At 39.0% G+C, this 72,089-nt stretch overlaps 3 long non-coding RNA genes across 6 annotated transcripts; 1 reads left to right on the top strand and 2 right to left on the bottom strand.

The window, feature by feature from the left end:
- Positions 1–25,176: 25,176 nt before the first annotated feature.
- On the top strand, positions 25,177–52,307 carry LOC134168099 (uncharacterized). 4 transcript variants are annotated; one of them, XR_009966414.1, is made up of 5 exons: positions 27,699–27,784; positions 28,899–29,055; positions 33,835–33,888; positions 50,399–50,578; positions 51,919–52,307. It is a non-coding gene; the product is annotated as an uncharacterized LOC134168099 (long non-coding RNA). The 4 variants fall into 4 exon arrangements; XR_009966415.1 differs by lacking the exon at positions 51,919–52,307 and adding an exon at positions 51,406–51,532; XR_009966413.1 differs by lacking the exons at positions 27,699–27,784; positions 51,919–52,307 and adding an exon at positions 25,177–25,909 and having other exon boundaries at positions 50,399–50,705.
- Positions 37,885–63,379, bottom strand: LOC134168100 (uncharacterized). The gene is made up of 4 exons (XR_009966416.1): positions 63,300–63,379; positions 63,094–63,218; positions 43,420–44,751; positions 37,885–41,380 (listed from the first exon to the last, which is right to left on the bottom strand). It is a non-coding gene; the product is annotated as an uncharacterized LOC134168100 (long non-coding RNA).
- Positions 57,123–62,047, bottom strand: LOC134168097 (uncharacterized). The gene is made up of 3 exons (XR_009966411.1): positions 61,895–62,047; positions 59,975–60,094; positions 57,123–57,653 (listed from the first exon to the last, which is right to left on the bottom strand). It is a non-coding gene; the product is annotated as an uncharacterized LOC134168097 (long non-coding RNA).
- Positions 63,380–72,089: the final 8,710 nt, after the last annotated feature.

Below are 72,089 nucleotides of genomic sequence, written 5' to 3'. Positions count from 1 at the left end.
AATGCCTATAGTATGTCCACCGGCTTTTTGCTTCTCTGCCCAGTGATCATTGCTACTTTCAGCACTTGGCCCGCTGCCTCACATGAATTAGCTCTTTGTTTCAATCTCTTAACTGATGTTCTGAGATTTATTTTGATTCTCTAAATACTTCTACATAGAGGTCAAAAGAATCGAGGGTCTGACATGCAGCGTTTTGTTAGCCAATCACCTGGCTGAGGGCAAACAATGCAGTCTGGTTAACCTTGTTACTCCCCTCAAGCATGTCCACCAACTTTGGTTTTAATTCCTTGATGATTGGCAGTCCTGAAGCGCTCCAGGAATTGCACAACTTCACAGCTCTTTTGCTTTGTACAATGTTAATCCTTGAAGTCATAGTAGCCACAACATTTTCCATTAAAAACTCCACAAATAGGAATTACTGCAACCCAAAGTATTTAGAAACTACCAGCATTCAGGTGGTTCTGCATGAATTTGATTTTCCAATAACAACAGTAACACTATATTAGAAGAAAATTAACAAGAAGCCTTCAATGAAAACATACATACCACAATGAACAAAAAAAGGTACTCTTGTAAGAAAGATGCCAGGGAAAAGAAGTATCTCTCACAGACACTTTACAGTTTTAATGCAACCATATCTGGGAGTACATGGCAGCAGTGGCTTTCCTCTGCTGCATTTAATTTCAGACCTAACACGTGCTTGTACAGAAGATGTATACTAACTCCTTTATACCTATGTCCCATGGCATTTTAACTTCTAACATCTCTTAGGAGAAAAAGAACTAAGAAAAAAAGAAAATAATTAGGGAGGTGGCTACTATAGGCAGTCTTTTGCCACCACTCTACTTGGAGTACACAAAGCTACCAGTATGGTTTACTCCCATTCCTGAAGCAGCATTGTTTTATCAGCTAGCAGTGGAGAGAGAAAGCAGATTCAGCAGGAGATGTTTGGATGCTAACTGTTGGAAGAAAAGAGCACTGGAAGCAATAAAGCGTGGTCTGACGCTTTCATAGCCATGGAGCTATGGATAGATTAAATGATTCATTATACTCACCTAATTGTCTACTTGAAGTCACAATAAAAAGAAATAACATTGCAAATTACTATTGCTCTCCCCCATCGGTATCCTTTCTTTAAAGGGCTTCCTTAGAAAGAAACAAGATTCTATTCACTTTATAAATATATGGTTCAATTTCTCAGTGCTAGATTTTATTACATACTGTAGTAGCAATGAATTTGCTCTGTGTGTGGTTCTTGTTTTTAACTTCTACTTGCTGCCACAGAGCCAGAGAAACCTCAAGACTTTCTACTAAAGGGTTATTTTGGGTATCCTTGATCATGGTCAGTGATAACAGCTTCAGGAGACCCTTGGGTGTCTCAATGAGCGTTTCATAAATTTAGCAGCTGAGTTTTCACACCAGGTTGCATTTTTTGTCATGTAACCTAAGAAATCTACACCTGCACAAGACCATCAGTTTCTAGTTTCCACTGAGCTACCAAATGAACACACTTGTTCCACAGCAAGGGGTAATGACATATTGTCCTTACCGCAGTCTTTTCTGGAGAAGCAGAATAACAACTGGAACATCCCAAACTTGTAAGAATCATCTGCAATGTTCCAGTTGAGGAAGGACAAAAGGACAAAAATCTATACCCATAATCAATATTCGAGCTGGAAGACAGAATGAAAGTGAACTTTAAACATGAAACAAGATTAGTTCTTGATTTCAGACATTTTAAATTGATGAATAACAGTTTGAAAACCTGCTATTAGTAATTTCTGATACAGAAGCAAATTAAAAGCTATTTGGCAAAGACAAAGACAGAATTGCTTCAGAATTCATTATTTGTAACTGTAAATGGAATTTCCTTCTCTATGTTCCTACTCTGACATACTGTTACACTGCACAACTGATTACTTCCCTCAATCTACCATATAATGAGTTTACAAAATGTGACACTAAATCTGACCCAAACGAAGGAACCTGAACCAAATCTTATTTTGATGTAACAGCAGCAAAGAATTTGGACATGATATCATCTTCACTAAGAAGATTTACTTGCCAGTGTCAGAGTTCAAGGAGACCTGCATAAGTTGAGTATGATTTAACGGTTCTTAAGGCAGCAATTTCTTATATGGCACCAAAAAAAGAATTAACCAACTTTCATACAGCATGCTTACTTAATTTCTGTTAACTTTGTTAACCTGAAAAAACGCTGTTTTATTTGCTTAAGCAACATGATTACTGACCCTGCCACAGACACTAGAAAATTTCCTTAAGGAGTCAGCAATATCCTCAGAAGTTCATTAAGCGTATACGCTACCAGACCTTTTCCAATCTAATGTTCCACAGAAGTAGCTGTAATTCACCCAGTGGGAACAGTATTCTAATAGTGACATATAATACAGCCTGTTCTGAAATACTGGGTAGCATCTAACAAAAACACACTGGAAGAGGATAATAAAAAGGATAGTCTCCTAGTGATTGGAAATTGCATTAGGAAAGAGAAAATAAGAATGGATTTGTTACCAAAACAGAACTTTTCTATTCCAGCTTAAGACGCTACCACAAATCCTGTCTTTTATTATGTACTTTAGGTTTCAGTATTTCAGCAAAAGACCTTACAAGGTTGTAAGTCAGACAAACATAGAGTGGCCATAAATAAATTTAGGCAAGAAATCAGAAAGAGGCTTTTAACCACTGGAAAGAGAAAGGTTTGTAATATCCGTGCAACTGGAAGACAACAATCAAGATAGTTTTGAGAACTAGCACAACTGATTTACTTCCATTCAGACAGAGCTTTTCTATGCACAGCTGACTAAGAGCTAGGAAGAGGCAGGCTCGAAATGGAAAGAACTTCTTCAGGCAATGTTTCCAAATTTTTCTACCCATTCATTTTGGAACAAAAGGGTACGGATGGATGTGCTCCATAAACAATTCGTCAATTCACAACAAATAAATGCAGTGTGTGTATTTAAAGTATGTGAAAATTTATATAACTTTAATTTAAAAATATCTTCTTAGAGATATTTCTGATGAAGTATCAGCTGCAGTTACTTTGTGCAGAAGTGGAACAACACATCTGTTACTGAAAACAGACCTTGGGCATGCTGACACAGTTAGAATCACAGTGAAGCAGAAGCAGAAGAGAACCCGGAAGTTCTGTCTAGGACAGTATAATAAAATCCCTCGAGCATAGTCCCCAAACCAGAAGTTATCACTTAACGTACTTAACAGGTCTGCCCTCTGCTTGCATTTAAAAGTTGAACAGTCACCCTGTACAACAGGGTCACAGATCACCACACGAGGCATGGAACAGTCTAGCACATCCAAACAGCATGGGTCCAAGGCTGCACACAATGAAAATCTGGCCACAGAAATAACCATTTAATCTCAGTGTTTTACCTGAGTGTCTACAGCAACATGTTAATACAGCTGTACCAGTCTCCCAAGTAGATCAGCCACACTCAAATCACTGCATCCTGAGACATGTGGGTGTAATGACAGGAGATGCTGTTTAGCCTCTTTTGTAGAAGAAAGGCTGTGTTCAAAGTTTTGCGAGGTTTTACTTTACCAAAGAATACTACTCTCTACAACAATAAAGCAAAGCTCCAAACATCACTAAAACATTTCTCAAAGAAGGGAGCACATCAAAACCTGGTCTTGACGAGATCTAGTTGGCAGCAGCAAAGTCATTTAATATCCTTTGACATGTGAATTCCTATGCATAAGATACGGTTTTGAGAAAAGATCAGTTCTTGAACTCATAACAAATAAATTAATCTAAAACTCTAAATGTTTTGCAAGCTATGATCCCTCCTCATCACCCGGAAAAAATCACCACGAAGTCAAAATGTTCTATTTGCAAAGTGTCAAAGCATTCATTTTAAAAAATATTGTTTTGAAATCACATTAAAGTACATGACAAGCAAAGTTTCTCAGACTGAACTTAGCAGAGATTTCATTCAGAAAAATTTTAAATTCTAGATTTTCTTTTCAAAGCTTTTCAAATTTTTTAAATAATTACTCAATGCAAATCAAGTAGAGCATCAGGAGTCATTGAGATCTAGTTTCCATAACTATGAAATGATTTTATTACATAACCTTTTCATGTAAGAGCTAAGGATTATCATGAAGTCTGGGTGTGGAAGTATTAATAATTTCAGCATATGAATCAATTCTGTTTCATAACTGTGGCAAAATAGTTCAATAGGATTAGGCCCTCCAAGTTCTTCATAAAAGATGTCTATTTCATTAAACACAAATAGAACACAACACATTTCTTTTCATTCATTCATAATTCCTATTTGTGGCTGTGGGTATCTGGCACAGAATTTGATCATAAAAGTCTTATTGATACATTATGAAGGCAAGAGGTAACATCAGGGCACAAGATGTGCTTTTGCAATAAATCTGACTGAACTGGACAAGGACAAACATACATTTTACAAATACTGTTTCCATTATTAGAAAACTTGAAACATAATTGACTATATAAAATGTATTAACATTCTAAAACACCAGATGACCTACCCTGACAGCACCAAACCACATTATATCGCTATGTCCTCAAGCTGAATTCCAAGTTACAATCAATAGCCAGAAAAGGCAGTTCATCACTCCTCACTTTCAGAAGTATTCCTAAATTTAAGTTTCTACTTTATTAGCTCATGTATTATGAACTTCAAGTAACTTTCTTTTTTAATTTCTTTGTGGTCTCTGGCTCTTTCAATGTAAATCAATTAGACGTGCCATAAATCTATTTTAAACGCTAAATAAGAATTCACTTATAATTTGCATCCTCTTTTCTAGTTTAGGATTGCTATCGAGGTCATCCATGCAGCTGACAGCTCTTAAATTATTGCTACATGCGGATGAGAAAGTACAAATGGCACCGCCTCCTTCCCTGCATGCTATGGCATTAAAGTATGGCAGCTTTAGGAATACATCACAAATACTAAAACTGACCTTTCTAGACCTAGCAAAAAGTCTAAGTTCTCTATTCATATAAACTGGGCTTGATTAATTCTCCAAGATGCAGGAGAAAGAAGGGGGGGGGGGGGGGCTGGGAATCCCCGTCCCCCTCAGTTCGGACCAAGCTTTGTAATGTTAATGCCAGCGAACGGAGTCGCTAGAGGGCACGATTTAGCCAGAAATGTGCTGCAGTCGGCAGGGCGAGGGTTTAGGGGATAGAAGAGCGCACAAAGCTCTTCTCTTCCAATGCGACAAAAATGGCCCGAAAAGTGTTAAAATTGATTGTTATCGGAATTATCCTTTTCATCGTACCTAAAACAAGCTTACCGAAATGCTTTTTAGAGAGGTCTCTCTCTTCAATACCCTGGACTGGCAGAGGTTGTATGAGAAAAGGTACTTGCCAAACTAAGGTGCAATGAAGGTGTGGCAAAGAAAAAGCCATGGTACACAGAAGTGCTCCCGGGAAAAGAGGAGACTTGTTGGGAGGAGTTTCTTGGAAAAGCCATGTTAAATGATTTTGCATTGCATTTGTAAGCTTCAGTGTCTAGTTTTCTTTGCCAGCTTTAGAGCTAGCAGCCTGAAAGGTACTACTTACTTTTCAAGCTAAAGTATCCCCGAAGATGCCTAGTATTAGGAGTTGGGTAACTTTGGATATATCACTTGTCTTCCTCATGCATGAACCCCTATATGGAGTTAGAAATTATTACCACTACAACCTGCAGGAACATAGTACCTTCCCTGGAGCCGAACACCACAGCAGTGCTGCATAAAAGAGAGTGCTGCCTGCAAGTCTCTCACCTCATTTAGCTCTGTTCAAGCTGACTTGTAACACAAAGTAAGACACACAACCCAGTGTTTTGATGGCTCATCACTTAAAAGTGTTCCCATTTACTAGAGTATACTGCAGTAATGTTAGCAGTATCATCTCCTCTGAAGTACTGCTGCAAATTCTGCAACGGGCAGATCAAGGGGAGAGGCTGAACTGCTCCATGGGATTTAGCTTCTCTCCCTTCTACTGCAGCTGACTGTTCAGTACAAACTGGTATCATTATTTTAAAAGCATTTCTGGTTTTCAGTGGGCAGATATTAACAACAGTGAAGAAAAATAATACACTTGGTCTGAATGGTATTCGGAAATGCTCAATGTTAAGGATGTTACCAGGCAAGTAGATCATATTTTCTCTATAAAGTAGTTTAACCTCTGACTTAACAGCTTCAAGGCAATTGTGCTCCCTAATCAGCCACTGTATCTCTTGGTCTTCTTTCTGCAGTTGCTGAAATCATTACTGAGGGAATTGGTGAGGAAGCCATGGAAACTCACACTAGCAGCAGGGAATAAAAGTCCTTAATGATAATAACTCAGAATAAAAATGACAATTTATGGCTTTTTACAGCAAGTAATATAATTTATGAGATGTTACACATGGAGATGTATGCCTAATGAGTATTGTAGGAAGCCATAAGTCATCAGCATTTCCAAGTTCCCATTAAGACCTCATTTATTACACTATTCCAGAAGTGTATCCTCATGACAACCACACCCTAGTCTTGCTTTATTAAAAGGTAGGCAAAAGATGGAAAAGGAAGATAGAACAGCAGTCTGGCACAGAATTAAACCCAAGTCACACTCCAACTAATACAGCAGAACAACAACAATAACAACAGATGAGTCTTCACTGAGAACTGCACTGACTTCCCTGACCTTATTTATTTTATTAACAACGAGGGGAATACACAAAGAAACATTTTACCACATTCATCCTCTGAAATGTAACATCTCATTTAAAGAGGTGATATGAAAGGGAAAAGAAGACAGGAAGGCTGTCTCCAGAGCAACACAGTTCTCTCCATTGGTGACTGTTGCAGTACTGAATCCAGTATTATGGGTTTGTATAATTATAGTATTCATAAAACCAGAATCCAAAGCCTAAGAATTCAAATAATTCAGTAGCCAACTCTAGATAAGTGCATGTTTACCTTAAAAAAAAGTCTTAACATTGAGATGAGAAACAAAAAATACCGAACATTCTGACCAAAAAAAACCAACAACCCTACCTAAAATAACCAAACCACTGAGCATTAAAAAATACATAAGAAAAAAAAAACAGGACAAACACAGTACATTTGACTATTGTTTTGGTGTTTGCTTGGGGTGTTTTGCTTTAGGCTTTAATTTCTAAGTCTCTCGTATGTATTAGTTTAAACCAGACCAAAATCAAATAAAGTTTCTCAGCAGTTTCAGATGAGATGATCCCAGATGAGATAAGAGATGTCTGGGGTTTTATGGAAGAAAGTTCTGAATAAGTATTTCTGAGGGACAGGATAAAACTGGACAAACTGAAAGCAGAAGATGCACACTCAGAACTGTTAGCAACCTCAAAGGGTAGGAGAAAGGCCAACTTTTTATTTATGGCTAATGTAATCATGTGCAAAAAGAGCCTATTTTCTAACAGAACAGACCAGAACTTTAACTCCTACAAGTACACGCTATAGGCATTTCTATACCAGTTGGGAACACCAGGTGCATTTTCCTGCACTTTAACAGGCAGTCAGATGCAGAAAGGGTAAGTTAGCTACAGTGCTTGCAAATGTAAGTAGTGCTAAGGGTTGTTTTATCATAGAATAAATTAAAGCCCTTTCATTGCTTTCTGATGTTCAAACAAATCAGCTCCCTTCTCCTCAGATATGTAAATTGTAACTCTTCAAAATATAAGCTATCATATATGCAACTGAGCGTACACTTGAAAATAAAAGGTTTTAAAACAAAGTCTCCAGTGGAGACCTTGCAACTCTAACCTGAAAATCAAAAACGCCACAGATTTGCTACAGAACCTGACATCAGGTTTATACCTTCCAAAAGTATGTTACAGTGTAGGTAAGGTGTGCTTCAGATGAGGCATTGAACATTCTCACTTACAAAAGTCAAAATGATTTCAAGACTGCTAAAGTTCATAGCCAGAGAGCATGAATCTATTCAACCAGGCCTGAAGTAGAAATAAACCCTAACTCTGCCATGCTTACAGTGCATCAGCAAGCTGTTCAACATGAGAAATTCTATGATAGTTCATGGCTCAGACTAACTTTTACTGCTTCCTTGGGTTTTGCCAGATACGAAAATTTATAGGGAGACAAATTTGTTGAACAAGTCTGACCACATCTTTACACAAACAGCTCAGACCTACAGCAAGGAGTTTGAAAATTTGACTTCTGTTAAACTTCCTCAGTATATACCTTTATTTAGCAGACAGTGTGTCAGAAGCAAAGGCCAGAAGACTAGAACAGGAAAGGCTGATCAGCCTTTCATATTGCAGCAGCAAGCACTGGAGATCAGTCTAACTGCATGACAAAGCAAAGACAATTAAAAAGCTGTTTTATTTTCTTTTACACTGCCTGGTTCTTTGGCAAAGTTTAAAGCAGCCAAGTAGCAACTCTCAGATACTGCATCTGAAAACATCTCTTGGAAACTATTCCCCACACCCTGGAATGGCACTGGTACATTTTGCCGAAGATAAAACCAAGCTTCAGCCCTTTCATACAACATACAGCTGAGCCTATTTCCATTGACTGGCAATATTAAGGTACTTGAATAACAGCAAGAAACCTGTACCTGATTGTCTGGAAGTGGAAAGGTCAATGCCTGAGCTAAGATGAGTAAGAGATGAGTAAGTCTGGGACATACACTGAGGTTTTGTTGGCTTTTTTTTTTTCTTAATATTTCTTATGGATCACACTTGTAGAAACACATTTATCCGCATATAAACTCAAGTGCAATGGAAATAGTTGAGATTATACTAACCATAAACCAAATACAGCTGTTTTATGTTTCAGCCTTAAATATTTAATTAAGCATAGCAACAGCTCCATAAAGCAGGATGATTATTCAACAGTATTCATTTTTTTGTGGTAGTCTTGAGAAACAGAGATTTAGGACACCCTACACAAGCCACTCACCCATCTTCCTGTGTACGCAAAGGACAATGTTGGCAACCCTGAAAGGCCAACACCATATATAATTTGAAACACAGGCCATACTTTTTTTCTTAAGATCCAGAAGTGGAAACTAAACAGGTAACTTATTTCAGCTTCTTGTCCAGGTAACTACATCACACAAACTTTCCAGATAGGCAAACAACAGAAGCCAGAATGCAATTTGAATTGGAAGTACCATTATTGAGTTCATCTAGTCCAATCCCAGCCTCAGTAGGGCCAATTTCAAACTTGTCTTAGGTTGCTCAGAGACTTATTCATGCAGGTCTTTAGTGTCTCTAAGGCTGGAGATTTATCAACCATTCCCAGCCTAATGTTTAACTAACCTTCATTCGGAAGATTTATTTCCTTACACATAATCACTACCTCCCTTGCCACAGAGCACCTCACTTAGGTAGATTATTCAACCCCTGCAACAAAACTCTAAAACACCTGGTAAATAAAGTGTTACAACAAGCAAAGAATCTTATTTTAAAGTACAGACAACATAACAAAAACCACTATCCATAAAACAAGCTATGTGTCCATAATGCCTTTTCAGCTGGAACACTGTGTATGACAACAGAACCAGTTATTTCTCAATTTCTTCTCAGTGATGGATTTGAAATATGTGATATTGGAGACAGAGTGAAAAGTAAATTATTCGAGCCAGATGAATTTTATTTTGTCCAAACTTGAGTCCTGTGACTGGCATTATGTTAAGAACTCTTTGGGGTATTCCCTGACTAAAAGACTATGAAATTTAGCTACTTCCAAATGTTTATTTTGTTGGGAGATTTTTAGTGTACCCCTTGAGGCAAATTAAACATGTTTGTGCTTGAACATTAAAATAGAAAAAGCAACTCATTGGGTAGAGTCCTACAGTCCTAAGCAGTTCTACAAGGAGTCTGCAGAGCCAAGTCACAAGCAGATTCCTTACATACACCTGCACCAGCACTACTCCTGTCAGCATCGGCATGAGGCCTGGTGCTGAGTCCACCCTCCAAGCCCAGATCTTCTGCCCAACGGTGGTCCTTGAATTCCAGGATAGCTACAAGACAATGCTGCTGCTGTTTCATACTTCATCAGCATAGGAAACCACTCAACCACAAAGAGTTGTTTGTCTCTGCATTCCTGCTTCCAGACAGCTTAATCTCTTCTGCAGTTGGGCCGCCTTGCCCTCCATGCCAGATCATTCCCTGGTCACAAATTACCACTGCTGAGTAGTTACAAACTGAATTCACCCGGCAATGTTTTCCTCTTAATCTAGCAATTTTCTCATAGAATTATCTACAGAGTATGATATAATAAAAGATTAGTTTAAGATACTAACAAAATCTGGAAACATTACTTGACAGTTTGCAAGGAAAAAGGTCAAAAATGGTTTGAGCTATAAGCAAAACACAGTATTCCATCTACAGCACACTCTTAGCAGAGAAACTCTCCAAAATCTTGCTTTTCTCCAAATACACGATTCAAGCCCTCAAGCACTTGTGTCTGCTCAGCAGTGATAAAGGTTTGAGCTTTTGCTGTCACCTGAAAAAACAATTATCTCTCACATAAATTCCATTCCATATAAAGCCTTAGATATTACTGATGCCATATTCTGAAAAGCCCTCTTAACTTCTCTTGACACAATTGCAGCAACTCCAATACTAAAGTAAGAGCCAGAAGCAACATCTGCTAAGTTGCAATGCTTCCAACATTTTCAACACTTTAATGATTTCATTTGGTATGTTTTCTGTCAAAGGTTCAGTCTCTGTCACTCCAAACTACAAAAGAGCAGTTGCTGCTTTTAAGCAAAAGCTGCTTAACTACCTTCATGACTGTTAGCTGGGGTAAGAAAGCAAAACCAGGAAAAACTAAGACTCAAGCAAAAGAATTTAAAGTAAATATGTATTAATTGTATGAGTAAATCCCTGTCGGAAAGAATACCATGAAAATTATGGACAACTTGAGGAAATTACCAATCAACTATCTACCTAAGATCAGCTACTCAGGTCTGAAACAGAACAAGAACACAAGTCTCAGAAGATGAGGCTCACAGTCCTATAAATTAGACCAAGAAATCTAAAAGTAAAACCTTGGGAGATGCAAACAAACCTAAAAGTAATATCACTTATTTGCTCTTTACGTCCAACAGTAGAGGTGAGGTTTCACACACACATTTAGTTTCTTCCATATACTAGGTTTTAGCCATTAAAGACAACATACTGTATCAGAGACATGCACTCTTTAAACATTAGCATTAAGTGCAATTTACCCCATGTAGCACTTCTGGCCCAAGTCCCTTTTGCCGATACGGTTGGAAGATTTATACCATCTAAGAGTAAACTGATGAATAACATTCATAGAGTGCTTTAACTCATTCAGTAGCATCATACTGTAATCCTCTAACCAGTCAAATGCAAAAAAATATTTAGAAATATGAGCACTTGGGCTTGTCAATTCTTCAGTGATTTTTTCCCAGCTCTTGTTGTGAGTCACCCCATTACAGTGCATAATAAAAGCTGGGTTTCAGCACAGTAAACTTAATTTAGCTTGTTCCTTTTGTTTAACTAAACCTACTTTTGCCCCACAGGGCAGCACATGGCTTCTGAATGCACATGTAGGTCTGGCAAAGCTAGTGACTGATTTTTAGTTGCCTCTGACCAGTTGCATTTCAGTTGGCATGTCACCCCAAACCTGCCAACCTGCAATATTCAGCCTCCTGTCTAAAATGAGCTCTTTATGAGGTGCTAATATGCTGGACATTTCTGCAGCACCCAATTTACAAATACAGCTTCCTTAATAAAAATCAGAAACAACATACAGTCAATCCTTTCACCTTTATAGGCCAAGTTCAAGACTCAGTCTGTTCCCAGAGTACATTTTCAAGGAGAATTATACCAGCAGTTCTCAGAAGTTCAAAGGGCAATAGCCCACTTCAGTTTTACCACCCACCAGGTTTATGTTCTAAGATGACTTATAAAAGCATAACATATTACAACAGAGGTTTCTTTTCTCGAAGAAATCAACAGGACACTAAATTTGCAAGGGGAAGACACATGACTTCTGCAGCAGAGCAGAGGTGCTACACTTCCAGATTTGAAGAGTCAGTTAACTTTAAAACATCCTGCACTGATGTCCCAACATCATCAGCAAATGCTATGTGGCATTACTCTGGGCTAGGGAGTACTTACTCCATACAACTCTTAAAGACTACATTTTAGGAGCTGCATTTTAAAAGATGGTGAATACATTTCACTGAAGCTCTAACAGATTTTGAAGGACTTGTTTAACAGCATTACCTTTTCCAAAGCAGCTGTACACCAACTGCCATGCAGCAAAACCAAGGCATTATTAAATACAAATTCAGTGATCATCCACAGAGTCCTCAAAATCCTGCAGTCCACTGAATTCTAAAAAAGAAGTTAGAAATAGGAATTGTACCTTCAAGTTCAAGTCTGAGAATCAACTCTCCAAGTAAGAGGAGCCATTTCCTCAGCTTCCCGCAGAAAGGTACAGACCAGCCTGAAGGTAAAAGTCTGCCATTCTCCAGTGACTGTGTTCCAGGCATCTTCTGGAGAGCTACAGAATTTTAAAGCAGCTTCAATTGTTGATCCTATGGACTGCATCAGTATTCCTCAATTTGCCATTCTCTTCCTCACTATGTTTCTTGAAAACACTGAATCTATGACTATACACTTCCACAAAACTTTCCTTGCAAAAATCATTCACATTAGACAATGTCCTAAGATTCTAGAGATGTAATTTTAGATTTATGTTACTACTTCCACAACAGCTCCTAAGTTTCAAGGCTACAGCATTACAAATAGAACCATTTTTGATGATTTGGACTTTGCTACATTAGTACAAACATCAGGTAGTCCTGCATGCTGTTAAGGTGACCACAAAACAAACAAACCCCACCAAATTCCAAGAGGAACCTTCCTGTCAATTCCAAAGCAATGCAGCACATAAACTGAGAGCAAATAGAAAGAACAAATGGAAGAACATAACATTATGAATTTAAAAACCTGTGCTTAGGTAGCTTATTACATCAAAACATCCCCTTCCCTTGTGGAAAGGTTCTGTGCATGCACTTGTCTAGGACTCCAAACAGGCAAGCATATGAAACCCATTTCTAAATCAAATCAATGTTTTGTTATTTAAGTCTGTTTCTACACTTACGTATTTATTTTAGAGGTTTACATGGCAGCAGTATAGCACTTGCAACATTACAGTAGACTAAATTGAGTTAAAATAGCTGATGCTTTAGCACTATTTGGTGAGTTTCATTGATTCATAATGCAGATAAGCACCACTAAACCAAATTAATATAGATTAATATGTCTTTCTTCCCAAAGCAATAAAATCCTACATATAGCAATCTTTAATCATATAATCTTTACAACCTTTTTTTAAAGTTCCCAAAATGAGCGTGAAGGAAATGATTATGCAAATTTATGTACAGGAGGTCAAACTCTTCATAGAAGGTTTTCTTTCACCAGAACAAAAAAGCCCAATTCAATTAGGGCAGTTCTCACTTGCTTTGAGAAAGCAGCTGCTCCAGGCCTAGATGGAAGCCAGCTTGTACCTCTTAGTCCAAGTAATTCAGCACTACCCAAGCTCACTGTGGAAAAGCTCATTACTGCAAATACAGAGAAGTCTACAATTTAAACTCACAGAAGGGCAGGGTACTGACACATGCAAATACCAAGTAAGCACTTTTTGAGTTTCCCCTGGTGTTCAGTTAAACAGATGGAGTGGCTGAGTGCTAATTTCACATTTGTCAAGATGTGTTGGAAGTCTGTGACAACACTGAAGTGAATGCTGAAGCAGTAAGCCTTCCTTATTAAGTCCTTCTTGAGAAACATGTCAGTATAGTCTACAATATTTAGCTCTTCTCTAGGTCTAGTACTACAACATTTGTTGCAAGGCCTCACTGTTTGGGATATGTTTGTTTCCTTACACAGCGTATTCAAGCCAGCTGTTGAAATAAAAGCTGACACTGCAAAATAAGAGGGTTAGAGACACCCAACTCTGTACCACCACTTTACATAATTTATATGTTCAGTTTAGAGACTGAGACCATGCAGTAACATAAGTCTAGTTAAAACGGGTGCTCGGTGCTAGATGAGAAGTCTCCTTAGTTTTCCTTCCCAAACATGCCAAATTTAAAATGCATGTAATGATATAGCTGATATTTCTTAGTTTCATTTATGAAATATTCACAATAACAACAAAAATTCTCTGGTAGATTTAAGATTCTTCTTCAAAGGCATCTTGAGGAAAAGCACTCTTCCTTGTTTACTCCTTTTGATTCATTTCTATGGTAAAATTTAAAGTTAGATTCACATTCTTAGCAGTATCGAGAGTTTTAATAGGTGCCTGAAACACAAATCCCACTATGGAGTCCAATTCCACTTGCATATGCTGAATCATCCTCTGGTATTTTATCATTGTTTTCACTCCGTACTGTTTTGTCTTATCTTTGAATAGGCCCTGGCAATGAAATACTCTGGCATCTATCATCTGAGTTGATCGGTTTTTCATTTACCCGGTGAGTCAGGAGGGCAAGCCCTGAGGGGGGCTCTCGCTTCTGGTGACAAGTGCCCGGCGTGCATCAGGGGCAACCCACTCCAGGGAGAGCAGCAAGTGGGGTGGTTGACTGGGGCAGTATGCCTGCCAAAGCGTAACGCAGGTGTCCTAAGGCGAGCTCAGGGAGGATGCAAACCTCCCACGGAGCAGAAGGGCAAAAGTTCGATCTTGATTTTCAATGCGAATACAGACCATGAAAGCGGGGCCTCATGATCCTTCTGGCTTTCTGGGTTTTAAGCAGGAGGTGTCAGAAAAGTTATCACAGGGATAACTGGCTTGTGGTGGTCAAGCCTTCATAGCAACATCGCTTTTTGATCTTTCAATGCTGGCACTTCCTATCATTGTGAAGCAGAATTCACCAAGCATTGGATTGTTCACTCACTTCAGGTTGGATAGAGCCTTGCGTGACATGGTTGAATGTGAGGTGTCCCTCCCCACGGCAGGGGGGTTGGAACTACATGACCTTAAGGTCCTTTTGAACCCTAACTATTCTATGATTCTATGATCTCTTTTACTTAACAAAGTAAAAGAGACAGTGTCTCAGAAAGTAAGCAGTAATTGTGGAATCCTTTATAACTGGCAGTCAAAATTATTCCTTCCCCCTGAGTACTTTATTTTGCTAAGTTTATAAAAAAAAACCTTAAAGACTAAATCATAAATAATTTATATAAAAAACTAAACCAACCAACTTGCTGTAAACTTTGTGGTTCGTGTTAATGAACTCTGCACTGTGGAAGCTGATGATAGACACCTTTCTTGTAAAGAGCCTCCCACTGAAACAAAGCTCGCCTTGTCTATGCTCTAAAAAGGTGGTATCGTAGCTTTCAATAACACATTATTCTTAACCTTTTTCATTTTTATTTCATTAAATAAGCCCTTATTGAAAGTTAGGAAAAGTTGGAAGTCATTAAACTCTGCAATACTCTGAATAAGCCTGCAGGTAAATTACAATGAAGTATGATTCTGCCAGCTTACTGACTAAATCGGTTAGCACTGGACTATCTCTGCTTTCTCTCTGTATGCCTTTAGTAATTGTTTCTGTGCCTAGCCATAAGTTAAAGACAGATGGAGTCTCTGTCTCCAAATGGCATCTTTAAAACTAAAATTAAAGCCAAATTTATTTGGAAAACTCCTGGTCATATTTAAGAACTGCATTATGATATACAGCACACTAGAATATATCCTTAGAACATACACTACTGCTCATGAAGTACTATATGAATGCAAACCCATTACTCTCCCATAATGTCACTTGGACATTAAAAAGAATAATCTTCCTGTAGCTGAACTGCTAGGAGGAAATACGTACAATTCTGAGATGACACACTGTAATTTACTTGTAAGCTCCAAAATACATTATGCCAGAGTAGGCTTCCACTGGCAAATCCACTGTGGAACTTATTGTGGATTTTCTCTCGGTTTGTTTTGTCCCTCTATGTCCATGTCCATCAAAAGAAGAAATTTTGACTATTGAAAAGCTCTCTAGGCTGATGTCTAAACTGCACCATGTAGTTTGTATAGAACTGAAGCTCATGGAGTTCATGAAACTCAGAATATATCTTCTGATATATTTTTTGTCAACTGCACATCTACAGCAGGTAAGATGTTATAAACGTGCAGAAGTATTCTGCAGTTTTAACATCAGCAGACCCAACCTCAGAATTAGTTCACCTCATATTGCACTAACTGGCTAATGCTTGCCACATAATTTTGATATGTAAGTTGGCATGTGGTTTTCACGCCTGCTTGCACTATTGGTATGGTATGGGAGGCAGAGATAGTAATGCTGTTTCATCACGTTTTTTTCTCACTGACTATTTTGATCCATGGGTTCTTTGCTTAAACAAAACAAAAAGCACATCACTACTACACTCAGCTCTTTATTCTGCCAAAAGACCCTGCACAGCCCAGTCAATAGGATATAGAGACTAATTTTGGTTTCATGGCTTCTTATAAACCATAAAATCACACAGAAGAACTGGTAACAGCTACCATTTACAGCTAGCAATAAATAGCATTTCCCTTGTACTGGCCAGCTGCTTGTCAGAACCACATGCACACTGACATGCCCATACACTAAACGGCAAGGAAGACCCTCTCTGAGGGAGATCACTCCTCAGTCACCTGAGCTGTTACAATTTCATTGTTATTTCTGTAATTCTGTTTCAGTGAAAAACATCCCTGTCTCTCAATACTCATCAGTTTTATCTGGAGTTAGCTTTGTAGACACTGCAGTGTATATGCAGCTAGTTTGGTAGGTACGTAATTGTGCACAGGAGCTTCAGCTTTGCAAGCTACTCGTGTATAACAGCATTTATTTCTGCGTACTAAATCACTGCAGGTAAGCGAGTTTAAGGCACTGAAAGCTAGGAATAGGTGTTGGATGTGTTGCAGGGAGCACACATCAGTGTGCTGTTAGTACTGCAGAAGATTCAAGTTATTATCACAGAAACTAAGATGAGAGCTGAGTCAACTGGTGTTAATTTATAAGACCAACTATATGCATTGCTTGTCAATTGCTGTGACAGCTGCTGATAAAAAGATTCACCTCTGTTATTTAAACAGGGATCCACATGTTACATCTCTTGGGTTCTACAGCTGATTCTGACCTCAGCACATCTTGAAGCAACTCTAGCCCCCCCTCCCTGTGCACTTACAACAGTGGCAATTTTACTTGTATCACAGTATCACAGTATGCTAGAGATTGGAAGGGACCTCAAAAGATCATCTAGTCCAATCCCCCTGCTGGAGCAGGAACACCTAGATAATGTTACACAGGAATGTGTCCAGGCGGGTTTTGAATGTCTCCAGGGAAGGAGACTCCACAACCTCCCTGGGCAGCCTGTTCCAGTGTTCCGTCACCCTCACTGAGAAGAAGTTTCTTCTCAAGTTTAAGTGGAACCTCTTGTGTTCCAGTTTGCACCCATTACCCCTTGTCCTATCATTGTTTGCCACTGAGTAGAGCCTGGCTCCATCCTCGTGACACTCCCCCTTTATATATTTATAGACACTAATAAGGTCACCCCTCAGTCTCCTCTTCTCTAAACTATAGAGACCCAGCTCCCTCAGTCTTTCCTCATAAGGGAGATGCTCCACTCCCTTAATCATCTTGGTTGCCCTGCGCTGGACTCTCTCCAGCAGCTCCCTGTCCTTCTTGAACTGAGGGGCCCAGAACTGGACACAATATTCCAGATGGGGTCTCACCAGGGCAGAGTAGAGGGGAAGGAGGACCTCTCTCGACCTACTAACCACCGCCCTTCTAATACATCCCAGGATGCCATTGGCCTTCTTAGCCACAAGGGCACAGTGTTGGCTCATGGTCATCCTGTCGTCCACCTGCTAACTGAAAACAAGTTGAGAGAAAACAGCATTTTTTTCCAGGGAAAGTCTCTGGAAGCCTCAAGGAGCATGTGGTTTGTACATCACAATCGGATAGTTTTATACAAAACAAACTTTGGGGAAAATTATAACATAAATAAAAGCAAAACTGGGAAAAAGATACTATTAGACTGGTGGGCTGATGTGCTGGTTGGGGGGGGAGTTTTTTGTCCTAATGATTTCTCAAAGCTGGAAGTAGGAGTGTTCATTCCATATTTGCTGCGCGACAGCAAATTCTGCTATGAAACTTGACCATTTATTTCACAGGTAGCCAAAAGAGATCAAATACAACAGTTAATACAGATATACTTTTCAACACTTCTTGAAAATTAACTAATGACATTTGCATATAGGCCACAGGTACTATCCGAAATTTGGTCTATGATGAAGTCTGGAAGAAAGTGTTCCACATAAAGCTGTGTACATAGTGAAATGCATGACTAGATTCAAACTGCTGTTAAGGTCTTGAGTTACTTTATCAGATAAGTCAACCAATATAATTAGCAATAATTATTATAACACAATGTGGCTGTTACTCAACAAGAGGCTTGGTTCTCACAGATTTCATGTGAACTACCTTTGCACCTCTCAGCTTGTGGCCAAAATAAATTCTGTCTTGCTCAGCACAGTACCTATTGTGACTGTGGCTTTGGAGAAAACAGTAATAAATTGCTCTGAAATAATTAATTATATTACAAAAAACATTGAGTGTTTCACATCACTTTCAAATATGATACTGCTTTCATTTTCTTGCCTCTATAGCCTGCAGTGTAATACAATAAACATGTAATGCACCTCAAACTGATCAGAGTGAAATAAACATCAACTTCAAAAAAGTGTAGTCTAGATCCTTAGAGTTTAGTAGAAATAAAAGAAACACTACAGGTCAATGACATTTGTAATCAGGGCAGTATCAATACAGATTTATTACAGGTATTAACTGTTATTTTTGTGAGCAAAACATTCACTGCTTCTCACAGGAAAGAAATTTTATTTATTATCTCAGTCAGAAAAGAGGCTGCCAGTCAAATCAACAATTGAAATGCATTTTTTCCTTTGTGAATATTTGCATACTACCACATTACATCGTCCTCTTTATCACTCCACTGCTCAGCTCAAAGTCAATGGTTTATTTCTTGCTGCTCAGAAGGTTACATTTCTAAATGGCATGTGAATTAAAATACAGTACCTCTCCAGAGTGAAACCAGATCTGTAGTTAAGAGCACCCTCTAACAGATGGAGAGGAGCTTTACTGATGCGGTACTGTCTCTTCACAAGGTAGTCCACAGGAAACATCACTTTTGAGCATAGCCATTTTGAGCGTAAACCCTGCTGATTAACACAGAGCAGATATAATTATGTGCACTAGTAACACTCCATAGTAGCAATAGGGACTTGACTTAATGGTGCTTAGAGAGTCAGATGAGTGTGCTGTGGATGCCTTGGGCATCAAGAAAAGAATAATCAGCATTTAACTGAGCTAGAAAAATTCAGTTTTAGCTAGGGCTTTTCCGTTTTATGGAAGATGATGGAATACAGACAGATTTTATGACATTAATTAACATTTATTTTTCCACTCCTCACATGCTTTGTAATATATATATTTAAACACTACAATTCAAATTTTAAGAATAACTGGGAAATCTGACTTCATATCTTGCAGTAAGAAGAAATTACAGAACTAAGACAAAAAAGGGTTTTCAGAGTTATTGAGTGTATATTCAAACAGAAGTCCACAAATATACATCACCTTGATATATGCAGGAATTCTGTGCCTTTAAAAATATAACTTTGCAGATGAAGATTTTCTATTTATAATGACAAAAAGGTTGTATTTATAGAATTTTTGCTGTAAAGTCATCTTTGAAGAAAGATGCAGCAGTTCTTAAAAACAGAGGCAAGAATATTATCAGAGTCCTACAGAAGACATCTGCATCCTACAGTCACATGTACTTTGCAGGAAGAAACCTCACTGTCTCAATGAACCTAAGGGAATATGTAATTAAAGCCCCATATTTTTAACTGTATTAATTAAATACAGTACTGAATAACTGAAGGATAAAAATAGAAGTGCATGAAAGGGTTTTGTTGTTTTTCTATAAAAAGGCAGAGAATGTTAAACACTGTTCTTGTATGCCATGCAGCACATCTGTATTCTCAGGCACTATTTAGTCTATTTGTGAGAAAAGTTATAGAAGACATGACAGCTTACCCTGCAAATGTAAAGGTAAGGAATATAGCCAGTAGTATCACTCTTAGGGAGAACATTCCTAATGTCTTTACATCCTTTGGAAATGAAATATATTTGGAAAAGTAAGGTTTTGTCTAAAACTGAGAAGATAATTTACATGGAAACATTTCATTTCAAAATCCTAGTATGAATGAAAACTTCCACATTAGAGTGGGACTTTCTTACAGTATTTGCTGGCTGAATGCTTTCGATGCATACAGTTTGAGCACTGGAGACCAGCTGACAGAAAAGCTCCTGGGGAAATTCAGTTTTGACATTGTTTGACCTGAACTAGTTCAGTTTTGTAAACACCTGTTACAAAGGTTTAAAAGCTTGGAAGTTGGCAGTAAGCCGTGTGAAATCAAGCCCAGTGGTTTATGGTAAGAATACAGTATGCGTGACCTTTTCTGAATTTACAGCTGGAGTTAATGTCATTACCACCTCAGGAAATGGGGTAGCCACAGTTTCTGTCATACATACTTGGATGACAGAGAAGAAAAGAAACTTAATATTGAATATTAGGTCCAGCAACCTGTTGACTGTGTAATAGTTAACTGTACTAGATAGGGTTATTTCCTGTTTATTCATTTACTTCTCACACCATGAAATGCTGCAGAATTGAATGACTGCTGGTAAGTGTACCTGAAGGGTGGGTAACCATCCTCTGGAAGATACTTTATTTGAACTCACATTGGACAAAGTACATCACGCCCTTGTAGTGCTGACATACTGTCAGATGTTAGACTCGGTTCCAACCTGTTGCCTATAGAGATGCCGTACTTACAAGGTTTATTTTAATTTCACCAAGTTACATACTTTTGCTTTATAGATTCTTGCTTATGTGAAGATATAGCAGACTAAGTTTTTACAAATGATGCAGACATTTGTAAAACAGAAGTATTTATTGAGGAAGCATTTCATGCAAATTTACTTGACAATAAACTGTTGAACAGATGTTTCTTGAACACTATATGACTAGAAGAGAAGCATTAAGTCAAAGTAGAATTTGTTATTTACAGCATTCACTGATTTTAGAACTAATCTACATTATTAACATGTTACCTGCATTTACACCAAGAATAGGCTGGTGATGTGTTTTATGATAAATCTTGAGAAGCAAGTAGCAGATAGTAGACTTTAGCACTTGAAACAATTTGACATAGGAAATTTCAATTACTTGAGAAAAAGATAATTTGAATTTAAAAGCATTGCTCAATTGAGAATCTAACTCTTCTCTCATTTGTTACAAGATGTATAGAAGGGTTTTTAAAGCACTGACTACCGTATTGATTAACTTCCAGAATTCATGTTTCAAACCTAACAAACAGCCTTAGCTTGAGGCATCCAAAACAACCAGCAAATTTCCTCAAACAGCTTATTACACACATTCTATCAAGAAAATTCTAGGTTCCTTTTACTTGCACTCACATTTTTCACTTAGGTGCCCAGAATAATGGTAATGTAAATTGGGCTTCAGTAAGTTGGAAAGACCAAAGTTGGAAACACACCATGTAACAGAATGTTAACTGAGCACCTGGGATGTAAAACAAGAGGTCCATAAAGAACAAAGTACAAGATTGTGATCTGAAGAAGGAATAATTGGAAACTCACTGAAGGCAGAGAGCTTCCAGACATTCTATCTCTTAGGAAGTGAAGGGCACAGTATATCTTATTTCACAGTATTTCCCTCTCAGAGCATGACAGTGAATCAGAGAAATCTCTATGGCAAAACACTACCATACATTTTATCTAAAGGAGTAGGAAATGAAATGAAAAGGTCTCATGTCACGTAAAAAGAAACCTTTCAGTGGTGTGCGTAACGATACTCAGATGTAGAAATATATTTGTGTTAAAAATCTGACAGGTGCAACTGTGTTTTCGTTACACTGCATTTTCAAATACAAACTCATTACAAAACAAAACAAACAGCCTCTCAAAATTGTTACATGAACAGAGGTAACACTGGTGTAAGTTACTAGCTTGAGAATCCAGTACAGTTTGAGACACTAATGCTGAACAAGTCATGGGAGCACAAAATATTTTAATACCATCCTGGTTGGTATGTGATCCTTACTAAGTGAAAAGCAAACTTCAGTCTAAGTGGTAAATCTTCAGCTATAAGAATACTACCAGAGAATAAAGAAGGATTTCATAATTATTATTACTTTCAGCGTATTCTGTGTTGGTATACTTGCTCAGTCATCGGAAATCAAGAGTTCAGTTCACTGTGATGTTTTATTTTGTGATGCTCCCAAAATAGAAGTTTCCCCATATATTCCACTAAAACACAAGTTGATATCATAAGCTTTAAGCCAGAAAGTTAAGGGCATAATTATTTCTGGAAAAAGCAATGGAGACAGAACCTTGGAAGGTGCTCTCAACAGAAAGTTTTAGATCATCACAGCACTTACAGATTTGCACTTTCAAAAACTGATTTTCCTGTTAAAAAACAGTTGTGAGGTCAACAAAAAGAAAAATATTCATAAATGAATGTACTGTTTTACCAAGATTTAAAAAAAAAAAAAAAAATCAGGAAAGACAATCTGGAGAGCCAAGACTAACTCTGGAAGCAACCAAACAGTAGCCAACCCAGGATGAAAAGAGTAGCATGCATATTTAAAATTGCATAGATTTTGTATGCCACTGGGAGGATTCAGATGCCTATCTGCAGCCTGACACGCATTCACAAATTTGGTTCTGAAACTGGCAGGGGAAAAAAACCAAAACAGCCCAAAGATGGATATATAAGCATTTCTTGATAGATTTAACAAAGTTGTCTGAATCAAGATCAGAAGTTTCAGTTTCTGTGATCTGACGCCTTTTCTGAGAGCTGGCAACTTGATGATCAGTGTATGATCTTCCTTCCTAACCCAGGATACTATTGTTGCTAAAAAGTATCACTAACTTCAGGGAAGGATAAGCAAGACTCTTTTTTCTTACAGAAATAGCCATAGATTTACGTGTTCAGAATCCAATTATAAAACTGTATATGGCTACTGTGACTAAATTGGTATAATAAAGAGTCTAGTTTACTCCCCCACCATCTCTATACTACCAGAGCTGGCTTTTATCAGTGTCTCTGAATTACAAGTAATTTGCACATCATTCTGCTGGTAGTTGTACGTCCTCAGAATACAAGTGCATCCTTAGGAAAGCTAGCCATGTGCCAGCCTGTGATTCTTGCTTATGTTCCACTAATGGAAGTGCAAACAAGTGTGACTGCCAAAGGCAAAAAAAAAGCAATGGGAAAAAAAAGAAAAGAGCTGAGAGGGATATAAGTTTCTACATGAAGATTAATAAGTGTTCATTTTGGATTTACGAGCATGCATTCAGGCCTACTTTAAATTATCGTCAAAGCACTCCATCCTCCTTTACACTGAATGGAGTTTCAAGTTTCTCTGTCTAGTAGCAAGTATGATACGCAACCACTCCGAAAAAAAGCCATTAATCTGTTCTCACTACCGCTGGCTAGTAAAGCAACCAAAATTCAAAGTTCAGATTCAATCGCGCTTTACTTCAAAATGAGAGCTACCGTCTGAACAACGAATTCTAGTCAATAACTGCTGCAGTTCTGATGTTCTGTTTCTAGCCACATACTTCTGCGTTCAGAAATACTTCTGAGTGCTTTGTTAAAGATACAACACAAGCATGCTTTCTTCTACAATTAACTTTTGGGTAATTTCTGGATGGCAACTACTCATAAGCAGTTGGCAGGCTCTTTTTACCATCTATGCAACTAGACAGGATTTGTTAGAATATAAATAGTATCTGTTAAAACCATGCTTAAAACTTTGTGTGTGTACGTGTATGCATACATACACGTGTGTGCACTCATATTTCATAGAATCATAGAATCGTTAGGGTTGGAAAGGACCTTAAGATCATCTAGTTCAAACCCCCGTGCCATGGGCAGGGACACCTTACGCTAAATCATATCACCCTAGGCCATATTTCATGTGGGGAAGCAAAAAAATTGGCTTAACTGCCACTTGATTTCACAAGGCAAAGGAAAAGCTTCAGCAGTAATAGTTGAAAACCGAGCCAGTTTCTTTACTACAGCATAAAGCAAAGTTGAGGGTCTTGTATCTGTGTTTAGCTTACTTCACCACACAGCTTACAAACAAAACGGCTTTTTTGAGCCATTCCTCCCAAAGCTGCTTCAAATGGCAGTGCCTGTTCTCTGCATCAAACACACCGCTGCTTCGAGCCACCAAGCAGAGGGTGGATGCAGCCAAGGACAAGACTTGGACCTACCCCAACTCCTCACCTGCTCCAGCTCTGCAGTTCCACCCCACGCTACCCAAACACTTGACTGACACCCAAAGCACTCACACATAGCCTGCTGCCCTTAGGACGCTTTCAGGTGCCTGCACATACCTCTCAACAGCGCAACGGGTACGTGACACTTCCTCCATCCCAGAGGACCGGGACAACCTTCCCACCGCCGGCCCTCGCTTTGAACTGACCCACGAGCACAGCTCGGAGCCCACAGCGCCGCCGCACCTGCAGAGCCACCCGAATACAAAGGCTTAGAAACGACCCTACCCGACTGCGGGCTTGAGGAGCTGCTCCTTCCCTGCGGCCGCTCTGCCTCCGGCGGGCCCGGGCACCACCACAACAGTGCGTTTCCAAGGCAGCCCGCACGCACAAGGCCCCTGCCCCGCCGCGTTCTAGAACCACCCCGACGGGGGCGGCTCAGGCCTGACCCTGCCCGGCCCCGCCATAGAGGCCTGGCACCGCCACAGCGGCCCTGCCTGAGGAAGCGGGCTGACCCCGGCCTACACGGGAACAGCAGCGGCTTTTCCTCACCCGGCTTCATAAGGCAGTTTATAATTCAGTCTGCAGTTACCCTCTGGTCGCTTCTCCTTACTGGCAAAGCTGTTTGGGGCGAGTGGTGCAAATACAGAAATGAAGCAAAAATCAGAAGTTTTTGTGCCATGTCAGTTTCCACCAAGACACTGACAGTTTTGTAGCTTACAGATTTTAGTGATCTTCTTTCTGTGTTCATTGAGAATGTGCCACAAGAATGTACAGCGCTTCCCCAGGTGTGATCTGTTGCCTCAGCCAGTGGCACTGAGAGTGCCTTGCTTCTTGTCCATAACAACACCGTGAAAAGTGAGCATACAAGTGTTAAGATTTGAACATAAAGGATATCAAAGGCTTCTAAAGACAAACTAGGGCTACAAATTAGTAGAAAAGCAGCAGACTGGCTACACATGAGCTGAGGTCAGTGACAGCCTATAAACCAGTAAAGAGGATCTGAGGTAAGAGCCAGAACAGCTTTCAAGCAAGCTTTGCATTGTCTGGTTTTGACTAATCTACCAAGAGGTCAATAGAAACTTTATGTACTTTATTAGTAGGAAATTAAAGTATCTGTCTTGGATCACGCTCAACCCAGTGTTTACAGCAGAAGGTTGATGAAGCTTTCATTTCACTCTGATGGCGAAACATCGTCATTTTCAAGCAAGATGGGTGTGGGATACCTCCCAAGTCTGACCTGTGATGGTGCTTTACCTTAGGCAAATGGCCTAAACACTTACCAAAAAGGACTATTAGCGAGAGCAGACTGAACTGAAGAAATACAGATGATCGGAGTGGGGAACTGCAGGAATTGCCATGTCTTAGCAGACCTTACCAGTTTCACTTGCAGGCGTTCACTTGGATGAATTTCTTGTCAGAAGACATGTAAGGATCAAAGTGTCAGAGACCTGACAGCACGTACAGGTGATTCAGAATTGTGTGAGAAGATAATCTCATAAAATCATGAGGAGAAAGGTGGGTACAAGTTACCTACACTAAGAAACTAATTGGGAAAACCCATTCTTCACCCTTGCTGCCCTATAGCCTTTGTACAATTGCATCCAAAAAACCCAACAAGAAAAAAATTACCCATCCCACTCCAAATAAAAAAGGAAATGGGTCCATGAGTCCCATGAGGTTGTGAATGCTCCATCCCTAGCAGTGTTCAAGACCAGGTTGGATAAGGCCTTGGGTGACATGGTTTAGTGTGAGGTGTCCCTGCCCATGGAAGGGGGGTTGGAACTAGATGATCTTAAGGTCATTTCCAACCCTAACTATTCTATGATTCTATGAAATATACATCAAATCCTGTGGAGGATGGCAGCTACAGTGTAAGATGTGCCTTATGCAATTTAAAGTTTAAAAAAGCAAGAATGAGCAGAGTAGACTATGGTTAGAAAGTAATACCAAGCAATTTCTTTTTGTGCAAACTATGCTTTAGGCACTTAATGAAGCAGGGAGGCTGAGCACTAAATTTGAGGATGCTTTAAGTGGATACTGTAAGGATGTTAAAATGTTTATGCCGCAAATGCATAAGATTGTTACATAACTAACAGGATTATAACTAAAATTATCCAGTAAGACCATTTAGTTAGGAGGAGTATATTGTACTTCCTGTCTTGCTTTCTCCATAAAGCCTATTTTAGTCCCTTTGAATAAAGACAGACTAACTTAACTGTACAGTTTCACACAAATATGTTTTTCTGTGCAGTCCATTGTGACTCAGGACTTACAGCATCTGCTCTTTTCCAGGCTGCAGTCCTTGGCAGAAATACTGTTTTACTCTGTTTTTTAAAACATCATAGGAATGATTGGAAAGGGAGCTACATATTGAATTGGAGGCATTGCTTTTGTGTTGATGATAGAAAGGAATATGTATATACATATAGAAATCATTTCACTTAAAGTGAAATAAATTGGGAAGGAAAGGAAAATGGTTTCAAAGGTGCTCTTCAGTATGCTGCTGAATTCATAGAATCATAGAATAGTTAGGGTTGGAAAGGACCTTAAGATCATAACGTTCCAACCCCCCTGCCATGGACAGGGACACCTCACACTAAACCATCTCACCCAAGGCCTCGTCCAACCTGGTCTTGAACACTGCCAGGGATGGAGTATTCACAACCTCCCTGGGCAGCCCATTCCAGTGCCTCACGACCCTAACAGGAAAGAATTTCCTCCTTATATCCAAGCTAAACTTCCCCTGTTTAAGTTTTAACCCGTTACCCCTTGTCCTGTCACTACAGTCCCTAATGAGGAGTCCCTCCCCAGCATCCCTATAGGCCCCCTTCAGATACTGGAAGGCTGCTATGAGGTCTTCACGGAGCCTTCTCTTCAGGCTGAACAGCCCCAACTTTCTCAGCCTGTCTTCATATGGGTGCTCCAGTGCCCTGCTCATCCTCGTGACCCTTCTCAGGACTTGTTCCAACAGTTCCATGTCCTTTTTATGTTGAGGACACCAGAACTCCTTTCCTTTGAATTGATCTCAGTCCAACAGTTCCATGTCCTTTTTATGTTGAGGACACCAGAACTCCTTTCCTTTGAATTGATCTCAGTCCAAAATTCAAGTCTGTTTTTTCTTAACATTCAGAAATGAGTATGGATTTGTTAGTTTGGGATACTGGAAGAATCAAGGTTTGGATTTGTCTCATCTATGATTGATGGAAGGCTTACAGAAATATAAATTTAATCTAGATTTGTCATTTGTGGCTGAATGTAACTTTACAGATGTCATCTGAAAAGTTGTCTGATGTTTGAAGTACAGTATAAAATACACACAGCATGTAATGCTAACTACTACTTTCTGAGCGTATAATGCAAAAAATATACTTTCAGCAGTTGCATAGAAAAGTAGGTTATTAATAGAATTTTAAGAAAATTATTTTATTAAAATAGTTAAAATACTTCTGTAAGGAACTTTTGGGATTTTTTTTTAAGACACTTCTTAAAACTTTTCCCTTAAAGAAGGGGAAGTAACTTATAAGGACATGGATGGCATTTGGTCTATTTTATTATTAAGCAGAAGCTCTTTAACATAAGTCATTTTGGATGCTAAATTATCTTCTGAAAGCCAAAGGGCTCTTCTGAAGAACTTTGTTCTATGAGCATTAAGGCTTCAGTGCAGCGGACTTAAAGAACCTGGATTTCATAATGTAATTGAAAATGACTCAATTTTATCCCAGTCAGAGGAAGGGATAGTATATTTTTCTAAGCTGAACATGTTCAAGACAGTTGACAGGTATTGCAGATGAGTCTAACAGTAAGTATTCTACCTTTTGAAGTAATGATTCTATTAAATAGTCATGGAAGTGCTTTACAAAGCAGAGGAAGTGAGAACAAACATTTGTGCAGATTTAAGCTCAGTGGCTATAACAAAAATGATGTCTTAAGTAAAGTTGGCTGATAAAGCTGACAAGAAAAGCCTCTAAGCAATAGCTTTGCTGATGGCACTGAAGGGTAATGAAAATAAAAATTAGAAATAAAGATTTTTCTACTCACTCCACTAAAATAGTGCAGGAGTAAGAAAGGCAGTAAAACAGATTCCTTGATGAAAACACGCCAACAAAGCATATTCTGAGGGTATGATTCTATGTGTTTGTTAGATATAGGTATCAAAACTTCAATATAGTAGAACTAGTCTGAAAAATGAAGTACATAAAATTCATAGCATTTCTTTTTATGCTGTGCTTTATCACTGGCTCTTTTTGTTACTTTCAGTAACTAAAGGAAATGCAGCTGGTTCTGAACTATTATTATGTCTTTCATAGAGACACTGTAGACATACTTTTAAAGATAAAGATAACTAAAGATGAGTTTGAGACTTCTAGCTTGTTCTTCCTATATTATATTATGTTACATTATATTATATTACATTACATTATGTTATTTCCAAATATACTCATCCTGTGTAATTTCAAGGCCAGATTAAAAGGCCAGAAAATAACTGCATTTTTTTTTGAAGCAGAACTAAGTGTAGGTCCTGTCATCCAAATAACCATAAAGCTGTCAATGGAAACTTTGCTTACTGTGCTTCCTGATAGGATTGTTTATGGTTGACCACATGGTCCATTTAGTTCATTACTATGTCTTGTGCTTGCTTCATCAGAAGAGCTTGAGATCAGGTTAAGAGAATATGTCCAAGCTCAGCAGTAGTAAACTTCTCCCTAGTTCCTGCAGACATTTCAAAGATTCAAAGCACAATGACTTCTGTCTTTTTCCTATCTTTGTGTTATTGTTTCTGAGCTGTATTTGATCACATATTATTTGTGATGTCTTAACATGTTTTACTGAAATGCTTCTACATCTTGCACTTCTTGCCTGCCAACAGAAAAAAAAAAACCAAGTTGTAAAATGCTACAGATAACAAAAATTGAGAGTAAGCACTTCAGGGTACAACAGTGAAGCAATGAAATGGTTTTCAGTAGCAATTAAACCTTGTGAAAAGTTTTTACACATGGAATTCTATTTTTAACACTATCCACATATAGAAGATCTGTAGAAAACTGGAACATCTAATACCTAAGGCAAATCAAGATGAAATAAAGACATAGAAGTGAACAGAATACTCATATTTCCAGGTAGAATTTTCTGTAAAGTGCAGGTAGGCATTAGCTGAACACCTGGTAAATTGCAAATTCAAAATTGCAGGTTTTTGTTCCAAGGACATCCTTAGCTCATGTCATTCTTTTTACAAAATAAGTAAAAGGTGCCATTTCCAGAATTGTGGAGGAAATATTCCAACTATATATTTGCCCAAATTTCATCTTCTGTTGGAGATCCTTCAACAGTTCCTTGATTTAAAAAAAACAAAACTACCTAACGTCAAGGTAACTGGTAATATTTCTCTCTTTTCAGTTGCTACTCCTCCCTCCCATAGTGGTTGCAATGTGAAATCAGACTGCTTGGGATTTTGGCAGTCTTTTGCTTTTGTACTAAATCATCCATTTGTCCAGACGCTTTCAGAATTCAAGTAGATGCAATCTATCTGTGAGCTCATTCTTTTATTCTTATGTAGGGGATTACACACACACAAAAAAAGGAAACTGCCACCTTTCTGCACAAGTAAATCAATTATCTTTTTTTTAACACAATTTTTCATGCAACTAGCATATGGTTCCTATGTATATGTGTCCTGGGTTCAGCAGCAGCAGTCATTTTTCTCCTTCTTTGTAGCTGGTGCAGTGCTGTGTTTTTGATGTTCAGCCTGGGAACAGCGCTGATAACACTGATGGTTTTAGTTGCTTCTCAGTAATGTTTACTCTGACCAAGGACTTTCTGAGCCTCATGCTCTGCCAGGGAGGAGGAGAAGCCGGGAGGAAGCGGAGACAGGACACCTGACCCAAACTAACCAAAGAGGTATTCCATACCACAGCACGTTATGCCCAGTATATAAACTGGGGTCAGTTACCCGGAAGGGCTTGATCACTGCTTGGTCGGGCTGGGTATCAGTCGGCGGGTGGTGAGTGGTTGTATTCTCTTCCCTTGTTATTTCCCTTATCATTATTACTATTGGTAGTAGCAGTAGTGACTTGCTTTATACCTTAGTTACTGGACTGTTCTTATCTCAACCCATGGGAGTTACATTCTTTCGATTCTCCTCCCCATCCCTCCAGGAGCGTGGGGGGAGTGAGTGAACAGCTGTATGGTTTTCTGGGTTCCCAGCTGGGCTTAAACCACAACAATATGCATGTGTAGTGAAGCCTCATAAAGTTGTCTGTAAAAGCTACATAAAAGCTATTTAATTGCTATTTTTGTCTCTGTTTTTGAGGTTCTTCAGCATTAACCATTTTCAGAATGAATGATGCCATGTAGGTTGTGTTCTGTTTTTACTGATTACTGCTCAGTGATCTTTACCTCCTACGTATAGACTAAAACAACTTCAGAAAAGGCAGTAGCACTCCCTGTTGCTTGTTCTCACTAACTGGAACTCACCTACAAAGATTATAGTGAAAATAAAGATTCTGATGCTTTACAACATATGAAAGTATTCCAATCCCCTTTTCAATGTCATTTGACTGCAAGTGAAGAAAAATGACAGGCCAAGGAAGTGCCAATTATGAAAATCTAACCTGATTTTGACAAATGTGCACAGAATTCTCCTACTCTGGGAAGAATTAAAAAAAAAAAAATAGTGGTGTCTTAAGGGGCCGTATCTGTGTGGGTAAGATAAATGCTTAATAATGTGCAGTTATACAGATCAGCCTTCAGGAGCATTCTGTTGTATTGTGCCTGCAGTGCACTTAGTATAACAGGCAGCCCGGGCTTTTTACAGGCCATGTGTTCCTTTCAGTTTATCATTGGTTGCTCAATGTTATCTTTCATTTGTGAGAATGACAGTCAAATACAGATAACACAACATGACAAGGTATTGAAAGACTGGTTGGGGGTTTATGTGTTTTGTTTTTTTTGGGGGGGGGGGGTTAATAATTAATGTTCCTGTTTATTTGAGTTTTCATGTTGAGCTTGGTTTTGCCTTGAGGTGACTGAATAGTATTCTAAGGGGGTTTTCAGAGCCTGTATTATAGGAGATAGAGGTGTTACTAGAAGCAGCTCTCTAAAGAAGGAATCCATGCAGCACTTTTATTAAAGATAAATGGCATTTAAGTTAGTTATCAGTCATTACACATCATGAATTCTTCTTTATTTCTCTTTGTAACCAGGATCCTCAGTCTGCTGTATGTTATTTTGTATTTGGTTGAAGATTTTCCCAATAAAATCTCTCTGTGCGGGTGTGTGCTGTGCAGAGAAGTTTCTGTTAGATGTATGAGTAGGAGGTTGCAGAGCCCTTCTGTACAAGAGTAATCATGGGTAACAGCATGGCCATGAAGAGATTGATTTTTTGGACTAGTTTTCCATTTTAGCTTGAGACTCATTGTAGCATGCAATGTGTTCCATTCTGCACAGCTTTTGCTTTTAAGATTTTAAATCTCACAAAACTCATAAACCCATTTGTATTTTTGTACTCCTTGCTTGTCTTGTAATACACTTTGAATTAAAATACATTCTAAACCAAATTACTTTTAGCTATGGTAATTGTATGCAGCCTGAACAGGTTTGCCAAATCCCTTTCATATTTAGTTTTTTTTTTATTTAAAAGAGGGGGGGAAATGTAGTAAGATATCACAGAGAATCACCTGAAAAGGCGCTGATCTGCTACTTAATATGTTTTTCTACTTTTTTTGCAAAACTGTTGCTTAAAAACCCTTTTTGGTTCATTTGAACTTAATTCCACTCATCTGTGGAAATGAGAAGCCACTATACATATTACATTTTGAAAGTCCTGAAGTGCTCAGAATTTATCTCGAGGTCTAGTGTGCAATGAGGATAGCAATGGAATACTTCAGAATGGAAGGGACCTCTGAAAAGGGCCTAGTGAAATCCTCTGCTCAAAGCAGGGTTACCAGCAAGATTAATACAGGTTGCTCAGGGCTGTTTCCAGTCAAGATTCAACTACCTCCAAAGACAGAGATCCCGTAAGTCTTCAAAGAGGTGATCACTCTTGTTGACATTTTCTTAGGACCAGGAAACATTTTCATTCTTGCAGTTTCTGTCCACTGACTCTTAACTGTTCTCTCTTCTCACCTCGGAGAAAAGTCTGTCTCTGCCATTTCTGTAACTCCCATTCTCCAGTGGAAGGCTGAAACAGCTGCTTGTTTTGCCAGCACTTATTTTCTCCAAGCTAAACCTACTGAACCATTTCAGCCTCTCTTCATACCTCATATGTTTCACTCTCTCGTGTGATGAGAGTATCTAAACCAGGTCTGAGTACCCGAGATGCAGTCTGGAAAGTGTCGAATAGAGAGAAAGAAACCCAGTTTTTGTCCATTGCAACAAACTGATACTAAATGGCAATAGAAAACATACAGTATCTGGGGCACTGGTTATATCCAGCACTCTGTCTTCATCTAGCCTGTGTTAAAAGCATGAAATCACAGATACTGAAGTTCACGTAAGTCTCTGCTAAGACTTATAAAATCATTTCTGTTCCCTAAATGATCTCAACATGCACAAGAATGGCAGCCCTTTTATGTTTCTTCCCTAATCTTGTAGGTGGGCTGTAAAATGGTGGACAATTACAAGACAGGTCATGACAGAGTTGGGGACCTGTGTTAAATACTTGCTTTTAGTAACTGTGTACATAAGTGAACCAGGAAAACAGTGGATAAAGCCCTATCTGGTCACGAATTGTATGTTTTGCTTATGTTAGTTTTAATGACTAAAATGAATCTTGATGGCTTTCCTAGACTCTGTAATAAAGAGTGAATACTTTGAGTGATATTTCAGTATCAGTGGAAAAAATCTGATTTCAGTTTTGTCAAGACAAATACAATCTAATTTGGGATACAAATGCAGTTTCTGATTCAGCATTATAAGTGGTCCTATTTGAATAGAAAAAGGAACAGATTTCTTGTTCTTCATGTTATTTAGATTGAAAGGTATTTCTAATGCATCATTTGTTCTGTTATTGTGCATCATGGCAGGCTTGATGTAATTATTCCTAACTTTCCTATAGAAATAGGAATGTTCCTAGAAAAACTAACTGTAAAACTCCCTGTGGATAGCTTGGTCCATTGTTTCCTTCTCCCAGAGTATCTCTGACACTAAGTAAGGTATATAATGGCAATATGGTTAAAGAAAGACACTGTCAGAATCCATATCATTCCACAGAAGTAACCTTATTTTCTATTTTAAACCCTTCTAACTTGTCATGCCCTACCATGGATAATATTCTGTTCTTGTTAGTTTAACAAACAGTAATAATTAATTTTGTAATAAGACCATAAACAATATTTTCATCAAAGCACTAGTACAGTACAATCCATGTAAGTCTTAGGTGAATTCAGCCACGTTCTTTGTGAGTGATAACTTGCACCACATACTTTGTTTTTATTCATTTTTAGGGACTAAAGAACACTTGTGCTTTGTGAGAGGATACACCATTAAACTTCTTCAAGGTAAGCTGCTTTTTCTTCCTTTTTTATGTAGATCTTCAGTGGGAGACTATTGAATAATTAACTTTGCTTTCAGCTAGACTGTGATTATTGTTGTTTGAAATATTTTAACATGGTTTTAACTTTATTTTTGTTCATTTCTATACCAGTAGCACTTTTTGTTCACATCCTAAGGGATCTGGGGCCTTCATTTGTCATATTCAGGTTTTTTAACAAGATGGTAGGGGATACTGTTACAAATTTTGGTATTTAGCAATGATGTTTTCTGTGATGTACTTCAACTTTTGGTGAACACTGAAGGAAAGCATGCAATAAGTGAGTAGTAGTAGGTTTTTTTTTTGGCAGAGAAACCTTTGAAAGAGGAAAAAAAGATCCCAGCTGCAGTGGGAACATAAAGAATTTATGTTCTATGTGTTGAGAATTTAAAGAGAAAGGTCAAAATCTAGAATAAAGGTTTTTGCCGTTTAACCTTTGTGAGGTTTCAGAACTGTAAACAGACTTATTTGGCTTTTATGATACAATTAGGAATTGTAGGAAATTAAGTGCTGCTTTGGTCATCTTTGCAAAATCTTTGTAAGCCATGCAAGGTTTAGCTATAAATCTTTTAGTTTCTGTGTCAGATTCTACCATGATCACAATGGCTTGAGATTTTGAAAAACAATGAAAGATAGCATATGTCTTCAGAATTAGTCTGCCCTCTGTCTGCCATGGGAATCAGCCTCAGCAGGAAGATACTATGAGATACATAAATCAGGAAAGTAACCTGTCTGTCTCCTGATTTGGTATGCTAGAATACAGCTGTCTCTGTAGTAATATGTTCTTTAATGCTTCGTTGAACCTGTTCTTAGCGAAATGAAAATGCATGTGTTTGACACGCTTGCGGAGTTGGTTGTTGATCAAAATAGATTTTTCCTAGCTTTTTTTCCTCATTCATCTTTTCATGGGCATCATTATCCATTACTTACAATTATTCTGAGAACAATGCCTGAAGCTTCTTTCCTAAACTTGTTTGAATATGCCGACATAGTGTACACAGAGCAGTGTCCTTTTGGACATAGGATAAAAAATTAATAAGACTTCAATTTTTTTTTTAGTTGGCTCCAGCTGCTGGACTTCTCCGTGTATTAAAATCACTTAAAATCTCTTCTCAGTTCTGTTCAGAAGGCAAATTATCTCTGAAGGGTAGATAAAGTAAAACTGGCACATCTAGTATTTCTTGATGAGGTGTGTGTATTAAAATATGCAGTTCTCTGAGGCAACATATAAAACATGCATAATCTACTATAATGAGATTCCAGAAAATACCATTATCAAGGGCTGAACTATTTGGAAGTGATATGAAGGAATGTGCAGTGCAGGCCTGACTTCTGTGAAATGAATGTTGGTGTTATCTGTGTAGTTCAGGACAAAATATACCTGTTACTATTGGCGCTACTTGCATCGCAGTGTGCAGATATATACTGTAAAACCACTGCAGTAGAAACAGGCCCTCTTCCTGTGCTCCTCTTTTCGATAAAGTGTGATAGAAGGTAGAAGAGGGAAGAGTACCCTTATTACCAATATTTTGCAGGGGTGAAGAAGGCTGAAAGATGTTAACAGAATTTATCTGGCATTAGACAGATACATGACAGGATAATGAACATTTTTAAAATCTATGTTCTCACAGCATAGTTCCATATTCTGCATACTTTAAAATTTTGAATGAGATAGAATGATGTTATAAGGGGAATAATTATTTTGCTCAGAATTGCATTACCCTTTTGTCCTTGTTTAAGTCCAGCTGGTAATTCAGAAACAACCAACCACTCTCTCACTCCCCATTTCCCTCCTTCCAGCTTCCGGAGGGATGGGGAGGAGAATCAAAAGAATATAACTCCCATGGTTTGAGATAAGAACAGTCCAGTAACTAAGGTATAAGACAAATCACTACTGCTACCACCAATAGTAATAATGATAAGGGAAATAACAAGGGAAGAGAATACAACCGCCTACCACCACCCACCGATACCCAGCCCAACCCGAGCAGTGATCAAGCCCTTCCGGGTAACTGCCCCCAGTTTATATACCGGGCATGACGTGTTGTGGTATGGAATACCTCTTTGGTCAGTTTGGGTCAGGTGTCCTGTCTCTGCTTCCTCCCGGCTTCTCCTCCTCCCTGGCAGAGCATGAGACTCACAAAGTCATTGGTCAGAGTAAACATTTCTGAGCAGCAAGTCAAACCGTCGGTGTTATCAGCGCTGTTCCCAGGCTGAAAGTCAAAAACACAGCCATGGTTTTATCTTGAGTGGGGGTAGCATTCAGCTTGTATCTGGTGTCACTGTGTGGCTGGACTCAAGCCTCAAATGCCTCCATGGGCTGACATGTTTCAGCCTTCCATTTAGGCACACAATTAAAAACCACCTCTTTAGAAATACAAATTGAAAGCGTGCCTGACCAAAGCAGACAGCTATCTGTCTTTCTAGTCACAGTGTAATGGTTAGATTACACACCTAGGAAATCCAGGAGTTTAAACTCCATTGCAGCCAGCATGCAAACTCTAGGTTTAAGCATTTAATAGGTTCAAACAAGAATTACAATCTCCCATGGACATCAGGAAAGGAAATCAGTTGGCATGTTGCATACTCATGATTTAGTTCCAATTGATATTCACCAGGAGTAGGTGGCAAAAGAGGTTTCCTGATTCTTAGATATTTTACTTGCCTCAAAGGAGGGAGAAGAGACGGTTCTGATGGGAAAAACATGAGTGTGAGCCCACAGTAATTGTTATAGTACCTCACACACAGATCTATTATCACAGTATATATTGAGCTGAGTGTTAAAGGTAATGTGTGATCTATTTATTTTTAGAGGGCACTTTTAACTTACTTTGACTTCATGTTATTTGTTATTCTAAGTACTTTTTTAACAAATTACATGGTAGTAACTGGGCTTACTACTTGTCAAATCATACATGGAACACACCCTTGCCCCCTGGACAACCATACTGCTTAGGTAGTAACACTCAGAAATATCTCCATAGGGAGTCATGTTTCATAGGAGAGGGAACACCATATGGAACTTAATCTTCCATTGCCATTCATTCATTTAATTTTATTTATCATCTAAGAAATGAATTATGAAGGATCCTTCTTGTGCACACGGGAAATGTGCTAAAACACTTTCACTTGTATAATTTGGAGATTGTATAGATACAGCTTACAAACATCTATATGCTGTGCATTAATATTAATAATAAAACCAAGAATATATTGCTTATAAACTTGCCTTCCTTGTTTATAATGTAGTGGAAAGTTGAAGGTGCAGGATTTGGGAGGGCTGAATATTACGTTTTATCATTTATTTTTTCTGTAATTTCAGATTCTTATTTCCTGTGTATGCACAGATTTACTGCTGTAGCAAATCTGGCTTTCAGGTCTTCGTTGTTCTGCTGGGTTTTTTAAGTGGGCATGAAGGCATTTGTAGCATTACTAAGAAAAACATGAATCCGAAATCTACAAAGATTCTGCCTATAAAGAGAAAACACATTACATTGTCAAACTTAATGTCTATTCTTTAATACAAATCTGGGTTGAATAAGAAACTAAATGCAGAGTTTTGAGTTTCTGAATTTCTCTGCCAGTGAAGCAATAACTGTCTTCATTGTAGGTAAGTACTAGTTGTACTGTTTCTGTAACAGTGGATACCTTGTGAGTGCTACCATCAATTCCTGTCAGACTTCTGGAACAACATTGCTGGCATTTTCTGTGAATACTGTTGAATTCACCTTGTGATTTGAAACACTACTGAACTTATTTAATTAAATGACAGCATAAAATTAATAGAAAATAATATTATCTGCTGTCTTTATTATACAGCCATCATACCAGTGTTACAACTAACAGAAAAAAAAAATCACTGATTTCATAGCATGCTCATCATCCTCTCTTTGCCCCCTTTTTTGCCTATGTGCTTGCTTGTGTTGAAAAATGTAACCCTTTTTGTTATTTTTTAAAATAACTCTTGCAAAATGTAACCCTTATTTGTTATTTTAAAAGATGACTGCAAACTGTAACCAGAGAAGTAAGTAGAACAATAGTTACTGTGGGAGCTGCATAACTGGCTGCACTTAAAGCAGAAAGAGAAGTAAATATATCACAACAAAACCCAACATTTTTTTTTTGTTGCACGTGCCTCAAGGTGTCTGTGGCCACAGTTTGTATTGACTGAAGTGCCTTTTATCATTCTTAAACATAGTCCTGCTATACACAATCAATATTTGGGTTGGGGGGGGGTATCTTTTTGACAAAACCTGCAAGATTGATTACCTGCATAAGTATTATTTTTAGAAATAATTCATCAAGGCTTTACAGACACCTTGATATCTGTGGTAATATTAACACATCTTGAGCATCCCCTCTCATCCCCATCACAGCTAATCTTGCTTTAGTCTTTTACAACATGGAAAGAATTAACATATCAAGGCAAATGAAGCAAGAGCTGGCTATGCTGATACGTCCTTAAATTCATATAAACTATTCAGCATCTCTTCATAACAATCTGGAATTCCCTGCACAACACAGGCATGTTTTTGCAGATGTAGCTGGTCAGAGCTATACAGTTTAAACAGCTGAAGTGTAATGGAAGAAACAAGTATAGCTTGGATGAAGATAAAATACTCAAAGATATAGTAAATTATGACAGTATCTTGTTTCTTTACAGTAAGGCTGTACACAATAAGGCTAATAAGAGTATCATTAATTCCCATGTGAAAAGTCAGTCTAAGATAAAAAGACAATTTCAATGAAGAAAGCAGGTCAGTTGCGTATCAGGGTAGAAGCACACCATTCTATCACAGAGCAGCTAGCCATTCTATACCTCTTTCAGAAGAATAAAATCTGTATTTTCATTTGCCAAATTTTTCTTGAACCATGAAAATTACTGTAAGTGAGTATGAAGATGAGAACAGAGGAACTGAATGTTCTCAAATGGAAGTTCAGAGGCAATTTAAGATGTTCTTTTAAGAAGTAAAGAATGTCCTGATGAAAAGATTCTCACTGTGTGGCTATACAAGCGTTCCAGACAACTTATAGTTGTTCTTATTCTACAATTGTGTTTTTAAAGTTTATAAATATCTTAAATTGGTTGCTGTTGCTATGAAGGCCAATTTGTAAGAGTAAATTCTTGTAGCTTCAGAAGCTTCAGTGCAGTGTTTTCATAGTTGGTTACTGTGGATTGTTAGACTCATTTCTGGATCGGTGTTAACCTGGTAGATGTGGGGTTTTATTTGGCCTGAGTTAACTTAATGTGCATTGCAATCAGATGGGATGATTTCATAGGGGATGGATTGCTTACTTTAATCTTTCTGTAATATTTTAATATTACATTTTAAAAGTGTTCACCATCAGTTGCTCTTGTACTTATTCTTTTCTACAGATAGGAATTGAAACTACTTTTTTACCCACAACAGAATATTTCTTTTGCTTTATAGATATTATGTATTTATTGGTAGTCCTCTGTAGAACTCCCTTTCAAATTTAAAATTTGGGTCATTCTGTGGAAGCAACAGAGCTTATGAGTTAATTATAAGCTGTGAGACAACATGTATTATTTTGAGAGGAAATTGTATGGGAATGTAAAGGCAGCAATGATAATTATATGGTAATTTTTGTTATAAATCTGGAATGCTCATATGATAACTTATATCTTGCCATATGCATCTTAAGATGAATATCAGTGCTACTTCAATATAAGCCAGAAGAGATACATATGATAAATGGGAAAGGCATTACATTATACTGAAATAATATAGGGCAGAGCCAGCTTAAAGTGATAATGGCTCTCTAGGTTCCCAGATCAGTCAGGCCCTGAGGTCGTGTAAGTCCTGTAAGAATTATATTGCCAGGGTAAGAAAGCCTGGAATTTAGTATGAGTTGTGAAGGAAGAGGGTGTCCACGTCAGTGGGGCTCTTCAGGCAGGAGTGCAGAGCCACAGCTTGGGTTGTTGGTAAGTATGCTGCTACCACCTGGGGCAAATCTTGTACTGGGGGAAATAAGCTAAATTCTGCAAAGATGAATTAGTAACTGAGGAGAACACTCCCCCATATGCTTCAGATTAGCCATTTTACCATTTCTTACACTCTGGTTTCAAAATCTGAGAGTGAAGCATTGTGAATGCTGTGTTTTTATTTTTGATTTCTGCAGCAAGCAGCAATGAAAATTCTGACAGCTTAATCAGCCAGTATTATGTAAATGTGTGGAAAATTACAGTAGTTGATGTCTGAAGAGGGTTGTCAGCACTGAAAGTGTTTATAATGTTTGATAAAGTTATGGGGTTTTTTTTGCAAACAAGTAAAAATAAAGCCTGTATCACCACAATTTTCCATACGCTTATGTTTTGGATTCTCAGTGAAATTCGGATTCAACTGAATCAGTTTTGCTTAATCAGTGCAACTAGATGGCCAGTGTTTAGTGCTAGCATAATATATTGTATTGATTTTGTTCAGACTTTTCAATCATTGCTATACAATGACAAAAATGGAGTAAAAAAGCTGGCAAAAGGCAGAGACAATCATCACCACCCAAGTACCTTCAACACAGTGATTACTGGGCAATACGTGACATGCTGTCAGCACTGTTAGCTTGATGTGGAAAAATGTATAACAGAACCTTGTGTTGGCACCTTGGTTGTGTTGTTGCTGCTGGTTTGAGGTGTCACAGAAGCAGGCATCATCTGATAGAGTAGCAAAAGACATGGGTGCAACTCAGAGTCTGGAAAAGGGTGAGCTGTTGTATCATTGCTCCTTGGGAAATTTCTTCATGGTATATTGATATTAGCAGGAAAGTAAGTGCAGCTTAGGAGATACTTTGATCTGTGAAGTCAAGTACAGATGCAGATTTTCTCCTGATGTGCTATACTATCTTATTCTTCATGTTGATTTCACAGCATGGTGAGAATATAGTAATTCAAGCTTGTGCAGCAGCTTCATCTTGATGAGGGGGTTTATTATGCTGAGACTTCTTGTACAGGTTTTCATCTGAAAGAGGCAAAAACATATGAGAAAGGTAAGGATAATGCCTTAGAAAGCGCATTAGCTTTGGGGGGGGGTCCAATTTGTGCTCCAGGGGTAGTGTAATCACATGGAAGAAAGCAAAAAATATAGACCTACTTATCTGCCTCTACAGAGAGATGTATACATGCAATGTCTTCACCGTGTTTTGGTTTTAGTCATTCTTTGACATCTAACAGCTAAATGTCTCTGAAATATCCTAAGTGAGCTTTAAATGAGACTCAGAAATAGCCCTTCCACTCAAAGAAAAACCATTATGGGTTTAAGTATTAACAATTAAATGCATTAGAATAAGCTATAGTTATCTAAGGCTTATACAATTCAATGCAGAACCTGGAACGCAAGAAGCTGCGAGTGGAAAATAGTTGCAGTATTTCCATCAGGGGGTGTTAAAAACAAAGCCAGCATCTCTTTGTGTTGATGAGTGTATCAGGATTTTTGCTGATTTCACTGTGAAAAGTTAAAGAATATTAAGGTTGTCATACTGAAATACATTTGTATTGCACTTTGGAACGTAGTACGCTTATACATACACAAAAAAAATAGGCTGACAGTATAACAAGGATCCAGTACTGTGGTTCAGAACCGTTAAATATAGTTTAATTATTTCAGTAGTTTTCCACCCTGTTGATTACATTCCATTTTTGGCAGGCCCCCAAAAATACTAGTTCATGGATTCTTTAATTTAGTTTCAGCCTTGAAGCCTGTGTGGTGTGATTCAATGAACTTTGATTTTTCATTACTCTAAAATTGGAAGCTGAAATGTAGTGATGCATATAGATTCAGAGAATGGCTTGGGTTGGAAGGAACCTCAAAGATCATACAGTTCCAACCCCCTGCTATGGGCAGGGACACCTTCCACTAGACCATGTTGCTCCAAGCCCATCCAACCTGGCCTTGAACACTGCCAAGGATGGGGCAGCCACAGTTTCTCTGGGCGCCCTGTGCCAGTGAAGAACTTCTTCCTAATAGCGAATCTAAATCTACCCTCTTTCAATGTAAACCTATTCCCACTTGCCCTGTCACTATATTCCCGTGTAAAAAATCCCTCTCTATCTTTCCTGTTAGCCCCTTTAGGCACCAGAAGGTTGCTATCAGGTCTCTCCAGAGCTTTCTTTTATCCACTTAACCACCCTAACTGTCTTCAGAGGAGAGGTGCTCCAGCTCTTGAACTGTGGCCTCTTCTGGACTTTCTCCAACAACTCCACATCTTTCTTATGTCGGGGGACCCAGAGTTGGATGCAAGACTGCGGGGGGGCTCTCCCCTTAGCTCAATAGAGGGGCAAATTCCCCTCTCTTGACTTGCTGCACATGCTCTGGGGAATGCAGCCCAGGATACGGTTGGTTTCTAGGCTCAAGTGCACACTGCCAGGTCATTTTGAGCTTCATATTGGCCAGCACCCCCAAGTCCTTCTTCTCAGGGCTGCGCTCCACCCATTCTCTGCCCAGCCTGTGTTTGTGCTTGGGACTGCCCTGACCCTGATGCAGGACCTTGCACTTGGCTTTGTGAAACTTCATGAGATTTGCATGGGTGAACTCATATAGAACTGCATTTCACAGAGTGAAAATTTTTCTTTTTGGTGTTGTGGGATACCTGCATTGTTTTGAAATAGAAGAAAATACTTTTTTTTTGCAAATGAGCATAAAAACAGCTATTTGATGTTGTGTGCTGCCTCAGATAGCCTTTTTGGGTACAATTGCTTTAGCTCCCGAACCTTTCTGCAGTGTTAACACACACCAAGAAAAATAAATGGACACTCAATTATCTGAATTACATTCAGAGAGATTCTCATTTCTGTTTTAAGAAAGAAGAAACTTAAATAGGGGAGAACCATTTCTGTGCCAATTACTACTAACAGAGCTGCTGAGAGAAATGGGCAATTCAGGTTGGAGTTTGGGGGGGTTGGTTGTTTGGGGTTTGTTAGGTTTCTTAGTTTGTTGTCAAAATTCTTATGTATTAGAACATTAGATTACGGGGGTGGGGGGGGGGGAATGCACTCAGTTCAACCTCTGCATTTGAATTTACTCCTCAAAAAACAGCGTACAGAATTTAGAAAATGATGCTGCTACTTTGAAGTGGGAGATGAATTCCAGGAAGAGAGCAGGCAAGGTGTTTCTGTGGTTCCTATTTACATTTTCAATTATGCCCTGTTTTAAGATCAGTGTATTGTATTGCAAACACTGCACAGTGAATAGAACTATATTTTTCTGCTTTCTGAAGTAACCAATGTGTATTCACTCCCGTGGCATGGCTAAGCATTTACTGCTGTCTCTACAGAAATAGTCTTAGAATTGATGAAATCAAGTACACTGCCATTCCCTGTTTAGGAGTAAGCGAAATGTATACGCTTTATGGATTTTGCTTTGCAGACTACCTACAGACATCTGTGATGTAGCTTTCATGATGAGAACATATTCTGTTTCCTCCACTCATACACGACCAATTTTAATAAACCATAAAACAATTTTACATCGAAAAGTTTTCTTACTTTAAAAATTCTTTTTAAGATACGTACATCCTTAATTTACTGCAAGATAATGAGACTTACTCTTCCACGTCACCAAGATGCTTATGTTCATTGTTAAAATAGTTGCATATTTTCCATCTTTTGTATTTGGTGTCTGGAAGTTAAGATGGCTCTGGGTGTTTGAGAGAATAAATTAAAACCTTCAACACAGTGATATCAAATGCTTGGTCTAAATTTTCAAGTGTAAGAACTGAAGGGTGTATTTTCTGTATTCATGATAAAATATAGTCCAAGCTAAGTGAGTTTCAGATGTATTAAATGAGTCTAGCACCCATCTACTGCCTTACAATGCCAACTTTTATAACAACACTCATTTCCGTGACTTCAAAACCTTGATTTTTTCATCAGGGTGTTCCAGTCTCCATTCACTTTTTCTGTGCATGTGTGAGTGCAAGTGATGTTCTTAACTGACTGAAGGGAAGGAAAAATGCAGTGTCTCTTGGAGTGGAAGTGGGAAGAGCTGCAGTAATATTCTAAATAATAGTTCCTCTTTATCTAGTTTTCTTATTAAAATGAGAAAATGGCTGCTCTGTGACTATGCATGTCTCCTGCCACTACACAGCTGTAATCAAAAGTCTTTGTCTATTGAATTTTTCCCAAACTCTACTGCATAAGGAACTTCTGTCAGAGAGGATCATTTAAATCAAAATTGATGGTACCATATTCTCTAAACAGGAAGTGTCTTTATTAAAAACCAAAACAAACCCACAAGCAAAAGAAACCAAAATCTTTCATTTGCATTAAAATATGACCTACAGCTGTAATATATTTTTAAGATAATTATGTCAGGGGAAAAGAAAGAATCCTTATAAAATTAAGGATTTATTGACATTATTCTTGAGATGAAAAGTATTCTAAACCATATGTTTCTTAGATGCACTTTGCATGAATATGAAGTGCTTTCAATTATTAGGAATTATTCCCGGCTCCACGGTTACGTACTTCTGCTCAAACTGTCTGTTCAAAAATTGACAGCCAGATTATTTGCCCTGTTTGAGTGCAACTGCAGAGATTGTTATTAAAAAGTACAAGCATTCAGAAATCCAGGCTTTTCACTGGAATTCCATATTAGCATTTTAAATTGTATTGTTAACGATATCAAAGCACATGCTAAAGAAAACCGTAGCTCCTTCTAGTGACCAACAGCCCTGTTTGAAGATGCTTAAATTGTTTTCCAGAGCATGTCAAAGGACAAAGTTGTGAACCTCTCAGGTGTTCCTTACGTTATTCCAAAGTAGAGATGAGTGCTGTTCTGGCTTCTTTCCTGATTTTCATATTCTTCATTAAAATCACCTAATAAAGAGCAAGTTGAATCTGCATTTAGATTAAGGAGATTTTTCCAATAATAAATTACTAGCTTTTATTCTGTTTAGCAAAACAGGAACCAAAGAAATATTAAAGCTCTTGTTTCTATGAGTCTTATCTTTTCAGACAAATACCAGATTTCCCAAATTTCCTTCATTTGACTGCAGGATGAGGATAACTGCACTCCACAGCAGCTCTGCTAGATCTAGTTGGAACTACCTGAAACCAGTTCTGTAATGAGGAAAATAGTGCAGGTTTATAAAATGAAGACTTCATTTAAAATAAAACAACCAACCAAAACTAACAGCAAAACCCCAACAAAGGCTCAGACTGAAATGACTAGCGATGCATGCCAGGACACAAATTGAAAGTATTATATACATTACCCTCTTGTTCTGTTATTCTTAGTTGATCGCCTTCCTGGTATATAAAAATATCTTAACAAAGTACATCAGGCTTGAAGAGAACTACTGGCAATAATCTGAAGGATTCTGGGGCATGTTGTTAATGATCATTCCCACTCCTTCCCTCATTATCAAGATACCTTAACAAGTTGTCTACAGTTCAGAGTTAAGATCTTTTGCCTTCCATCCATTTTCTGTTTCACAGTTTCTTGTGCAGTGCTGCTTCCAAATTTGACACAGCAGTCTTTTGCAAAAAAAAATGTCTGCACTGTTCTGCCAACTCCATAACTTGGTACAGATGAGGTGATATTAGACAGGGAGGCCCTTGCTCGTGTCCTTAAGACAGACTGCCATTCTTATGAACTTAGGCCAAGCAGCTTTGGCTGACTTAAAGATGCTTCTTTGCCCAGTCCACCAAGTGTTTCTCTGTTACTTCAGTCTTTGCAGTCCCCATATAAGAGTGACTGCTTAGAGTGGCTTTTCTACCAAACCTAATCGCTTCTTGTTTGGGATGGGAAGCTGGGACTGTGATGTGTCACCCTAGCCTGGCCTTTCCTTCTAACTCTTTTCCTCATGGGAAATAAATAAAGGCTACTTTGTTATCCTAACTTAACAACAATCAATGAAATTAAAATTAACTGTCACCTAACAGAAATGCAAATGTAATCTGCTTTAGTCAGCTCTCTGCCCTTGCTCATCAACAGATACCCATAAAGAGCTCTCTGCCATACAAGATTGCCTTCTATTTATCTCTCTTTATCACTTTATTTCATCTCCTGGGAGTAGTGATGCCTCTTGATTCTTTACAGACCCTTCCTGACTTACGTCAGTAATTTAAGATGATGCTCATGACTTTCACCCAAAAAAAAGGCATTCAATATTCCTGGCAGTCAGAGCAATGAGATGTTGGGTAAAAAATGCCAGCAAAGTACTCTTCAGAAAAAAAATATACTAAAAATGGAATATAGAGATAATCTTATTTCAGCTTATTAATTATGCCCTGTAAGCAATGAATCAAATCACTTTGCTGTATAATACAATTACTGCTGTAATTTGTAGTCATTACAGTTTGTGCTGAGGTATAATTGTGTAATTCATTTTATGCAAGTTATTGACAGAGAAGGTCTTAACAACTTTAGCATGGAGACTTACTTTGGGTTTACTACAGTTTAATTTGCAGATGAAAAACACAATAGACCTAACAGCTTGTTGTGTCTACCTCTCATAGAGTCATTTAAGTTTGGATCATGCAGAAAAAAGAAAGATTAGAAAAAGAGATTTAGGGTAGAAGCATCACTACCTGGTACATCGTTCCCTTTATAGCCCATTGGGTGCTGTTGTGTTGGTGCATGGTGTCTTGTGTGCAGACTTAATTCCCTGGTCAGCAGTATTTTTATAACAGGTTGTTTGGAGACAGTAGGTGGCTTTTCCACACGCAGTGAATTACTTCAAGTAACATTTGATCAATTTGGCACAGTCTTCTGCATCTGAGTAATGTTTATTAAACCAATTGTGGTTTGATACAAATAGATTTTTAAGTTTCAGATCTCACATCTAAAAGGGAGCATAATAACTGCTGTTACAACTTAAGGAGTTGTTGCAGGGAAGGAAGGCACTCTTATAGTGTCCTCTACGCTTTCTTTGTTACTCTCCTGCTAGCTGACATCTGCCATCCTGAATGTTATTTATGGTTGGCTTTGTTGTTTTATTTTTGTCTTTGGTGTCCCTCTATAGAATTTTAAGAATGATTAGTTTCACACTTCTGCTAGCTCCTTCACAAATAACAGTGATTTTTTTTCCTTACCTAGTGTCTCTTCTTTTAAATTAAGGAGAGGGATAATGTTAAAAAAACAACAACAGAAGAAGATTGCCTTTTCGGATGTGTCAGTGTTCTACATATTACAACATACAGACGATGTAGACATCACTTCAGAAGATTTGTGTGGGTGATTTGTATAAAATGGCTCCTATTGAAAAAAGGTGAAGGGATGATTCTGAAAATCTGTCATGTGCTGTAGAACCGTTATCTTGGCAGCTTCTGGGCATTCAGATTATTCTGTTCTCAGTGGTAAATATACATCACTTGGGTCAAGTAAATTTAGTATATAATATTCCTACAAATTATATTTGAATGATGCTTTTTACTGGAGTCTTACCTGACTGTTGGGTACTTTGGATTTCTTATCTAACCTAGCAGTTAATTTTAAAATGCTTTATGAGGGTAAAGAGTTACTCCAGAGGCTTATAAATAGACCAGCTCTGGACTAACTTTTGTTTTCAGCCCAATTAAGATTGTGAAGGTTGAGAAACCCCTCAGTTACTCAGATGTTTCTGGAATTTGTCATTGTGGCAAAAAAAAACACCTTTACATTCAGCCTTAACATATTAAAAGTCAGAGATACATACACTCAGCCTCCTACATAGCATAATATTAAAGATATAAATGTTACAAGAGCAAGAAAATAGCTTATTGTACTGAGTTGTGTGCATGTTACTGTTTGCTTACGTCTGTAATATAATTTAATTTACATACACTGCATGAAGCTGCAATATAGTCATAAATTAAAGTGTTCAGTAATAATGATATTGTTTCTCTCTTCTTGATTAAAACCTTGGAATTCCCTTTCCTAACATTCCTCACTAGAGTCTTACAAGTCTGAAAAGGAGAGCTTACCATTATGGAAAAATCAATGGAGCAGGAAAAGGGAGAATATTAGCAGGCAAGTTATCAGCTGCTTGTCGCTGCCCTCTTTTGGAGCATACACTGTCGTGTATCAGCAATCTGGCGATTAAGCAGTTCATGCAAATACTGTCTCATGTGTCTTGGGCAGAATTGGATAGAACAGTTTAAATAGTCACTTTTTGCCTGAAGTAAATCAGCAAGCTTTGAATTGAAACACACTGGAGTAGATCAAAAGGTATAGCAACCTCCTTTTACTGATGCAGTTGATGCCTTAATACAGCCAATGGGCCCATGTGGCCAATCTTAAGAGCATCCACTTTCCACAGCTCAGGATCCCAAAATGAAATACACTCTCTTTACCTCCATGAACAGCTGCAGCATATATGATTGTGCTCATTTGAAGTCAGATACTCAGTTCACTTGAAATTGCCAGGATATATGAATTCTATCAGCTACAGGCAGAGTTTTGTCATGTGTTCCTTTCTGATATATCCTCATAACAATTTGAAAGGATACTTTCCTCGTTTGGAGGAAATGCATTAAAATATGTTACATCTTAGAAATTGTGGTTCTCTTGTTGCCAATATGACCTTCATGTAAATCTAAAGAAATCTTGCTATGTATAGCATAGATTAGTCCTAGAAGGATATATAACTTCTCATGTATCCAAAAGAAAAACTGGTAGCTCAGTTTTGCCTGAAGAATAGCTACCTCATGGGAGCTACATACCATTTACATAAAGTCCTAATGCTTTACCTTTATTAGATAATAAATCACATAAATTTGACTACCTTAAGCCTGGGAGAACATTCCTAATTGAGAACTCTAATGAGAAATGTTAAAAAAGAAAATAAAGAAAAAGCAAACTGGATGCAAGATTTTATCAAGATGCTGCTCCAGGATGTCAGGATCTCTAGACACTATTGTTTCATGGCTCTGTGATTGCCATTTTGGTGGTACTTGAGTGACTTATTGACTGCAATGCAGGTGTCATTATTGGACTATTGCACTTTGTAAATATAAATGAAATATGTAGATAAAGTAACTTGAGCAAGTTGTCTAAGCTATTGAACTTTGTCTTCCAATTGCTCGCTAGTGTCCTTTTTCTTCCACCATTCTTTTTTCTGATCACTAGAACTTATTTTAATGAGTAAGTCTCTTTCTGTCTTTACCTGTCATGATGTTATAAAAGGATCCAATGCATCTCCTGGAACCCCTGAACAGTGACCTTGGCTGTTTCATTATATTGGAATATTGAACAAATAAGTTCAGATTGCTTTAGAGACCAAAATACTTAGATTTCAATATTCTTAAGCACTTAGTAGTGTGTTATTTTATGACTGCATCTATTTCTGAGGATGGCTTTTCATAAAAAATGAGTATTAACTGGTGAGCTTCAAGGGAACAGGGGATCTGGTAGAACTGCCTGTGCTTGTAACCTACTGTGAATACAATTCTCTGTAGTGAATGTAAATTGAGATTACATGTGCCCAATAAGAGGAAGGGAGGCAGAAAGCAAGTTTTTTATATCTGACTGAAGCTATAGTATCTAGGAAATGCATCGTGATGACGATGGTTAAACTGATACTATATAGAAACTATAATAATTTTCCCATACTTCCTGTTACTATTGCAAATTTCTTATAACTGACCATTCTAAAGAGTATGCTTTTATGCATAGTAATAATTTCCAAATATGAACTCCTGAGAGTTACATATGATGTCTTGCACCTTATTTCAGAAAGAGTATAAGCAGTTGCACTCCTTGTTGTTTGCTGGCAACCTCTTTTTTAAGCTGCTTCAGAAAAGAAAAAAAACGGTCCTAAGGAACAAACTAAAGTTATTCCATTCTTTTCCTTGATGCAAACTTTATCCTCAGAATGCAGGATCCAAATTGTAGTGCCTCTTCAAAAAAAAAAAGTGGCTAATGTTGCTATGGTTACAGAACCATTCCCTTTGCTTTGCTTTTCTGCCTTAGTAATGAAAGCGGAAAGAGGGATTTTTATTCATGATTTGGATGATGCTTTGGAGGGGAGACTCATCTCTCCCTGTATACTTCACATACAACTTTCTTAAATTGCAATATTTGGGGTTTGGTTATTTCTCAAGGTGTTTATCCCTCTTTTCTTAATAAAGTTGATGAAAAACTAATGTAGTCTTAAAAAGCTGGAGTGAAATTGTTAGTTTCCCTCACAATCCAGCTCAGATGAAAGAGAGATTCAATTTCCATCAGTCTAATCCCCCTCAGCTATACAACACTCAGGCTGCCCTGAGCTACCTTAGTTTATTGAATTAGCTTAATCTCAGGAGTGACTGCCACTGATATTTAATTTTTTTGCATAAGGTATTCTTAAGATTCCTTAAATGCATGTGGAAAAGATTAAGTCATGCTCTAGGATGCCCAGCTTTACCCCATTAGCTTACTGGGTTTTTTTCCTCTTAGTACTTTTGTGAGCAACTTGCAGTTTCTTCTCCTTCCACTAACACAAATCTTTTGGAACCCAGAAAAAAGTCTGTGATGCTTTGCTTCTCTGTGATTCTTCCATAGGCTGACAAGTAATTTCTATTATGGCTGCATTTAAATGTTTGTGAAAACTATTCCCATTTTCTTATCAACAAAGCATCATCATCAGCACATCTCGAGGATGAAAATACATTTGGAAGCAGCCACCACAAGAGCAATGCAACTGAAATGTTCTCCTGAGGACAATAAGCAAGCTCTTTAAAGGTAGCAATGATATGGCATAAATGTACTCTCTAAGGACAGAATAACTGATGCATTTCCCTGGGGATCATTCTGCTGCAGAAAGCTTACTGTGAAATGATAATGCAAATAAAGACCAGAAACTCTGTAAGGGTTTTGTGCTTTTGTTGTGGGTTGTTGTTGTGGTTTTTTTTACCTAAAACCCTCCAAAACCTAATTTAGGAATGAGAATGACCTTCCATTTTACAAAAGCTGAAGACCAAGCCTACTTCACACAGCTCCATTAGGAAGAGAGTTTTTCTGGCAGCCTTGACAGTGTATACATTTGAGGTGGGGATGCCAGCATGGCTATTATTAAGGTTTCCTGCTACTTTTTTTAGTAACAAGTAGTTCTGACTGTCCTGTAATGCCAAGCAGCTATATGAATTTCTCCACTCTGAATGGCTTTTCTACATTTATCATACACACTCAGATATATATTCCCTTTAATGTTTTTTATTTCATTCTATTATTTCAGCCAAAGCAGTTGCAGATGTCTCCGAGTTAACTTAAGGAAGAAGTATAGCGCTGGTGCGTTGGCTTGGGGTTTTTAGTTTGGATTTTACTGTCCCTTCATTCTCTCAAGCCTTTGCTTTCTGGAAAACTTAAAGATTGGTGCAGAAACTTAATCTGATGGCCTTTAGCATGACTACACCTTCGCTGACCCTAGGGAAACGTACCCACATTTTCTAAATCACAAGACTAAGAATTTGAGTTAACTCTTAGGAAGGTACATTGTTATTGTAAGCAAGCCCTTAACAGTGGTTTGTTTTTTTGCCTGAGCAGACTGGATATTGTCTGTTCTCACACAGCACCGACATGTCCAGACTCTTAATGAACCATCTCTTCAGACTTACGGAGCATGCACCAACTGCCACAGCTCTGGAAAGGGAAAGGACTGGAAATATGCCATCCTGGAGGGCAACAGGGCTTCACAGTGCTTTGAACTGGAAGGAGAGGTGCAGAGAAAGGGCCCTTGGTTAGAACTGGGAACTGTATTCTTGATAATTCCCTGCTGATACAGTGAGAAAATAGATTGAAGGTAATTCAAGGTAATAAGGTAGGATCTGTGTGTGAGGGACATAAGCCTAAAAAAGCAATGGCTAGTGTGACCTTGGTCTTGGAGCATTAGTTTTACAGCTGAACAGCAGAAAAAGGACATGAAGCAGTTCCTGCTGGAGATATAAAGCTTCTGTAGATAGTTAGATTTCATGCCATTTGCTGACACAAGAGGAGCGGTGGGATAAGAGGACCTTTTGTGATGTGTAGACATAGCTTGAGACTTTTCAACACTGTTGGAAAGAAAAATAACATTTCTTTTGCAGTACCAGTTGACTGGGCTCTTGAGAAATGGAGTGGAATGGAGGGGAGTAACTGCAGAAACTTTAGAAATAGAAGCTAAAGGTTGAGAATTGAAGAGGACTGCAAATATGAAGGTGAGTAAAAAGGGCTGAGAGGAGTCTAAAATTTGAGGAAAGGGAAGCAGGGGACCCAGGAGACTTTCAGACTGCAGCTGACAGAATAAAGATTAGGAAGGGCAGAATAAAGAACAGGAAAGAATATAGTAGAAAGAATCAAGTTTGGGAAGTAGGAAAAAGAATTTATCCACATTATCTTCTGGAGTCTGGATTTAGAGCTGGACAACAGTAGACAAATGACCTGCTGAAAGTGTCAGACTGCCCAACCCACCTGTACCAAAGAGATGGTGACCTCTGACTCTCCCTGAAGAAACACAGCTAGACCCTGGATGCTAGTAATCCAACTCTTTCCATAGCAGTAGCAGCAAACTAGTGACAAACCATGAGTTTCTTAAACATGTTCAACTTTTAAAGCAACCCAAGATGGGTTAATGTACAATACAGTACACAGATACAATACAGTACACAGATGATACTTACTGCCTACTGTTTGTAGTGACTGAACAGCACACAAATGGACATTGGAGCCTCGATAAACAACGGCAGATGTAAATACTTGATTTAAACCCCCTTATCATATGCTTTAAAAATGTTTTTCCATTTCTGTCCCAATGTATTATGGAGGATGCTTTAAACTACAAGGTTTTTTGATTCTTACCAGGTGAGAGACCGCCACAGAATTTGGACTTTATGTGTGATATAACCCAAGTCATAGTTTAAAGACTGTAACTTAGGCGTGTGAAGCTTCTTTGAAAGAAACAGTAACTTGTCCAAGTTTAATTTTTGTATTTCTGTGAAATTTATCTTCAAATACTTGATTTGAGTTGAGGTTTTGAGAGGTCTCTCCTGATTTCATGAGAAGTAAAACATTTAATCAAAACTGACTTAAAATCTAAAGAAATACATAAAGGGTCGTTTCAGATAGCTTAAACATGGGCTAGGGAAAGATTTTATATATTTGCATATTTTATTACTGGAGATAAAAAGCAATTTTTCAAATAAATGCTAGTTCTGAGTCTTCTGCCCATTTATCTGTAAGAAGATCAGGGGATGCAATTTCCAGAATGGTCTGACTTCCTCAGCTGCACTAAAATCATTTTAGTTCTGGCAGCCCAATGTAACTTAATGGGGAATACTCTGTGTTCTAATTCGTCTCTACTGGTTTTATGCTCAAAGGACAGTTCCTTTAAGACAGCTACCAAAACTCTTCTAAGGGAAATAGCAATATCTATCAATATCTAAGTGGTTTATGCAAGGATAACATTACCGTCTTTGTCTAGCTCACTTTAAAGTTTCATACATTCTATCAGTGTTACCACTGAATTATTTTAAATTATTAACACTGTTCTGCCTATAATTTTATTTCCTTTGTTGTTTTCTATAACTGCCATCAATACAGGATAAAAGTAACTGAGCAACTGAAATTTAGAGTGAAATCCCTTGCCGTTTCTAGATAAAGCTCCCATCTACCCTAGTGCCTGAACTCCTCAGAACTGTAAGAGCAGTGCCTACACTATTACCACTGTGTGCTGACTGCATCCATAGACAGTTAAAGAAAGAACATCTTAATGCCTTAAAATATATTCCATTTAAAACTTCCCAGCTGATAACAAATATGTCCTACCAAGAACATGCTCTTCACACTGTCCAAATATGCAAGTTTATTAAGGACAATTGCAGACATAATATGTACAAACTCATGGCAATTTTTTGATATCTGCAGATACAAGCAACAAAACCTGAGATAAAGAATCTCTTGGAAAACTACTTATACTTAATAAACCTGAGCATTTGGACAGTGTGTTCCTGACGTATATGAATTTTTAGATGACTATGCCCTAAAAGCAAAGGATGATTACTGATGATTATTGACTCTCAGTAAAAAACAAAGAGTGATTATTTATTCTTACTAAAAAAGGGTGATTATTGATTGATTCTTTATGCAATGGATTCAGCCCACTGTATAAACTTACAGCACACTGAAAAGTTTTTACTAAGTGTAAATAAAGGTGGAGCAGGGGGGTGAGGAAATCTGCAGAACTTCAGCTTTTGTTGGCAGGTGGAAACTCATTAAATCTGCACATGCTTGAGGAGGTAGTGTACATATTCTGTGCTGCTATTGAGACAATCCTCACAGAAATTTCCCTGTTTCATCTGTCTGATAAATGGCGATACTGGAAAAGAATGTGGCTCTTCTCTAGGCAGCTGTGCAATTCACTGCTTCATGCTTCCTTTCTCTTTGTGCTATAAAGATGAAGTCTATTGCCTTAGACATTTACAAATCAAATCTTTTCATGTCACTAACTGCTCTCAGAGAAAAGCACAGATGTAAAATCCCTGTTTGTCTCCGCAGAGAGGCTAGCAAATGGGCCACTAACAGCAAGGCTCACCACCCTTTAATCAGAATCTATGCTCAAGAGCATTACTGCAGTACTTGCCATGGAAAGTGTATTGCTTAGATTAGCTTTTCTTTAGAACATTGGAAAACAACAGTACACTTAAAATAATGTTAAAGGGACAAAACTGTAGAATGTCTCACTCTTTGTTTGAAGTCCTGTGCCTCCAAGAGAAAACTATCACTCCAGCTCCCTTTCCCCCCTGTACAGCTTTGTGAGCATTCCGATTGCAGCAGCTGGGCTGTGGTTTCTAGCAGTGCTGCAGAACTGTGTGGAATCTGGGGCATGGGGTGTTAGGGCCTTGTCTGGGTTTGGGGCTTTTTTGCTAATTGTGGAACTATAGGCATTCCTTTTGCTGCTTGCTCATAGGACTGCCAACCAGACATCTGGGGAACAACTGCAAGTTTTAAGGAGGCTGCTGGGAGGGCAAGACCACTGCCTGCATTTCACGTGGCTTTCAATCACTTGTGCTGGACATAGACTTAATAGAATCATAGAACAGTTATGGTTGGAAAGGACCTTAAGATCATCCAGTTCCAACCCCCCTGCCATGGACAGGGACACCTCGCACTAAACCATCTCACCCAAGGCTTTGTCCAACCTGGCCTTGAACACCACCAGGGATGGAGCATTCACAACTTCCCTGGGCAACCCATTCCAGTGTCTCACCACCCTAACAGTAAAGAACTTCTTCCTTATATCCAATCTAAACTTCCTCTAAGTGTGAACCAGTTACCCCTTGTCCTGTCACTACAGTCCCTAATGAGGAGTCCCTCTCCAGCATCCGCTTCAACGCACTTTAAAATAGTTTGAAGTTTTTAAATTGAAAGAGCAATTCTATGCTCTTATTCTCTTTGTGATAGTGGATAAACTGATTCAATACTGTTTTCCTTTCTTGTCTTAAGTTGTAATGCTTCATAACATGAACCCACTAACAGAGCACTGGAAACTAAAGCAAGAGTGTCAATTTGATTTTAGTTTAATCTAATTCAGAGGAATAGAACCTAAATCTTATATAAACAAATGGTGATCTTTAGTTTTACCTTCTTGTAACAGAAAATACCAACGGTTTGAAGCATTTTCAACTTAGAACTGAGAAGGATGTCAATCTGAAGGTGGGTCAAAATTGGGACAAAAGCTTAATTTTGAGCTTTTCAGAAGAAGTGGAATCTCTTTCAAGTACTGTCTTGTAGTTTAATGTTTTTGAGATATAAAGGTGTGAAGTGGCATAAAGATGTCAGCTTATAAAGTACCTTCCTCTACAAAAGCACCGCATGTTAAAACAGCAAGTGATAGAGCAGGCTGTTTTTGTCACATAGCAGGTAACATCCTGAGTGACTCCAGCATGGTTTGCCTCTTGTCAACAAGATCATTTGAACAAAAAAAAAGTTGGGCTTCCAAAATAACAGTGTCTCCAGTCATAGAACTGCTGAATGCTCAGTTCTGCTGCAAGGGTTTTCAGGAGAGAGAAGCAAGACTAATCTACAAACATCAAGAACCAGGATGTGATAAACTTGGCTGTGCGTGGATGTTTAGAGAATCTGCACTGTCAGTTTAGCTACAAATGTGCTGTGGCAGTCAGGAGCAGCTGCCAGACTTCACTGCAGCCAAAGTCCACTTCATATCCTAAAACGCTTTCTTGGTTTTCTGAGAGGGACAAAGGTTATAAAGTCTGACTTGATGTAGTGTATGTCTCCATCATCTGGGTATTCAAAAAATATGAGTTGAGGCCCTTCAAATCCTTTACAGCTATTCAGTTACATAGACATGAAGTGTACACTTAAATTTCTTTCATGTTGTATTTGAGTTGGGCACTTACATGGCATACAGGAGAGGTGCAGAGAATGAACGAAGCAGCAGCAAAGGATTAAAAAAAGCTTCTAAGCTCATCCTAAAGACAAGATAAATGGCATCTATCCATCTGTTAGTTTGCCTATGGGCATTTTAAACATCCTGAAAACAGGCATCACACCTTTTTGACAGTGTTTGCCTGTAACTGCGTAGCGCCATTCACTACTGGAGTTTTTACGCTAATAGAAAATATTACAAATTCATAATTGTTCATACCATGGCTAGAGACCTACATGAGTTTTGATACTGATATTTTGCAGACTTGTCTAACTCTGTCAGCACAGCTTTTAGTTATTTGTCTTGCCCTCTGTTCTACTTAAGTATAGAAATAGCAACAAAGACTAATAATAAATGCCACAATAAAAGCAGACCCAGGAGCATACATTTCCCCCTTCATTTAAGAAGAAATACACACTGTTATGGCCTCTTGCACACCTTTGTGAAAGCACACTATTACTACTCTATCTTGGATACATTTCAGCATCTGCATGGGGACTTTTTGCTTACTGCTAAACATTTTGTCCTCCTGATGCAAAGACAATGTGGCATTTATACTGTAAAGTTGGTTAATTCAGTGCTTTTTCAGCAAGATAACTTTCTGATTTTTTTATAAATGACATCCTCCTCTTGTCTCTAGCAATAGGCAAGATCTGAGCATCCATAGTCAGCACAGCTGTGAGCTGTTCTGACTATAGACGGGACTGCAGCTCTGTGACTGGCAAGTTCAGCACAGAGGAATTATGACCTCTGAACTGGATGCTGTGTTTATTTGAACAAGCATGTATTCCAGCTACTGAGGGACAAATCAGTACTAATTTATACAAGTCAAGGCCTGTCTCTGACTTGGAACAGCTGCTAAAGGCGAAAAACAGATATATGGGGATACCTGACAAAAATTCAGATGCTGGCAAACTGTAGGAGGTGCTTTCAAACACCACCGAGTTCTTTAACCAGTATTTTTGCTTTCACTTTGATCAATGTAAAGGCATTACATGTTGCTCCCTGAAAATAAAGATATTCAAGAAAGATGAAATAAGAGAAAAACCTATAGCTGAATCTATTAGTTGCCTATTGCCTAAGAGAAGAGTTCATTGCTGCAGTGGTCTAATGAGCCACTGTGCACTGGCACTCCAACTGCATTCTTAACAAAATAGTTGTGCTCTTGTACTACTATTATAGTAAGTCACAAAGGCAATGGTTTTTACTTTTGATTCTGCAAGAAGAACTTGAGAGCATTCCGAATTCAAAACTTCAGCAAACCTGACTGGACAGAAAGAACCAAGGAAAGGAAGGGGAAGGCATTCTAAAGTCAGGCTACTACCTGAGGCTTCTGTGCGTAGCTATTTCAGGATTCAGTGGGTACTTCCCTCTTCATTCATCAAATGATCACTTCCACTGGGAAAAAGGCAATACTGAAAATAAAACTGCTGCAAAGTAATTCACTGAGCTAATGATAAAAAGTGAGGGAGGCACTGTTTGGAGGGGGTGTGCTCATGAAAACTATGACTGGAGCTAGAACTTTCTGCACAGATGTCTTGCAGCACTTTATAGTGTTCCTTTTAACTTACTCGCTTCCTGGATTTCTGCTAAACCTGAAGTTTTCTGAGGGAGAAGACAGGAATAGCCACCCAATCAAACCTAAGGTCTTTCTTCTCTCACCCCTTAATGAACACCATAAGAACTAGGCTGCTAGGTTTCTCATTATTGGGTATTCATGATGGACCTGAAATAACTTTCCTTCTGAAGCTTTATCAAAAACTGACCTTTTCTTCAAACCTCTTAATAAATTGTCACTTTCTGATGAAACTAATCTTGGAAAAAATCCTGGTCAACTCTAATAGCAAAGGTTTGCCTCTAACTTCTATTTCAGATGTAACTGTGTGACTGTGCCTTTATATATATATATATATATGACTACACACTCACTACCATTACAGCACTACTGATCAACCATTACTTTGCTGGAATCAGTTTTATTTTCAGCAATAGGCTTTCTTCCAAAACCTTTCTTTTTTAATTGAAACATTTTGGGAGCTACAGGTACAGGCATAATGGAAGCCTACTGCATTTATGCTAGTCTTTTAAACTTCTCAGTGAACCACCTAGATTTTGGGAGCAAATATGCAATAATCTCCATCTCTTTTCATGCCAGCCTAATAGCAGAGAAGCAGTTTTGTGGCTGTGATGCTCCTTTCACCTTCTGGTCACAGCAGCTTCACCTAACCTTCCCTGCTTTATATGCATTTGAGCCATTACTTGGCAGACTTGAGGTGTGGTTTGTGTTTTTTTCTAGTGGCATGAACCAGAAGAGAATTCACCTAATAGTGACTAATATGGTCCTTTCAAGGACAACACTGCATGTGCATCTGATATACCACCCCTTCCTCAAGATCATTATGAAGCTATGTCCTGAAATTATCTTTCTTACCCTGCTGGCTAAGGACTGCCTGTAAAGCATCCTTATGTGTATATGTATATATATATATATATATGCATACATAAATATAGGGGCTACAGGCCTGCAAAACTGTGTTATACTTCCATTATTCAGACATATTTTGTCAGCCTGTTGAACTGTTTAATACCAAAGAAAAACACTAGATTTATATTCTGAACACTGTAGCTCACGCACAATGCCAGGAAAAGTGCATTTGCTTGGTTTACTTCCAAAAACTATTCCAATTAAGTATGAGTAAACTTCCCATCTGATTAGTCCAGAAGTTGTGACAAAAGACAATGTCCTGTGTCAGAAACAGGAGCTGTCTTTCTCCTGTGCCAGGTGTCTGTGTGTATATATAAGTAGCGTGTTTGGTTGAGCAATTCCTAGCACAACAGAAATCAGAAACCGGTAAATTCTACGTGGACCCCTTCTCTACCAGCAGTTCAAGCAAAACAGTGAAAAACAAAACCAGCACCTGCAGTCCAAGTCCATTGATATTCTCAAGCTTGCACCAAGCCTTCCGTGGTCAAAGGCCTGTGTATAAAAACTGGCACAACCAAGTTCTTTTTAATTTCCTGTTTCTTTAAAGTTAAGGAGTTTCTTCCTGATTGACTAAACAAAAGAACAAGCTCCAGCCATCTTCTCTGTCTTTGAAGCCTTCTATTCCCACTGCAATCTGGGTGACAGCAGTGACCTCCCAGGGTTCAGCCTTAACCACTGCACCGAATTCCCTTGGAAGGAGGGGAAAAGTGGAATCCGTACCACTATCCTGTAGCAGTAACCCCCACTGGATTTTAAGCCCCATGTTACACAGCTTGTATGATTCACCTCATGAAAATAAAATAGACCAAGAAAATACATATAAATACCTGAAAGTTTTAACATGTGTGTAAAGATACTCTCAGGATAAATGACACTGCATGTAACCATAGTCTCCTCAGAAGCCTGGCATACATATTTGTTAACATACAGCTGAAGAGGAATTTCTGCATAATCACTACAAACATAGGGACTGAAAGGTTTCTTGATCACCAAATACAGCGCTTCATTGCTGTGACTGTATCATATAAACTCTCTATAAATATGTTTCATGTTAAATGAATATGCTGATGGGCTCAGTTGTCCCTGGTGTGGGTAGCCCTACCCTCTTCCCACAAAGACCCCCTCCTGCAGCTCCCCCAGGTCCCAGCACCCTGCCACATTCACCCCTTACAGCAGCTAAGGCTTATGCTCCTGTATGCTGTTTATTTAGTATTGTTGTTTTAAATTGACAAACCTGGAGTTGCAGTTATATCAGTCTTTGTTATCAGCTTGTCAGTTACTTAATAAACACATTCCATCATCTCTGTGGGAGTTGTAGTCATTTAGATGGTAATTCCTGTTTCACAGGTATGTTCTGCAATAGGTGCCAAATATAATCATCCATACTGTTACCGGTGATAAATTTTAACAGTTTTCATGTTCTTAAATTTCTGTGTACTTTTATTATGTAGGAGTATCTGAATTTAAATTAACATCTCAGATCCATGTGGGCCATCTTTCTCTTGAAACTTCCTATCATGGCTGCACTTCAGGTAGGTGACAGCATTTCAAAACAAGAAATAACATACTGATGGAGCAGTCATGTCTGTTGCCACCAGTAATTAGGGTTATCAAAATAGCAACCCAGTTTTCATCCCTGCCTGTCAACATAGTTCATTGTGATCCTCAGAGGAAATGTTAGAGACCTCTTTGTCTACTGAACACTGCTTTAACTATTAAAGCTGCTCCTTCTCAACCATGCTTTGTGGGTGAGTAGGGACATCTCCAACCGCACTAGACTGAATACTCTCCATGTTCTTTATCCCAGCGGTTTAATGTAGCTATCAAAATATCTGTCATAAGGATCTTCCAGATACACCAGTATTTGGGAGAGTTCTTCTTTATAAGGGCCATATGATACTAAATGACATGTCTCAATCCCAATTAAGAAAGTCATCATTTTTGAGCAGTGTGAGCTATGACTGAGTATTTTAATCCTGGTCTGTTTGTGATGTGTCCCATAATCTCAGGGGTGCAGTGAAAGTGATTTTACAGTTATTTTTTCCACAGAAGTTTTAGACATTCAGGATGTTTTTGTACAGACTGTCAGCCAGCTGCAAATTACTTTGCAGTTGTCTATTTCCACTTACAGATTGGCCTTCAGGGAGGGAAGAGAGACTAAGTGAGAAGATGGCATTAATGAAAGCTAGACAAGCTTTTCCACATTTTGTATTAGACTCTTAATCTACCCCATCTCTGCCAGATCTTTTCCCCAGGTAAGTGCTTATGAGGAAAGCTTTTCTCTCTACTATGCTTTCAACTAGGTGTTGTAAGTCTGTAAAAAGGAACAATAATTTTAGCTGATTTTTTCAAGTTATTTTTGTAAGCACGTGTGTCATTTTTGCATCAATAAAGAGGGACACAGTTGCAACTTTTTCTGTAATTAAGTGTTCTTCACAGAATGGTGAGAGTAATATAACCACAAGTTATGTTTCTGGTTTCTGAGCACTGGTTAAAACAACCTAGGAAGCCTGAAAGAATCATGCAGAATCCTCCTGCCCAGCCCTCAGGGTTTTCAATACACTACTATTGCCAGCTCTGGCAGTGAGTGCTTACAACTCTCCCATAAATTTAGATTCCAGATGTGTTTAGTTGAGAAGAGATCAGAGCAAGCCAGTACTGATGAAATTCCATCTGTCATGGATTTTTTGATAATCAGAGACAGGTGATGGTTAATCAGATTTAACGCACTGGGGGTTTTAAACAGGGCACAGTGATTGCCAACTGCTACAATGTGTGTAACACAACTACATTCGTATGGTCTGTTCAGTCGGTAATGCTTCAAAGACGTTGGTCTGGGACTCACAGGACTTGAAATTTATTCCTTACTCTGCTGCTGACCTGCTGGGTGACTTCTATAAAAACCACTTTGACTCATTCCTTTTCATTGCCCTTTGCTGTAATGTCTTTATATAGGTAGCGACCTCCTAAGGCAGTAAAGCAACTTTATAATTGCAAGTTGGGCTTTTGAACCTCCTCAGTGTAAACGCTGTCACTCTCCATCTATACCAATCTCTGCATCAATTCAGTCCTGTTGCAAGTACGATCCATAAGCAGTACAAACAGTTAAAATACCTTCACCTTTTTATGCACTTTGCAACAAACTGACACTTACTTTGAATGTATGGTTATGAAGGGGCTTATCATAAATGAAGCTTGCTGGAGGTGTTCCAGTTGTTCCATCAATAGGTAAAGCCAAAACCTTACCACTTACAGGAATCTTTGTGGGAATTCTCAGCACAGGAAACAAGGAATTAACAAACCAGTCCCTCATTTTCCAATCCTGGACAAGACTGCAATCTCCTCTTATTAATGCATATGTCCCCCCGCCCCCCTTTTTTCTTGGAGGGGAAGGAGGATAAGGGGAGAAAGACTCTCAGACCCAAGGCTTTCCTTAATAATGACCCCACAAAATAAATCATGGGTTTCTATTAAAGGTTTGTTAACACCTGATGTGAGAAAACCGCCCTGTATTAACAATAATGAAAGCTCTCAATTTGCCTTTCCTTTTCTTAATGATTGCTACAACTTTGTTGTCCTCTAAGCCAGAAAAAGTCGAAAACACAGAGAACAGCAGAAAGAAAAAAGATGTGCAATGATGAATTGCATGCAGCACCAAGGATACATACGGAGAAGAGTAAGAATGGCTGTTAAAGAAATCATATCATGAAAGATAAGAAATCTCACAGAACATCAGTCATTCTTATTCTGCATGTTTGCTGGCACAGTAAAGGCAATAAAACAAAACATACGCTTTCCTTCATGTAGCACACAAAAGCAGGATCTGAGGAAAAATAACAGTAGAGCACTAGATGGTAGTCAGCTAAAATAAAATAGATTCCAGTACTGCAATTTGCAGTCTCCTGCAGTGTTTGCAGAAGTTTTTTCCTCAAGCATTACTAATGTTAGAACTTCAGACAGCTTCCTTGAGTCTTTGTGGAACATGTTGTGTTAATTCCTACAGCGTTAAAATGATGTTTTGGCCTGATAACAGTATGCAAAACTCCCAGGAAGGCTGTGTTTAAAACTTAAAAAGCTACAAGCAATTCTTTCTAAATTGCTCCCTCCTGTTTTAAGATATACGGCACTTCCAGACATTGCCACATAACACAGTGTAGTATGCACATGAGAAATGCAAAATCTTAGTCTAGTCAGCAGTCTACTTCTATAGTAGACTAAATGAGTACTGCAAAACTGACCTCTAACCTGTTAGATTGTTCCTCAGCTTCATCCTTTGCTTGCCCCCTTTGCTACACAGAGAGACTGTTTAAATAATAATAAAACTAATCATGGTCTTGGCATATAGTAACATACATGGTGGAATGAAATCCCTTTAGCAGGACGGCTGGTCACTGAATGGGTGGCAATAGGAATGTGTCACAAGTATCCTTGGAGCAGCATTTTCAGATGTATCAGACAAGACTTCCCACAGCACTGTTCTGCAAAGCAGGGCTCTGTCACATTTAACAATTGGTAAGGGAAAGACCATAACCCTGGGTGTCCCCCCGCCTCCTCCTTACCATGAGCTTTCACTGCCAAGCACAATGTGATATGGTATGGGATAGCCCTGTCCCAGCTGTGTCGCCTCCCAGCTGCTTGATAGCCTTTACAAGTCCAGAGTTGAAAAAAAAGGCCTGGAAAACAATATCTATTTTAAAGTGTTTGATACAAGGTTGAGATTTAAAGTTACCTCCTTTAAGCAGTCTTTTTCAGATTTTAAAGGGAAGCAGACTTCACTGTACAGCACTCGGTTCTGCAGCAGTGGGTGGGATTGATCAGCACCTGCACCTATGGCCAAAACCCAACAGTGCCTAATTGATGATATTTTAGATCTGAGGTATTCAGAAGGACAAAGCATAGACTCTGTTAATTCCCATTTTAAAAGTTCCATCTCTGTAACCTTATTCTTTGATGTGTAAAACCTGATGTGCATCCAGAATGAGCACTTACCTGTGAAAACATAGCAATTAGTCCTGCATGATGGCAATCGAGTAAAACTCAAGGTGAGGAACAAGCTCTTCTGTCTCCAAGATACTGCCCCAGGACACCTTCCTTCCAGAAGGGTGTTCAAGGATACCAGGAAATAGAACCAAAGGGATTATTTTTTGGAAATGTGCAGCAGTGTTCCTCATAGTACTCCAGTTTTGGACTAGAAGGTTAAAAAAACCTCCAACAAACCAGCAAAAGGAAAACAAAACTTTTAAAGTGTTAGGTCTGGAAAAAATGGAAATGAGCTGAAATTTGTATTCTGAAGAAGAGCTGAAATAGAGCAAGAGAAGAAAACAGCTGCTTCAGGAATACAAATGCTAAATTTATTAATGCAAGAGAGGACAGTATGATTAAGTTGTTTAATGTACTGCATAAAACACAACAACAGTTGGCTTAATGTATTTAACCAGAAAAGCTAAAAACACCATGGGTCTAGGCTGGAGTAAGTTCAAAATGCGTTATCTCCCCATTCTTTGATTGAGATGGTTTTTAAATCTTAACTGTTTTTCCCTCCTCGTGCTCAATGCTGACAGAAGCGCGCTGAAATATACAAGTACCTCAACAATAAAAGCACAAGTCCCAGTCCATGCTGAATTCCAGCCAACCGTATGTATTCCTGACACTCAGCTCACAGCCCAAGCCAAGTTAATGAGGCTTCCTCACCCCAACAGGTACCACAGCAGTGAATTATTGTACTATATTCTTACATAGTTAATCTCAACAAAGGCTCCTTCAAAAAAGCAAAATGGAGCAGAACTACTAAAACCTTACATAGGAGAGAAAACACGTTTTATTCTAGAAGCAAAAAAAGATTAGTATCACAACTGAACTCCAATAACAGAGATCTAAGGGATGTGGGGAAACACCCATAAGCTTTCCAGTAAATATTACAGCACTTTCTCATTGTAACATTTTCCCCTCAACATGCCTTGAATTTGGTTGCTTGAATCATCCTCACACCAACAAAGAAGTTAGCAATACTGTCTGTTATTTATATATGTATTACCTGCTACTTACCCTTAAAGCAGCTGCAAAGGGTAAGGGAAGAATGGGAGCCCTTGCTATTCCCATTACCTAGACAGATTCTGCAAGTCTGTGGCAGTGGGCTGGCTAGAATTAGGGCCAGCTGATTGATAGTCAAAGACCACTGAAGCTTTTTATTCTTGTAGGAATATATATATATAATCAGAGCATCACAGAATAGCTAGGGTTGGAAAGGAACTTAAGATCATCCAGTTCCAACACCCCTGCCATGGACAGGGACACCTCACACTAAACCATCTCACCCAAGGCTTTGTCCAACCTGAACTTGAACACCTCCAGGGATGGAGCATCCACAACCTCCCTGGGCAACCCATTCCAGTGCCTCACCACCCTAACAGTAAAAACTTCTTCCTTATATCCAATCTAAACCTCCCCTGTTTAAGTTTGAACCTGTTACCCCTTGTCCTATCACTACAGTCCGTAATGAAGAGTCCCTCCTCAGCATCCTTAGAGGCCCCCTTCAGATACTGGAAGCTGCTCTGAGGTCTCCACGCAGCCTTCTTTTCTCCAGGCTGAACAGCCCCAACTTTCTCAGCCTGTCTTCATACAGGAGGTGCTCCAGTCCCCTGATCATCCTTGTGACCCTTCTCTGGACTTGTTCCAACAGTTCCATGTCCTTTTTATGTTGAGGACACCAGAACTGCACACAATGCTCCAGGTGAGGTCTCATGAGTGCAGAGGAAAGGGGCAGGATCACCTCCTTCGCCCTGCTGGTCACGCTCCTTTTGATGCAGCCCAGGATACAGTTGGCTTTCTGGGCTGCAAGCGCACACTGAAGCCAGCTCACATTCAATTTCTCATCAGCCAACACCCCCAAGTCCTTCTCTGCAGGGCTGCTCTGAATCTGTTCTCTGCCCAACCTGCAGCTGTGCCTGGGATTGCTCTGACCCAGGTGTAGGACCTTGCACTTGGCATGGTTAAACCCCATAAGGTTGGCATCAGCCCACCTCACAAGCATGTCGAGGTCCCTCTGGATGGCATTCCTTCCCTCCAGGGTATCAACTGAACCACACAGCTTGGTGTCATCGGCAAACTTGCTGAGGGCGCACTCAATCCCACTGTCCATGTCAGCGACAAAGATGTTGAACAAGACCGGTCCCAACACCGATCCCTGAGGGACACCACTCATTACTGGTCTCCAGCCGGACATTGAGCCATTGACCACAACTCTTTGTGTGCGGCCATCCAGCCAGTTCTTTATCCACCGAGTGGTCCATCCATCAAATTGATGTCTCTCCAATTTAGAGACAAGGATGTCGTGTGGGACAGTGTCAAACGCTTTACACAAGCCCAGGTAGATGACATCAACTGCTCTACCCCTGTCCATCAGTTCTGTAGCCCCATCATAGAAGGCCACCAAATTGGTCAGGCAGGATTTCCCCTTAGTCAAGCCATGCTGGCTGTCACCAAGCACCTTGTTGATTTTCCTGTGCCTTCCAGGAGAATCTGCTCCAAGATTTTGCCAGGCACAGAGGTGAGACTGACTGGTCTGTAATTCCCCGGGTCATCCATTTTACCCTTCTTGAAAATGGGGGTTATATTTCCCTTTTTCCAGTCATCGGGAACTTCACCTGACTGCCATGATTTCTCAAATATGACGGCCAGCGGCTTTGCAACTTCATTCGCCAGCTCCTTCAGGACCCGTGTCTGGATCTCATCAGGACCCAGGGACTTGTGCACATTCAGATTTTTAAGATGGTCTCGAACCAGTTCCTCTCCTACAGTGGGCCCAAGGTCTTCATTCTCACAGTCCCTGCGTCTGCCTTCCAAGACTTGGGTGGTTTGGTCAGAGCCTTTGCCAGTGAAGACGGAGGCAAAGAAGCCATTTAGAACCTCAGCCTTCTCCAAATCCAGGGTAGCCAGTTCTCCCGAGAGGTTCCAGAGAGTGCCCATGTTGTCCCTAGTCTGTCTTTTATTCACAATGTACCTAGAGAATCCCTTCCCTAGCCAAGTTTAATTCTAACTGGGCCTTAGCTTTCCTGACCTGGTCCCCAACATCCCTGTATTCTCTGCAGGCCGCCTGTTCTTGCTTACACCTTTTATAAGCCTCTTTTTTCCCCTCTGATTTTCCTCAGCAGCTCCTTATCCATACACACACACACACACACACACACGCCTACATCCACACATGCAATGTATACTGGGACAAACACCTAGCAGCACTGCACCAGAAAGAAAATCAGATGAACTTTAACACATGCTCAAGAACAATTTCTGTTCTCACACCACAGCACTTTCATACAATCAATAAGTGTTGAATTTGGATCACTGAGTATTGAAAGTGATCCATGTATGCCTTAAGGAATATATCACTGAGGAATGGTAGACTGCTTGTGACATAAGCCAATAACTGGTCCTCTCAAGAGAAAATGCTGTAGAGAACAAATGTCATTTCTCTGCAGGGAGTAAATGAGCAAAAGTCTGCTCACTGGGGCTCTCTTTTTCTTCCACACTGAAGAATTCAGTTCACTGGCAACCCTGTCTTCCGCTACATTACATACACTTCACTGAAAGTAGAAGAGAGTTGTACTACTTCTGCCTTAAGGAGAGAATAACCTTAAAGTTATTCCAAATGGAGTTGTACCTTAAAAGACCTTGTAAAAAGTCTTCACACTCAAATGCGACAACAAACTGCATCATTCATGGAGAATGGATAAAGTAATTGCTCAACAGGTAATACACAAATCCAGCTTCTTTTCCACAGCCATACAGTGTGTTACAAAACAAAGAGATTCATGGCAATCTTCTGTAAGTATATTTATGGTGGTTCTTGGCTCCTTCCATCCTCAGTAGAGGTTAACCAATACAGAGCATCATCCTCTTCCTGTTGCCTATAGACAAACTCTAAACTAAAAAACCGGTTTTGCGACTGTCACTCCGTATGCTAAAATAATCAGGTTTATTCTGTGTTTACAGGTACCCCAAAGCACAAAAGCAATTGCTGGGTGTGTTGTCAGTTACACACTGCTTGCAAGTCTTAGCTTTCTACTATGCTAAATTATACAAACCCAAAAGTTGCCAGAAATCAGGGTATTAATAAACTAGTAAAGCAGAAAGAGTGGGAGGTATAAGCTGACACCATTAGAACAGTGGATACCCTTCTTCAGAAGGGTTATTCAGCGTGTTATTACACAGGTAAGCAATCTGACATTTCATTAATGTGGCTATAATTTACCAGACACTACCCTCCAGTAGCCACTGTTGAGCAAACAACTATTGTTTTGTTGGACTCGTTGAAGTGATTTCTGTTTGGAGGAGGAGTCCTGGTTTCTGGAAGTATCACAAACTGCAAAAAAACCCATTTGATGTACTTTTGTTTGAACTGTAAATAGAGTGAGTTGCTTTTATACCGTTTCCTACATTTTGTTAATGTGCAAACTTCCTCTGCAACTTAAGATTTTAATTTAAAAGTTAACCTTCTAAAAATAATATTAATTAATATGTTTTCCTTGTATTCCCCTATTACCTTCTGTCCTTTTAGTTCCAGGTTTTCAGTTGTAATGGCCTTCAGCTCCACTGCAGGCTTGCTAAATAACCTCAGTAATGTTCAGTAACTCAGAACTCCTCCATCTGCGTGTCAATCCATCCAAAGGACCAGATGCTCTGAAAAACACCTTCTCCACTGCGCCTGGTGTATCACTATCTGAAATATGTTGCTCCCGTAACTGCCATTTCCAGCCCACAAGCAAAGGCAACAACTGACCTGCCTTGGGCCCTCAGTTGTTCACTTGGTCAGGTACAACATGTTCTTTACAAGTCAACTGTTCCTGCTGCTAGAGCGAAGGGAAAACCTGCACGAGGTTTTTACAGGATTATTTCTTTCCATGCCACAGACAATGAAATCACATGAACTGGATTACTGGAAGCATTGGAATAACTTGAAGCATTGTGACAAAAACCATTGGAAAGCAACCATTTCACCAAGGAAAAGAAGTCCAGAGAAACACGTATTTCACCAGAAGGAAAATCTAAGTTTTCTGTAAATAATTCCAGATCTATTAATTCCATTGGGTTTGCACTTATAGGCATTTAGACAACTCAATTAAGTTATTCTTGAAATTAGATAATGAGATAATTATATAAACCTCCTTTCTAAGGTTGTATACATTCCACTGACACAGGTTACAGAAACGTTCTTGCCAAGAACATGATGATTCGATGTGAGCTTGCTTCACCAGATGCGAAGAGAAGTCCTTGTTTCCCTGTTAAACATCCAAGCAGCTGGTTTTTTACAGCACAAAGATTAATACATGGGACCTGACTCAGCAGCTGATCATTTCCGAATTGGCTAGTAACCTGAAGTTTCTTCTGAAAATACCTTAGAAAAAAGTTTCCTTAGAGAAAGGAAGCGTGTACACAATATATAATATTCTTTGTAAGAAACTTAATGATATTCGATCAGCCTACATTGTTGCAACTTTCCTGCTATACCCCCTTGAGTGAACAATTATCTCTGATGAGAAGCTTCAGGAAAAATATTGATTAGGCCATGTTCTTGCAATTAGAAGACGCATGTGAATCTCAAGGCTCTGCTGAAGGACAAAGCAAGAAGGCAAAAAACATATATTTCTCCCTTACTTCCAGCAGACAGATCCTGCTGACCATATTCCATTGCAGAGCACTGCAAGAGAGATGTTCATTATAGAATATGCTAAAAGGAGTGATCAATCTTGCCAAGTTAATCATCTTCAGTCATACTTAATAATAGAGTATTAAGAATGTGGTAGAATCAGTTTAAAAGTATCACTGAAGAGTTACTGAAACTTGGTATTTTCTTTTATCCACCAAATTTGTTAAAAATGCTTCACTTCCATTGAAGTGCTTTACTATGTATAGCAAATCGTTTTAATGAAAAATAGTAATAATGCAGTTACAAATCACAAGCCAACGAACTCTGCTAACAAATAACACTTTAAAAAGGTGCCTGTGCATTTTAGTAACTTACTTTAAGGAATCATAGAATGGTTACGGTTGGACGTTCAGTTTCTTGTTGACCAACACCCCCAAGTCCTTCTCTGCAGGGCTGCTCTGAATCTCTTCTCTGCCCAGCCTGCAGCTGTGCCTGGGATTGCTCCGACCCAGGTGTAGGACCTTGCACTTGGCATGGTTAAACCTCATGAGGTTGGCATCAGCCCACCTCACAAGCGTGTCGAGGTCCCTCTGGATGGCATTCCTTCCTTCCAGGGTACCAACCGAACCACACAGCTTGGTGTCATCGGCAAACTTGCTGAGGGCGCACTCAATCCCACTGTCCATGTCACCGACAAAGATGTTGAACAAGACCGGTCCCAACACCGATCCCTGAGGGATGCCACTCGTTACTGGTCTCCACCTGGACACTGAGCCATTGACCACAACTCTCTGTGTGCAGCCATGAAGCCAATTCTTTATTCACCGGGTGGTCCATCCATCAAATTTATGTCTCACCAGTGTAGAGACAATTTCTAATTTTTAAGATAAACGTTCCATCACTGAAGCATCACAGCTCCTGCCTTGGGCAACTATTCACTGCCAGAACATCTGTGGAATCTGAAGTTACTGCCTGCCAACTGTTTGGTGCCATTACTCTGTTGTCAAAAATTGCCAGCCCCATAGAACGTGATGCTGCTCAGCCAGCAGAATGCACGATACAAGGATTCCCTCCACTATTCCAGTATAAAGTTAGCTAAGCTAACTTTAAATCCAACTGCTCATGGATAAGAAGTGGCAGAATTTCTTCTAAAGATTAAATGCTGACTGTTCAATGCTATGTACATCGTTGCAAAATGGTGAAAAACAAATGTAAGGGTTTTTAAACTCATCTTGAATTTGTCTGCACTGTTCTCAAGCTGCTTTAAAATGTTCATCTTGTCAAGCACAATTTTGCCATACACCTCACGCTGATGGGACAAGGTTACTAAAGCGCCATGTCAGCAACATAACATCAGCAAAACTGAGCTGTCAGGAACAGGAAAGAGTTAGAGCTGCACTATACTCGGTCCTCGTCATCTGGAAGCCTTTGGCCAGAGGCATGAGATTTGTCCCTATCAACAGTAACCTGCACAGGGATGCAAAGACATCTAAACCCTCTTTCTGACACAGCAAAAATCCTCAGTTATGTTCTGAATTGTGGAAATATGGCATTAAACCATGACTAGGGAAAAAAATTCCTATTTAGAGAACTCTGTTGATAAAGCCCCAGTATGTCCTGTGTGTCAATTAGGCCTAGAGAGGTACAGGTTTTTATGTAAGACAGAACTGTTGGTTTTAGTCTTATAGGTGGATTCATTTATAAATGCTGACCCTGGCATATAATCTTCAACAAAAGCTGTGCCTTTCTATCTAATTTCCATCTTTCAGCTGAGACATTAGCATGCCTTATTCAATGTTCTTCTCTCTCAAGCATTACCTCAAATTAATTGGCACTGTATAAAATAAGTTCCTGGGTGCACAATGGTAACCATGGTAGCCTTCATAATATCCTCACAGTGCATATGTAATTCAGTCCTCAGGAAAACATAATTAGTACGTAGCATAATATATTCTCTCTAAACACACCACCGCCATATGAAATGCACACAATCAAAGCAAGCGATGCCTCCCAACCTCCGCTGAACTGCGCGACCATTACGGAGCAGTCACATTACAAATGAATACACTATTAAGTAGTTTTGCTGCAGCATCCTCAACTTGCATAACGCTGCTTCCGACCGGTATGCTTTTCTTTGCGGCCGAGAGGTGGCAATGTTCTACTTTGTATCAGTCAATAGAGCTGCGCTCGCAGGAATCCTGCAATCTCTTCCCAGCCAAGCCAGGCAGCATGCACCATTAACTGGTGTGCTTACCGGGTCCCAGTGCTTCAGTGACGCAGCCCTGTTAAAGTGACACGAATATCAAAATACCATTCAGGCTGTAATCCAGTGAGCTGTGTGAGAGTACATTCATGTATATTTCCTTATGAGGAAAATTAAAAGGCATATGCCACTTAAAGTGTGTTCTCTTACTCATCACATATAATTAGGCTTCATTCAGGATACTCCCAACGTGTTCATACAGGACAATTACTTCTATGCACTGAGTGAAAAGTTTCACCAGCCCAGCTGCTCAGAAGATGCCACCTTGCCGCTACCAAAGCTTATTTCAAGCAGTGTAACTCATTTGAGGTGACCTCCATAATTCATCTGGGGATTTGCCGCTTGGGAATATTGAAGTCACCTGAAACATCTGCCAGTGAGGCCTTAATACCACAGCCATATGGACTGTCAGTACACAGAGCATGGAAAAAACAGCGTGCAGCT

The sequence above is a fragment of the Pezoporus occidentalis genome, unplaced genomic scaffold (genome assembly GCF_034315485.1).
Source record: "Pezoporus occidentalis ecotype Australia unplaced genomic scaffold, CSIRO_AGI_Poc_V1 ctg30, whole genome shotgun sequence".
NCBI lineage: Eukaryota > Metazoa > Chordata > Aves > Psittaciformes > Psittacidae > Pezoporus > Pezoporus occidentalis.
The sequence above is the reverse complement of the archived record's forward strand: the minus strand, read 5'-3'. Positions and strand labels throughout refer to the sequence as shown.